This window comes from Perognathus longimembris, chromosome 6, assembly GCF_023159225.1.
Source record: "Perognathus longimembris pacificus isolate PPM17 chromosome 6, ASM2315922v1, whole genome shotgun sequence".
Lineage (NCBI taxonomy): Eukaryota > Metazoa > Chordata > Mammalia > Rodentia > Heteromyidae > Perognathus > Perognathus longimembris.
Genome location: NC_063166.1, coordinates 15,687,349 through 15,759,437, shown reverse-complemented (window position 1 = coordinate 15,759,437; position 72,089 = coordinate 15,687,349). Strand labels below are relative to the sequence as shown.

The 72,089-nt window shown below is 36.9% G+C and overlaps 2 protein-coding genes and 3 pseudogenes across 2 annotated transcripts; 3 read left to right on the top strand and 2 right to left on the bottom strand.

Moving 5' to 3' along the window:
• Window positions 1-17,410: 17,410 nt before the first annotated feature.
• Window positions 17,411-18,175, bottom strand: LOC125352215 (annotated as a pseudogene).
• Window positions 18,176-27,334: 9,159 nt separating this feature from the next.
• Window positions 27,335-28,273, top strand: LOC125352214 (olfactory receptor 2B11-like). Its single transcript, XM_048347342.1, has one exon. It carries the CDS (start codon window positions 27,335-27,337, stop codon window positions 28,271-28,273), a length of 939 nt encoding a protein of 312 aa, XP_048203299.1.
• A 13,238-nt stretch (window positions 28,274-41,511) lies between these two features.
• Window positions 41,512-42,448, top strand: LOC125352213 (annotated as a pseudogene).
• Window positions 42,449-46,551: 4,103 nt separating this feature from the next.
• On the bottom strand, window positions 46,552-47,481 carry LOC125353592 (annotated as a pseudogene).
• A 20,570-nt stretch (window positions 47,482-68,051) lies between these two features.
• On the top strand, window positions 68,052-69,014 carry LOC125353591 (olfactory receptor 2W1-like). Its single transcript, XM_048349280.1, has one exon. It carries the CDS (start codon window positions 68,052-68,054, stop codon window positions 69,012-69,014), a length of 963 nt encoding a protein of 320 aa, XP_048205237.1.
• The last annotated feature ends 3,075 nt before the right edge of the window (window positions 69,015-72,089 follow it).

Below are 72,089 nucleotides of genomic sequence, written 5' to 3'. Positions count from 1 at the left end.
GAAGCTCTCATGGGACAATAAAAGTTTACACTGAGAACCATTCTCTATATTCTTCTACAGCTTCTTTTTCCATGTCCCTGGCATGCAGAATAATTATACACTGAAGATCACTGTGTTCATTGTTCTGAAATGCATCACAACAAAATGCCCATTTTAAGGCCTATTTCTCAAAGGTGCCTACTAATGCTTTCTCCTGTTTGTTCATTTAAAGGAGTAAATGATGATGCTGATTTCATTAAAAACTTGGAGAATTAAAAGTTGATTCTAATATTAGAGTGATGACACAGTGTTTCATTGTAGTTCTTAGTGGTGTTTACAAAAAAATTCATGGAACAAGACCTGAGGACATTAGCTTTGTACAATAAATAGCTCCTCATTATCTCGTTCTCTTCCCAGAGAACACCCTAGAGATCTCACAATGAAACAGTGTAAAACACTGGAAACTTTTAAATGGCTACATTGAGCATGGGAATAAAACATATTTAAGCACCTCTACTCCTCCAAGTGTGTAACAGAAACCCTAGGGACATAGTAAAAATGAGCTCATTGCTATTAGTCACTGTACATAGCCAGGAAAATAATGAGATCCCTTGAGTTTGCCTTCCAGTTAGAAAAACATTGAGTACTTCAAAAAGTTCCCTAACTGCGTCAATGGCTTTAGCAAAACATGGTCTTTATCTGGATCTGTAAAGATCATTCATACTCACTCAGGGAGATTACATGATCCAATGCAACAAGGCTTTAATGCTGCAGAAAATGGCCAGGATGGCTATCATAAACTAATTCCTAGTGCTACTGTCTTTCTTCTGTCCTTAAGAGAATAATCACCATAAAGATAAGCAAAGCAACTACTCATGGAATTAAGGAGGAAAGTCTTTTTTTTTTTACATAGAGGACAGGAAAAAAAAGTTAGAAGTTGTCAAAATTCAGGATGATTTTCAATTGAATTGGAGAAGCAATTACCAGATTATTTTTAAAATCTACCTGTTTTCTTTTCTGTCTTCTAAATATAAAATGATGCACTTCTTAAGGTAGAAGGAAAAGGAAAACAAAATCATTTTCGAATAAAGTTGGGTCAAAATCTATTGTTTTGTAAGTGACAAAATTATAGGCTTCAATGAGAACACGGAGTCAAGTAATCTCAGAAACTAGCCAGGATTTTATTAGTGGATTTAGTTTTACATCAAAACTGCTGATGTAGCAGTTTATAAAACATTTCAGTTGCTTTTCTCTCCATGTTGTAACAGCAGCACTATTATTTTGACTTTTCTTTTTCCAGTCCTGGGCCTTAAACTCAGGGCCTGAGCACTGTCCCTGGCTTCCTTTCTGCGCAAGGCTAGCACTCTGCCACTTGAGCCACATCTGGCCATTATTTTCTTTCTTTCTTTCTTTCTTTCTTTCTTTCTTTCTTTCTTTCTTTCTTTCTTTCTTTCTTTCTTTCTTTCTTTCTTCTTTCCTTCCTTCCTTCCTTCCTTCCTTCCTTCCTTCCTTCCTTCTTCCTTTCTTTCTTTCTTTCTTTCTTTCTTTCTTTCTTTCTTTCTTTCTTTCTTTCTTTCTTTCTTTCTTTCTTTCTTTCTTTCTTTCTTTCCTGAATAATTACTTATTTACTGTTAAAGTGATGTACAGAAGGGTTACAGTTTCATATGTCAGGCAGTGGGTATATTTCTTGTACAATTTGCTACCTCCTCCCTTGTCCTCCCCCTCCCCCTCCCCCCATTCTCTCCCCCATGAGTTGTTCAGTTAGTTTACAACTTCTGGCATTTTGTATATATGTGGTGGTGAGGAATCAAACCTAGGGCTTCATATATATGAGGCAAGCACTCTTGCCACTAGGCCATATTCCCAGTCCCTATTTTGACATTTAAAAATCTCTGTTGTGAGAAATTAGTATAGTGATATGTTCTATTTTCTGGTTATGTCCAATTAGAAAATAAGCCTGATATAAAGATACAAATAATTCCAGGTACAAGAATTACAGATTTCAAGATCCCACTGTAATTAGCAACGTGGTCATCCAGATAAAAACTGAACAAGGATATTTCAGAGTTAAATTGAACAGCGCCAATGGTCTAAGGGGCATCTACAAAACTGCACACCTCACAGACATGGGACATACAAACTTCTCTGCAGTTCAGGGAACTTTTCCCCCAATAGATAATATTTTTAGGCTATAACATACATTTTAAACAAATATTTAAAAACCCAGGAAATAATTACTTGTGTATTAACAATAATGGAATATATCTGAGAACACATATCATAAGAAGCTACAAAATACATGAAGGTTAAGAAATATACTTTTGAACATTCAGTTTGCCATCAGAACAAAAAACAGGATGGAAATGAACAACATCCAGGAATCAAGTGAAAATAAAGATGCCACTTAGCAGAGCTTGTAGGATACAGTGAAGGCAATAATGCAATGAAAGTAAGTAGCTGTAAGTGCTTAATTTTTAAAAAAAAATCTGAGATACATCAAACAAATAACACAATGATGTACCTCAACATCTCAGAAAAAACTCAATCAAAAATTTTAAAAAATGGAAGAAAAGCAGAATTTAACAAAAATGTAAACAAAAAGAACCATATAAAAATCAACGAAACAGGGGCTGGGGATATAGCCTAGTGGCAAGAGTGCCTGCCTCGGATACACGAGGCCCTAGGTTCGATTCCCCAGCACCACATATACAGAAAATGGCCAGAAGCGGCGCTGTGGCTCAAGTGGCAGAGTGCTAGCCTTGAGCAAAAGGAAGCCAGGGACAGTGCTCAGGCCCTGAGTCCAAGGCCCAGGACTGGCCAAAAAAAAAAAAAAAAAAAAAAAAAAAAAAAAAAAAATCAACGAAACAGAGAAGGTTCTTTAAAGTGATAAGGTTGGAAGACCCTTAGTCAAACTAACCAAAAGTAAAAGAGAGATGATTCAAATTATGAAGATCAGAAATGGGAAATGACATGTTATGATAGATACCAGTGAAATGGAGAGAGCCATTAGGAAATATTTTCAAAAATTATATTCTAATGAATGAAATCTAGGAGAAGTGAACAAATTTCTGTACACAGAATTTAATCAAAAGGACACAAAAAGCCTACTTGGATATATAATGAGAAATATAATTGAATCATTACATACTTTTTCAATTAAAAAAACCATAGGACTGGACATGAGCACTAGTATTTTAGCAGATTTTTATGGAAGAATTAACATTAATGTTCCTCAAACTATTCCACAAAATAGAAAGAAATGCAGTGCTTTCATGCTCATTCAATGAAACCAGTAATACCTTGATAAGAAAATTAAGGAACATAAAATATCCACTATAGACCCACATTTTTAGTAAATTTAGAAACAAAACTCCTCAATAAAATACTCTGAAGCCAAATTCAACAACCCATTGAAGAGATTAATATAAAGATGAATCATCACACATGATTAATATTTTTCACACCAGTAATGCAATGGTTGCTCAACATATACGTATCAATAATTGTAACACATCACATAAATATAAAGACAGAATCCTATCATCATCTCAATAGATGCAGAAAATGCTTTGCCAAAAGCTAATGTTCTTTCATAAAGTGCTGAAGAAACCAGAAGTGATAGGATTCTGTTTAACATAATAAATTCTATGCATGATAAAGCTACTATAGCCAATGTCATCATGAGTAAAGAAAATAAGATTTATAAAAGGCTTGAATAAAATAGAAGTGCATTAGATATAATGGATCCTATTCCTTCTTTTATATGCTCATAAAAAACAAAATAGATACTTTGCTAACAAATTTATGGAATCTTTGCGGACAATATCATGAGTAAAAATATTCTTCAACTCAGTGATATGGTTTGCAATCTTTCTCCTCCTGAGAAAATGTGCTCAAATCATCTCAGTTTCAAGTGAAAGCAATATGAAAGAAAAGAACATTTAAAATAATGTTCTAGTTTTGTTTGTTACTCAGTGACCCCATCATCAGCTTAGGGATTTGCTTCACTCTTGAGTGTATTCACACCCTCTAATCTGATTCTAGATTGGCCTGCTGTCTTGTTCATACAAGTGGAGGGTTAAATGGTGCCTACATACTAATGTCTCTTCTCCTGCTGCACTTGAATCTCTAAAACAAATTAATGAAATTAAGACAGGCCTGGAGGAAAGGACAAATGACAGAAGAAAGAGATGCCTACCTAACAATCTTCAAGCCTCTGGTATATGAGGCCATTGGTCACCCAGCTGCTTATCCAACTACTGAACACAATAAATTCTCAAGAGAGTTTAACAGTGGTCAGCTAAATCAATACACATGGGAAAAGAACTACCCAGTCAAACCAGAAAAGAATGAGCTTAGATCATTCTTTTATTACAACAATGTGTGAAAGATCTAAGATCCAAGAAACAGGCAAGGGTTTTAATTCATTTAAGATCTCATTTTAGGTTCTTTCCTAAAGTATTTTTTCTCTACTTTCTTTCCTCTGCTCGAAGTAACTACTCAATTGGAAATTGCAATTGGTGATTTTTTGACAATGAGAATCCTGTTATATCAAATTCAAAACACTATGATTTAAAAAAATTTGTCTTTCTTTTTACCCAAGTCTTTAAAAATTTTAAATGGAATTTTTGTTGTTGTTCCAAAGAGTTTCCTGACCTGAGACAACTATTGTACACTGTTTGTAAAGAGAGCCAGTTAGGCAAGGGACAAAAGAAAGGTGATGCTATTAAGAATTCATTTTGCTTTCAGAATTAGCATAAACTTGTAGGTATAGTTTATTATTGACCCCTTTTTTCTCTTCCCAAATTTGTGGCCATTCTATTATCACTTCACTGGATCACTGGATTATACTATGAGAGACTTTATCTGGCTCTCACCTGCTGTGCTTGAAGAAGAAAGCAACAGAAACTAGCCTTCTCTACCATGTATACCCTTCATCTTTGTTCATTTTGTTTTCTGCCTTATGGAGACTTGAAATGTATGTATATATAATATTTATATATACAGAGGGATATATGTAGGTGATATATCAATATATCCATTGTATATGCATATAATCCAATATATATGATTATATATATTTTGGATATGTATTCAATATATAAATGCATATATATCCAATATATATCCATACATTTATTTGGTTACCATACACACACATATATGCACCCATTCACACACCATACACACACACACATATACACACATACACAGACATATGGGGTACAGCGCAGTATGGTGAGTGCATCATTCAGGAAGTTGAAAAGAAGAGATGTGGAGAAGATAATGAGGTTAATAAAATGGGCTCTAAGGAATGCTTTCAAAGAGACAACACAAACAGAGGAGATGTGATAATATGTTAATAAAATAACTACATTTATTTGGCTGCTTATTTAAAAGTTGAGACAAGAAGCCAGGTGCCGGTGCCTCAAGCCTGTGATCCTAGCTACTCAGCAGAGAGATCTGAAAATTGCAGTTTGAAGCCATCCAGGAGAAGAAAAATCCCTGTAAGATTCTTTTTCTTTTCTTGTAAAATCTATTGAAAAGGTGATGTACGGGGGATGGAGGAGGGTTACAGTTACATAAGTAAGCTAATGAGTACATGTGTTTTTAAACACTGTTACACCATCCCTCATTATCTCCCCTTACCCCTTCCTACATCCCTCCCCTCCAAGTTGTAAAGTTCATTTCCAACATATTGTCAAGTGAGTATCAATGTTGCATTAGTTCATCCTTAGACCTCCTGTTTTTTGTGATTTCTTTTCCCTTCCACAGAGATTAAATAAGCTTATATACAAGACAAAGGATACATTAAACTAAAACAGAATAAAAGAAATAAGAATGGCCAATAGATACATGAAGAAATGCTTAACATCTCTGGCCATAAAAGAAATGAAAATCAAAACAACACTGAGATTCCATCTTACCCCAGTTAGAAAGGCCATTATCAGGAAATCTAATAACAATAGATGCTGATGAGGATGTGGCCAAAAGGGAATGCTACTAGGCTGTTGGTGGGAGTGTAAACTTCTTCAGTCACTCTGGAACGTGGTATGGAGGGTCATCAAAAGACTAAACATAGAGCTCCCCTATGACCCAGCAATTCACAAACAAGGCCACACTAAAGCTATCAGCACATCTATGTTCATTGAAGCATTATTTACCATAGGTAAGATATGGAACCAACTCAGATACCCCTCAGTAGATGAATGGATCAGGAAGATGTGGTATGTGTATACAACGGAATTCTATGCTTCCATTAGAAAGAAGGACATTTCTGAGGAAATGGAAAACCCTGGAAAAATTATATTAAGTGAAGTAAGTCAGACCCAAAGAAAAGTAGTTTGCATGGTTTTCCTCATTTGTAATAACTAGAACATGTCTATGATATTCTTAATAGGGGATCTCAATAACCCCGATTGCTAAGTCCATAGCACTATATATAACGAAGTGTATCAGCATGAACTCCAAGAAATGGAAACAACAGGTTCTTATTATGTTTTGTGCAATTCTTATCTCCAATGAACCACTCAAAAACTGAAGTTGCAGTGTGGCTCAAAGTGGTAGAAAGCTAGCCTTGAGCAAAATTGCTCAGGGACAGCGCCCAGGCCCCCAGTTCAAGCCCCATGACTGACAAAAATAAAGTTGAGGTAAGTATTTTTCTCCCATTAGCATACCTTATTTTAAAAAAGCAAATAGAGTTTTGTGGAGACTCTCATCACATTTTAGCAGCCAAGTAGGTGAGATTGACGTGGAGATGCGCAGCTTAGGGGCCGCCCCATTCAGGAAGGGCTTATGCCCAGGTGCTGGGAGCACCATTAGTAAGAAGCTTCCAATAATCACTCCTTCATGATGTAAGTCAGCTGCAGAGTTCCACTCCACCCAGCGCATGTCAAATAATGTGACCCAACAAGAAGGTTATAGATGCAAATTATGTCTTCCCAACATGGGGCAAATTTGATAAGCCTTTTTAATGTTAGGTCTTCCCATGTCAACGTACCAAGTCTGGAATTGAGCCTTAGTGTCTTCTTTCTCTATTACCCAACTTATGACAAATACTTGTCAAATGCTATTTAAACTATTCTGTATTCCCACAAACATTTCTCTCTTAAATTTTGTAAAGTACTATTGCTTTGAGATACTCAGCGATGTGTCCAGGACAACCTAATCTTAACCAATCGCATTGTCTACAATATATTTTCGACTGAATTGTGCTCTTTTTGAGAAGTCAGATGGAACAATATATATTCATGAACTGGTGACTCCTTAATTTAAAAATACTCTCAATTACTTTATATTCTACACAGTCACATATCAATTAATCATGGAGCTAATTTCTAAGACATTTATTATTAATTTTCTAATTGTGAAAACATTATATTGTCTACGTACACACATACATTTTTATCCTATGGTGTTCATACACAGAACCTATGTAGTATGGCCATTTCTTTTTGGACCTTGATAAACACCACAAGAGCTTAAGACATACACAGAGAAAATGATAGAATGACACAGGAAAGTCAGCCAACATAATATTGGCATATAACAGGGAATACTTTAGTTTTTTAACCATAAAACTTAAAACAAGAACATTTAAAAATAATAATACAAAGTACAGTAGGGTGAATACATAAACAAGTACTGTAATCATTTATTATCATTATTAAGCATTATGTGCTGCCCATAACTTTATGTGTCTGGCTTCCACTCAACTGGTAGTACCACAAGTTTGCTTAAAGCAGTATGCAAGTAATATATCACACCATGACATTTTGACAGCTACACCATTCCAGGATGATAGAAATCATTAAGCTTCATCTTGTGGGGCCACTTTCCTATATGTAGCTTTATATTGTTAGAAACATTGCGCCTCCATTTAGGTATAGTTTTTTTTGTGTACTATAGAATGATGAATTATTCACAGGAATTATTTACAGTTTTTGTTATTTTTGTTAAAATATTTGTGTTTCTTTCCAGATTATGAAGTTTTTAAAGGTGAAAAAAAATCCTTTTTCTATGCCTTTCAGTGTCTATTAAATTATGTCATAAATAAGTCTTTCAATTAACGTTATTACTATGCCTTGGGAAAAATAATTGATTTTAATTGAATTACCAGTTATTTTATCTTTAATTCATGTTCCTATCTGTTCATCTCTTTGTGTAAAGTATTCAAAATTATCCTAGGCACTGGTGGCTTACACCTATAATCCTGGCTATTAAGCCAGGTGCCAGCGGCTCCTGCCTATCATCCTACCTACTTAAGAGGCAGAGATCTGAGAATCATGGTTTGAAGCTAGCACAGAGGAAAGTTCTGTGAATCTCTTACCTCCATTTGACCACCCCAAAACCAGAAGTGAAGCAGTAGCTCAAGTGGTAGAGCTCTCACTTGAATTTAAAAAATCTAAAGAACAGTGTCTAGACCCTGAATTCAAGCCCCTGTACTGGCAGAAAAAATATCCGACCCTCAAAGCATCTACAGATGAAACGACTGTCAAAATTCCAATATCATTCTTCATAGAAATAGAAGAGTGTTCTTAAAATTTACATGGAACCACAAAAAGAGTCCAAATAGCTGAACAACCTAGATTAAAAAGAACAAAGTAAGAGATATCAAACTACTGGATTCATACATTTTAACAAAGGTACCAGGACCACACATTGGACAAAGGACAGTCTATAGTAAATGGTTTTGGGAAAACTGGATTGCCACATAAAACCTATGAAATCAGACCCCATTTACTGCTATGTGCAAAAGAATCACCTCCACATGGATTTAAAAGCCTAGTCATAAAAACCTTAAATTGTAAAAGTTCTAAAAGAAATCATAAAGGAAAAGTTGCAGGTTTTGAGTCTGGAAAAGGTCCTAAGTCCAAAAACACAGGCTTGTGCAACTGTCACATATTAGCAAGAAAATATTTAACAAAAATAGCATTATTTGAAAAATACAACAGAGTTGTTGCATATGCACAAGCAATGAAAAGCAATTTTGCCAGTCCTACTCAACTGATCCTTACAATGGGCCCCTTCTCTAAGGATCAGTTAATAAACTCAGATCCAGTCATCAATTCTTCAAATAATTTCAAGAGTGAGAGAAAATGAAATGATTTTGGTTAAGTGAAGAATTTGCAGGCTAAGATAATGAGTCCACTGAGAATAAGACATGGAATCCCATGATATAATTCACTCTACTATGTTCAGTGGAGCTACTGGTATAGTGGCAAAAGGAAAATTAAAGTTGTTTCTCTGGCAGAGGATTTCAATTCCTCTTAATTTCCCTTGGCTATTTGCTCCTACTCACTATCCTACCATTGACCACAAGTTACATAGACACAGTGAACTTTAACTCTGAAACTTACATGTGTTTGTCACAGGTACTTTTCTTTCACCGTGGGAAGATGACTATATAGACAGTATGACTTAGAAATGTATCCAAAGACTCCAGCTGTCCCACTTTATACTTTTAGCATTAATTCTGATTAAACTGTCTAATATACCAAAGCATAGTCTTCACTAACATTTTATGCTAAGACATTATAACACTGTAAATGTTTGGATATTTTTAATGTCTCTAAAAATAAATGCTACCAATTTTTTCTTTTTAATCAGTCCAAGGACTTGAACTTGGGGCCTGGGCACTATCCCTGAGCATCGTCATCATTATTATTATTATTATTATTATTATTATTATTTTGCTCAAGCTTAACACTCTACCACTCTGAGCTACAACTCCACTTCCAGTTTCCTGGTGGTTAATTGGTACAAGAGTGTCACAGACTTTGCTGCCGGGCTGGCTTCTGACTGTGATACACAGATTTCAGTCTCCTAAGTAGCTAAGATCACAGGCATGAGCCATCAGCACTCAGCGTCTACCAATTCTTTTCATTTTCATCTTTCATCAATCAAATTTGTTGATTAAGAATTGATTATCTTTTTCTGCATTTGCAGTTCATTTCTTTGTTTTGCTTTGTTTTTTGCCAGTCCTGGGGTTTGAACTCAGGGCCCGAGCACTGTCCCTGACTTCTTTTTGCTCAAGGCTAGCACTCTACCACTTGAGCCACAGTGCCACTTCAGGCCTTTTGTTTCCTTCTATATGTGTGGTGCTGAGGAATTGAACCAAGGGCTTCATGTATACAAGGTGAGTGAGCACTTTATCACTAGGCCATATTCCAAAGCCCCCCCCCCCCCCGCCAGTTCATTTCTTCTAGTGGAAGTTTGGTGTGACAATGAATCACCCAGCATGATAGACTAGCATTGAACAGTACAATTTTTCACTCCCTGTAGCTCCAGAGAGCTGTGTGTGGTGAGGGTCCCCTTGGAACAGAGGGATTACTGTTCTAGATTGCCCTACTCAAATTGAAAATAAAGAACATGCATAGCTCAACGAATGTTGGGCCCTCTGGATATGGTGTCTCTCAGGTAGATAGTCATAAGAGGCAGTTATGGAGAGCATGAGTTGATAAGTTTAACCAGACAGAAGCATGGAAAGTCAAGGGAATTGAGGTAGACAACCTTGTCCTACTTGGTGAGAGCAAAACAGAGCCCTGAGTACCGAGCTCAGAGATGGTGGAATGCTCAGATTCCAGGAACTCTAGATGGGCTGTGATGTTTGCTTCCAATAGAGCTTGAGACTGAGCTATGCTGGGGCCTGCAAGCAATGGCATTTCAAGGAATCCTGGAATGCTGTCAACAGCATTTTGTAGAAAGATGGCCACAAGGGGAGATTTTGGAGAGGGAAGGGATCTGACATGGATCCATGGAGAAGTTTAAGCAACTGAGAGCCTGGGCAGTGAAGATCCAGCAAGAGCACATCCCAATGCCTAATGATCACTACATAAACAGCATTGAACCCTCAACTGGTGGAGTGCTCTGGTTCAAGCAGCTGCCCACTGGCAGTGCAATTTGCCACCAATTATAGTTTGAGGCTGAGATTTTCTGTGACATTAGCAATATCAAATGATCACAATGGAGGGAATTTTGAAAACCAGTACCACAAGGTCTGGGAGAAAGAAAGCTTACAAAGAGTGTTATGGGGGCTGGGAATGTAGCTTAGTTGTAGAGCGCTTGCCTAGCATGCATGAAGCCCTGGGTTTGATTCTTCAGCACCACATAAACAGAAAAGGCCAGAAGTGGTGCTGTGGCTCAAGTAGCAAAGTGCTAGCCTTGAGCAAAAAGAAGCCAGGGACAGTGCTCAGGCCCTGAGTTCAAGCCCCAGGACTGCCCCCCGCCCCCCCCAAAAAAAGGGGTGTGGAGAGGAAGAGGGTCTGATGGGGACTCAAAGACAAACTCTTGATTGGTGACCCTGCTACCCTAGCTTACAAGCCTTACTGCCTGAGGATCACTGCTGCTAGCACTAAGCTTGTGACACATGGATCATTTCCTGTGTGAGCTGCCAGCCATGGTCAAGATAGCGTATGTAGACACCACCACGGTGGAAATGTCTGTGTTTGCCTTGGGCATTGTCATTGTCCTCACCCCCCTGGCCCTTATCCTTATATCCTATGGTTATATTGCCAATGCTGTGCTGAGAATGAAGTCAAAGGCAGGACGGCGCAAAGCAATGAACACCTGTGGATCTCATCTCACAGTGGTGTCCACATTCTATGGCACAATTATCTACATGTACCTGCAACCAGGTAGCAGTGCCTCCAAGGACCAGGGCAAGTTCCTCACCCTCTTTTACACCATTATCACTCCAAGTCTCAACCCCCTCATCTACACCTTGAGGAATAAGGACATGAAGGATGCACTGAAGAAGTTGATGAGGGTTCAGCAGGCCTCTGCAAAGCTGAAGAGGGCCTGGAAATCATAGAAGCTATGAAAGCAAATCAGGCAGTGCAGTATGCTTTCTAATTACCTTGCTTTTGTGTGTGCCTGTTCTGGGACTCGAACTCAGGGCCTGGACATTGTCCCCAAGCTGTTTTGCTCCATGCTAGTTCTCTATCATTTGAGGCACAGCTTCACTTATGACTTTTTTGGTGGTTAATTGGAGATAAGATTCTCAGGGACTTTCCTGCCCAGACTGGCTTTGAACCACTCTATTAGCCACGTAAGTAGTTAGGATTACAGGAATTGCAACCAACACATGGCTTTTCTTTTAATTTTCCTCAATCAAATAACCCTATGATTACATAGGTGAATTTATATAATAATTCTTATAATACAAACACATTGTTGCTGCCAACAATATTAGAAGCATTATGCTTAGATTTTTGATATGTCCAATTACCTGTATGGCTTCAAGATATACAGGTTATTAGGAATTTTTATATTTTCTTATAATTTAACATAAAGTAGTGTTAGACATAAACTTGAAATTATTCTAGTAAGCTTAATTTATTCTTAAGCCCAGGAGAATTTGCTTTGGTTGTCCTGTTTTGTTACTTCAGTGCTAATGATCATACATTACAATAGTCCTAAATGGTTTCATATGTACTGTGCTTTCCACATTAAAGAAAAATATGAAAATAGGGTTTTGTATTAAATGTATTGTGATGTTTTCAAAACATTACATGTGTTTGATTTGATCCAGGCAATGCCTGCTCTTTGGCCGTAATTGTTACAAGCCCCATCTACAATAACTCACTCTGTTGAAACTTGATTTCAATCTCTCTTGTGGAGCAAGCACAGTGGCTCATGCCTGTAATCCCAGCCACTTGAGAGGTGGAGCTTGGGAGGTTTTAGGTTAGCATGGGCAAAAAGTTAGGAAGTGTCCACCTCAAAAAGCCAGGTATGGTGTTCATGCTTGTAATTGGAGCTATACAGGAGGCATAATAGGAAAATTGTGTTTTAAGCAAAGAAGTGTGTGATCTTTTCAGATATGGATCTGAAAAGTAACAAAAAAGCACAATGAACAAGAGGTTGTAGACTGCTTCCTTAGCAAACAGTATTGGAAAAACCCAACTTTCATAAAACATGTTTAAGCATATTACTGACTTTACCATTTTTATAAGGGATTGAGAAGGCCCAACTTAGACTCTAAAGGTGACAACACAGTCTTTCTTATTTCTCATTCATTCACTAGACTTTCACTCGTGATGTGTTAACTTTTTAGAAAGTCTATATGACTAATTAGACTTTTGACATAGCCCTATGGGTTTATATAGCTGCTGTATAATTTGAGAAATGTAGGATTGTTTTTGTGCTGTGGAATTTCATAAAATAAATGAATCTCTCTGTGTATTTGATTTTGGTACCCTGGGTATTGTATATATGTTTGTATGAATCAGGAAAGGGAAGGGGAACATCAAAACGGTGAGACAAAGGGTAGAAGGTGAACCAATGGAACAGCAATACTTACAAGACAATATGTTGTAAACCAACGGCACAACTTTGGGGGGTGTGTTGGGGAGGAGGGAAGGTGGGAGAAAAACGAGGGGAGGAGGTCACAAGTTTGAGAAGAAATGTACTCACTACCTTACAAACGTAACTGTAACCCTTCTGTACATCACCTTGACAATGAAAAATTTAAAAAGTGAATCTCTTGCTTTTCATTTTCCTGGATTCGATACTTAGCTTTAATGTAGAAATGTAATTTTTGTATTAAACCAGCATTTCTGAAATCTGATGTTTTTCTCTGAAAGATCACATTTTTGATAAGTTTACCCATCATATCCAAATACCTTACACAAATCTAAATGTAATATACTTTCTTCTCCATCACTTTATAGTTGTTGAAATGTAAAGAAACAGATAAGGGATAATTACTTATTGCCCAAGCAGAAAAACAATATAGTAATGATTCACTTCAAGTATGCTGAATATCATATAGGACATTGCTGATATTTTTACCTTCTCTTACATTGTCTTCAAAAACCATACACAAACTGATAAAAATAGTCTATAGAGAAAATTTAAATTTTGTGATCTGGATGCATGAATAGTATTGCTACCATTATTTTTGGAAAGTACATGCTTAACAATTGTAAGATTTATAACACATAATATTTGCACTACATTTATAACTTATTACTACCACCAAGTAACTGAAGTTAGTTCATTCACTTCCTTCAGTAATCCAAGTGTGACAAAAATATAATAGTTCATGAAATTATAGATTAAAAAAATTCTATAACACATAACAGGACACAGAAAGCCACAAATCAATATACTTTCCAAATCCCTTGATTCTGTCATTAATAGGTGTTTTTTTTTCTTTGAGTTTCAGATGTTATAAAATTCTTAGCTTTAGGATTGAGGAGACTAGAATTTGCTCATCTTACCCACATATTCTAAGAGTTTTACTTAATACTCAATGTATGTTAGAATGGACATATGAGTTAAAAGTAATCAGGTAAAAACTTAATAGGGCTAAGATACTACAGAACAATTTTAACTTTCAACTTAAACAACATTCCATCTTTTTACAATCAGTGTTCTACTTAGTACAGTCAAAGATTCTTCTTTTCTTTTGGTGGGTCATTAGGTTGGATTCAGGGACTGGGCACTATCTCTGTGCTTTTTTGCTCAAGACTGTCACTCTACCACTTTGAGCCACAGCTCTATTTTTGGGTTTCTGGTGGTTAATTAAAGATTAGAGTCTCACGGATTTTCCTGTCTGGGCTGGCTTTGAACCATGGTCCTCAGATCTCTGCCTCCTGAGCAGCTAGGATTTCAGGGGTGAGCCACTGGCACCTGGCAGGATCTTTAATCTATCTTTTAATCTATCTCTTCTTAAGAGAACTTCATTTCTTAGAAGCAACAGCATCAAATATGAAGAATCACAAGTTTCTGAATGTATGAAGTATTTAATTTAGATTACACAGTATACTCAAGTTGATCACATAGACTTGGGGCAACTCAGACTGAGTGGTGTAATATTGTTCAGGTGATGGTTTTGGAAACCAGCTGGTGGTTGTTTGACATTATATTGCCATGGTGAATAGCTTGAAAGAATAAGTAAAATGTTAATTTTAAAACTATTTAACACAGTATAAGAAATGTACCAAAGGCCTAACATATGAAACTGTAACCACTCTGTACATCACTTTGACAATAAATAAGAAACACACACATACACACACACAAACCAAAACTATTTAACACAGTAATTTCTTCAGTAGTAGGAACCAGAATAGAACTATTTAATATCTACCTCTCCAATTCAATGTATTAGCTGAGAATTATCCTTGCTTAACATGATTATAAGGAATATGAGAAATATATGTTTAGTAAGAAGACCATGATACTTGTGAAGTTTAGGACACAAGAATGAATCATAAAAGAATTCCACAAAACCTACTCCAGCTGTTGAATAATCTTATTTGATGTTACCACTAGTGCCTTTCTGACAATGTTTCTTAACAGCTTGCCTAATGCTATTTAAAAAAAATTTAATTTTGTTGTCAAGGTGATGTAGAGAGGGGTTATAGTTACAAACACAAGGGAGTGAGTACATTTCTTGTCATACTTGTTACCCCCTTCTCATTTCCTTCTCCTCCATCTCCTAATGCCTCTCCCCCGGAGTTGTACAGTTAATTTCCAACATAGTGTCTTGTGAATATTGCTGTTGGATTGGTTTGTCCTTTATCCCTTGTCTCACGATTTTGAAGTTCCCCTTCCCTTCACTAATTCAGATAAATGTGTGTACAATACTCAGGGTACCAAAATCAAATACAGTGACAACAGGGGCTAAACCATAGGAAAGAAAAACAAAAGAAAAAAATTTACATAGTACATAGCAATACCTGCAAAACTGTTTGGTGTAAGTGAACTGAACACCTTAGGGGGGGAAAGGGTAAGGGGGAGGGGGGAGAGGGGTATGAGGGCACAAGGTAACAAACAGTACAAGAAATGTATCCAATGCCTAACATATGAAACTGTAACCTCTCTGTACATCAGTTTTATAATAAAAACTTAAAACAATAAAATAAAATATAATTAATCTGCCAAGCACCAGTGGTCCACAACTGTAATCTTAGCTACTCAGGAGGCTGAGATCTGAGGAATGTGGTTCAAATCAGCCAGTGCAGAAAAGTTCCCTTGAGAATCTTAACTCCATTTAACCACTCAAAAACGGGAAGGAGAACTATGGCTCAAAGTGGTGGAGCACTAGCTTTGAAGAAAAAGATCTGAGGAATAGCTCTCAGGACCTGAGGTCAAGCCCCATGACTGACAAAAAAAGAATTCAATTCACCTTTTTTTAAACTTTGTATAATATGATAATAAAAAACAAATGAAATAATCATATGGCTGCCATAGATCTCCATTGGTCAGCTAACACCCTCCCTGCTCAAGTAACTGACCAAAGGACTTTCAGGACTCTCAGGACAACGAAATGGTTTTCCAGTAGTCTCTACAGAAATCTGAAACCTAGCAAGAGTTTGGACATAGAATCTTGTTGTCAGAAGTCTTCCCAGAGTAGCACTTGAATCTCTTTTTCCACAATAAACTTAGCAAAAAAAAAAAAAAAAAAAGAAAAACAAAAGAAAAATTTTACATAGTACATTAAAAACAACAGCAAAGAAAAACCTCTTGTTTCCATATCTTTTTTTTCCAGTTTCAACAAAGGATTTTATTTGCTGATCCCCCAAGAGCAAAATTCAGAAAATAGGGGCTGGGAATATGGCCTAGTGGCAAGAGTGCTTGCCTCCTACACATGAAGCTCTCAGTTCGATTCCCCAGCACCACATATATGGAAATCGGCCAGAAGGGGCGCTGTGGCTCAGGTGGCAGAGTGCCAGCCTTGAGCAGGAAGAAGCCAGGGATGGTTCTCAGGCCCTGAGTGAGTCCAAGGCCCAGGACTGGCAAAAAAAAAAAAAAAATTCAGAAAATAGCAGCTCCCTGTGAGAACAGTCCTGTGACAAACATTCATAACCACCTCCCCTCTCTTCATAAGCTGTGCCAGTCACATGCATCTTTTACTGGAGAGGTGATCAGGGAATACTCAATGGAGAACATTGGTACTTGTCCTGCTCACATCTTCATGTACACCATTCCCTGCCAGGAAGCCTTTTCTGCACACTCTTCATTTAGAAATTTATGACAATTTCTTTATAGCACATTAATTAAAGACTCTTCCCTGTCACTCTTCTAGTTTCAGCTATTACTAGAGAAGTACAGAATTAAAGTTTTCCCCCCAATCATGATTAGAAAAATACTGAGTATTAAAGAATAAGAGTTTCTCTAAGTTCTTAAGTTATTTACTCAAGACTTACAGAGGAATTGGAACCTCTAATTCTACTGTTATCCAAAATAAGCAATGGAGGAGAAGATTTATTGCATCAGGACCACTACAAAAATTGGTAATCACCCCAGGACTGAGTGAAACAAGCTTCCTCACCCAACACTTGCTGATTTATAAACCCTGTCGATACAAGATTTGAGTCTCGGATACACAGTATAGTTCAGCGAGCCAGCCAGCAGAGTGCTGAGATGGAGGAACAAATAAAATGCTGGTGAAGGCACAGAGTAAAGAATCCCAAGAAAAGTTTTAGGTCCACTTCCATTTAATAAGCCAGTAGTACAGCAGCATGACGACGCTGGCTGTGATGGCACTGATGTTTCCATGCAACTGCTGGGCAGACTTAGGGCTGGGGAGTGTAGCAGAGGTATTTCTTGCCAGATGGGAGCTCTTTGGTGAAGACACCTAGGGAACAGCGTTTTGGCTTCTTCTTCAGGGATGGTTGGAAGGACCATCACACTATCCCCATCCTTCCAATCAACAGGAGTAGCAACCCCTTTCTCTGCTGTCAGCTGCAGAGATATAACTACTCTTAGGCTCTCATCGAAGTTTCTGTAAGTGGTAGCGGGGTACAGGATAGATAGCTTCAGTTTCTTATCAGGGCCAAAAATGAACAACACTCGCCGTCACAGGCATGCCCTTTTCATCCTTCTCTGCAGGGTCCAGCATGCCTAACTTGATGGCAAGGTCCAGGTTCTAATCATCAATAATGGGAAAAGGTAACTTTTCTGTGGGCTCATCACCGTTGTAAGCATTGATATCCTTGCTCCAGGCAAGATGGTCCTCCACACTGTCTATAGAAAGGGCGATCATTTTAACATTCCTCTTGGCAAAAATTGGTGCCAGCTTTGCAGCTCTGCCAAGCTCGGTGGTGCACACCGGGGAAAAGTCTCGTGGATGAGAGAACAGAATGTCCCATGAGTCTCCTAGATAGTCGTGGAAACGGATGCGGCCAATGGTGGTAATGGCCTCGAAGTTGGGGGCCATGTCCCCGAGCAGGAACCCTCTGGGCATGGCGGCAGCGGTGACGCGGGGGAACGGGGAGGTGCAGCCACAGCAGCAAGCAGCCCGCTGGCTCTGACACCCGCGCGGCAGAATCTCTTGTTACCATATCATAGATTTCATTTCATTTATCATCTTATATGCTCATATGTACAAAGCTATTTAGCTATTGTGATGTGTCATTTTTAAATGCATTTTAAAAACTGTTATTATAAAAGTGATGTACAGAGGGGTTACATAAGTCAGATAAAGAGTACATTTCTTCAGGAAAAATGTCACCCTTTCCCTCATGCTCTCCCAGTTTTTCCTTCCCATTCCCACCCACAAGTTGTTCAGTTCATTTTCTTTTCTTTTTTTTTTTTCTTCAAATTTTTATTATCAAACTGATGTACAGAGAGGTTACAGTTTCATACATTAGGCATTGGATACATTACTTGTATACTGTTTGTTACCTCATCCCTCATACCCCCCTCTCTCCTCCCCCTTTCCCTTTCCCCCCATGAGGTGGTTCAGTTCACTTAGGCCAAACATTTTTGCAAATATTGCTTTTGTAGTTGTTTTTCTTTTTTTACCCTGTGTCTCCCAATTTTGGGACTTCCTTTCAATTTCCTAGTTCTAATACCAGTATACATGGTTTCCAATATACTCAGATAAGATTACAGAGATAGTGTAGGTAAAACCACAGGAAGGTGATACAAGAACATTATCAATAATAGAAGCTACAGATACACATGGGACGTTGAAAGCAGTTACAACTGTGATATAACAATCGTTTCCATAACATGGAGTTCATTTCACTTAGCATCATCTTATGTGTTCATAAGGGTATAGCTATTGGGCTCTTGTGATCCTCTGCTGTGACTTGCCTAAACCTGTACTAATTATTCCCAATAAGGGAGATCATAAAGTCCATGTTTCTTTGGGTCTGGCTCACTTCACTTAGTATAATTTTTTCCAAGTCCTTCCATTTCCTTACAAATGGGGCAATGTCATTCTTTCTGATAGAGGCATAATATTCCACTGTGCATATGTACCACATTTTCCTGATCCATTCGTCTACTGAGGGGCATATGGGTTGGTTCCAGATTCTCGCTATGACAAATTGTGCTGCGATGAACATTGTTGGGCTGGTGGCTTTACTATGATGTTGTTTGTGTTCTTTTGGATAGATACCCAAAAGTGGGGCTGCTGGGTCATAGGGGAGTTCTATATTTAGCCTTCTGAGGAATCTCCATACTTCTTGCCAGAGTGGCTGAACCAGTTTACATTCCCACCAACAATGAAGTAGGGTTCCCTTTTGGCCACATCCCCTCCAACAATTGTTATTGTCAGTTTTCTTGATATATGACATTCTTACTGGGGTGAGATGGAATCTCAATGTTGTTTTGATTTGCATTTCTTTTATGGCCAGTGATGTAGAGCACTTTTTCATATGTCTCTTAGCCATTCTCATTTCCTCATCAGAGAAGTCTCTTTGTAAGTCTTTAGCCCACTTGATGAGGGGGCTATTGGTTGTTTGTGGTTGTTTTGTTTTGGAGGAAGGTAATTTTTTTAGTTCTGCATATATTTTAGATATGAGGCCTTTGTCCGTTGAATGGCCAGTAAAGATCTTCTCTTAGTCTGTGGGCTTTTTGTTTATCTTGCAAGCTATGTCCTTTGCGGTGCAGAAGCTCTGCAGTTTGATGCAGTCCCATTTGTCCAACCTTTCTTTGATTTGTATCCTTTCTGGGTCTTTGTTAAGGAAGTTCCGTCCTGTGCCAAGGAGCCCAAGTGTTTCTCCTACTCCTTCCTTTAGTGTTTTCAGGGTGTCTGGTTGATTTCTCGGTCTTTGATCCATTTGGATTTGATTTTGGTGCAGGGTGATATATAAGGATCTAGTTTTAGTTTGTTGCATGTGTTGAACCAGCTTTGCCAGCACCATTTGTTAAAGAGTCTATCTTTCTTCCAAGCTATTGTTTCAGCTCCTCTATCAAAGATTAAGTAGGCATAGTTCTGTGGGTTCATTTCTGGGTCTTCAATTCTGTTCCATTGGTCTTCAGGTCTTGTACGGTTCATTTTCAACATAGTGTCTAGTGAGTACCATTGTTGCATTTGTTCACCCTTTGTCCCACCAGTTCTGTTCCACCTCTTACCAACCGAAAGAAAGATAAATGAACAAACAATACAAAATGAAAAAACCCACAAAAACAGCAACAAAGAAAAGAATCTCCTGCTTGCATTTCTGGGAGTTCATTTTGATAAATATTATTTCATATGACCAGATGTGTATTGCACCTTCTCTCTTAAGAATATCCTCATTTGGCCTCACTTTGTAGGAATGACTACAGACCTGTATAATTTACTATGTCCCAGTTTATGGAGATGGGGTATGTGACCAGAAGATCAAGGAATAGAGGAAGTCTAGCCAAGGCAGGTCAGCAAAACTTAATAGAATGAACTCCTGAGGATGACTTTGATTAATGAATACCATCTTTGCTATTTTGCTTTTCCTACAATATAGATGTTGAAAGAATGAGTTATGAGGGACAATAATGTACTATAATGTACTGATTGTGCACAGACAGAAGCTAGATTGTAATGACTCCTTGGGAAATAGTATCAATGGTCTTGTACCAAGTTATCTAATTTCTTTTTGCAACACTATCAATTAAAATCAGCTACCTTCAACAAATAGCATCACCATTCTGCAACTGAATTTTTTCCTCTATATAGTAAATGTATGGACATGAATTCAGACTGGGATTGAATGAAAAGGACAAATTATTGGACTTTGAAAACTGGCAAAGTATACTTTTCAAACTTTGACTATATAAAAATTAGGAGAGTAGGCTGTTGAAAATATTACTTCCTATCTTCAGGCATTTTACAGAATAGGTGTGGCTTCAATTTGCTTTGTAGCTACGAAACAAAACAAAACACCTCAAGAAAATGGTGTCCAACCTCAGTCACTCAGTGTCATAATTTTAGCCAGAGGGAGTCAAATATTCTTTGCTATTAAACAATCGACATAAGCTACTTGGAATGGAAGAAGGATTCAAAAAACATCCAACCAGCATTTGCTCCATTATGAATAGAGGCAGTTAGCTATGATTAGACGATTTCCCATGCTCAGGGATTTGACTTCCATGTAATTTTTTCTTGCATAATTACTTAGTTTGAGCATTGGGTATTTGATTTTATATGTTGAGTATGAATAAATCCACCCAACTTATAGGAAATTTCTTTGATTCAGTGGGATCATCACCTTGGTATTTTTTTTGGGTCAGTCCTGGGGCTTGGGACTCAGGGCCTGAGCACTGTCCCTGGCTTTTTTTTTGCTCAAGGCTAGCACTCTACCACTTAAGCCACAGTGCCACTTCTGGAGATATATATATATATATATATATATATATATATATATATATATATATATATATATATATATATATATGATGCTGGGGAATGGAACCCAGGGCTTCATGTATACGAAGCAAACACTCTACCACTAGGCCATATTCCCAACCCAATCACCCTGTTTTTTAATAGCAGTTGAGCAGTGTTATGACCACTGAGTATGTACAATTAAGCCTGCAATTGTGAATGCTAGGTCACTGGATAATCGAGTAACTGCAGAAACCAGTGTCTTAATTCAGAGAGATTCAGAGCCACAAGCTGTTTTACATTTTGAGGACATACATCTTCCTTTGTTTTTCAGCAAAAAAAGAGGCACATGTGAAACAACAAAATCCAGTACTTGAGTACGGCAGCATTGTGAAATATTAAATGATGAATGAAAGATTTTGTTTACATTGTGCAAATCCTCCAATGGGGAAGTGTTTCCTGAAAGCCACATGTGTGTGATATTCAGATGCAAAGTAAAGATAGAATTTAGTGACAAAACTCCAAGTTACTCTACAAACCAGTTACAATATTGTGGTTACTAAGTATACTTTGATATTTTTCACTGAATGTTCAAGACCATGGTGTGACATGCTATGCTAAGAGACCAGTGCAACAGTGAGTCTTTGATTGTACAGTATCCTAGACAGAAGTGTTCAATAACAATAATGATCCCAACGAATGCTATTAATCTGTTTGTCAAATATTTTAATAAGGGTTTTGTATGCATTCAATCAATTTATAACTAGGACCTACTCAAAACTTATGATAAATGAACTTTTTTATTTTTTGGCCAGTCCTGGGCCTTGGACTCAGCGCCTGAGCACTGTCCCTGGCTTCTTTTTGCTCAAGGCTAGCACTCTATCATTTGAGCAACAGCCCTGCTTCCAGCTTTTTCTGAGTGTGTGCTGATCAGGAATCAAACCCAGGGCTTCATGTATACAATGCAAGCTTCATTTATACTAGGCCATATTCCCAGCCCCTAAATGGACTTTTATTATATAGAAATATAAACATATAACATTATGTACCCACTAAGAACAATAGTGAATTATGACACCATAGAATAATTCTGTAAATGCTTCCCTAGCTGGCCCTTTCTATGGCACCAAATTGGAGTTTCTGGCAATATTGGGATTTTTTGGGTCCAATTCTTATTCTGCATTACTTGGTTGTTGCTTACATTTCTCTATAACCAAGAGGTATGTGCATGTTCGTTTAAAGACTAAAGCAAGAACTAATCAGTGGGAGGGTTTCACGTCCTCCTGTGAAATCACATGGTGTGGAAGGAGGAGCCCTGAGGAGACTTTCTACCTTACCACACTTTGGTGCAAGCAGAGTTGGGAGTGTCGGGGCAGGAAAAGCATTGGAGAGGAAAGCATGCAGCCATGGAAGGCAAACACTTAAACAAGATCTGTTTCCACACTGAGGGCTCAGTCATGGTGGAGACATAGGACATCAAGGTAACTGTGTGAACTGTAGTAGTGTCATTCTCTGATGGTACTTAGAAAATTGTGTGCCTGGGCTGGGAAAGAAATCCACAGAAAGCTAAGAAGATGTTCATACCCTGTGTGTGCTGATTCCGTTGATTTCCTCTCAGAAGCCTGAGGAAAAAGTATTGTACATGTTTGAAGAGAAATCTTTTCTCATCTATGTTATAGAGGAAAGATTAAATTTATTCTTATTATAAGTGGGAAACATGAAACTATTCCTTGATCTTTATATATTTTAATATATATATAAATTGATATATTTGGTACATTAAAGTTTATATATAATATACAAATACATGTTCATATGTGAAACTATCCCAAACTCCTATTCCTATTTTTGCCTTTATATATATAAAATATAAGTTGTACATTTTATTTACACATTATATATATATAACTTAGTACTCAGATCTATTTTTTCTGTATATATTTCTTTTTCTGTTGTCAAAGTGAAGTACAGAGGGGTTACAGTTTCCTATGTAAGGCAGTGAGTATATTTCTTACATTTCATGTCCAACTTGTTACCCTCTCCGTTTCCCCCGCCTTCCCCTCCTCATTTCCCTCCCCACCATGAGTTGTACAGTTGGTTTACACCATATAGTTTTGTAAGTATTGCTGTTGCACTGGTTTGTCTTTTTTTTAATCCATTGTCTCTGGAATTTGGTATTTCCTTTCCCTTCCCTAATTGCAATACACGTATATACAATATCAAGGGTATTCAAATCAGTTACAGTGATATCAGGGGTAAAACCATGGGAAAGGAATACAAAAAAATGGCACGGTTTCACATGGCATGTTGAAAATAACTACAATGATATACCACTTGTTTCCATAACGTGTAAGCAAAATGAACTTCAAGTCACTCAGATCTTTTAAAGTATGTATAATTCTCATAATGTGAAATATTAAACTATGGGAGGATTTTTATATAGGACTTTTATGATTTTTATAATAAGGTTTTTAATAATTATTTTTAACACTTCCTGAAGTAATCTTGCTGAGCTATAATGGAAATCATTATGAAATTCAGTGCATGCAATTGATTTTTATTTTCAGAGTTCTCCTTTTTTGTTTTTAGGTCCTTTTCACTAGTGCCTGTTTTATTCAGAAGTTGGGTGTGCTTATACAAAGCAATGTACTTGTTAAAGTAAATTTTATTTATTGTATTAATCAAATCAATATTTATTTTTATTAGTAGTAGTTAATTTCCATACTATGATATGAGAAAACTAGAGTAGTATGTGACAGGTTGGATCATATTTTAGAGAATTATTATTTTTTCATTCCAGCTGGATCCAGAGGAGAACTCAAGCTTAAATCATTGTTTCTAAAAAGATATATTTCAGACATTCATGAAACAACTTTTATTTTTTTATTTTTGTTTCAAATTTTTATTATCAAACTGATGTACAGAGAGATTACAGTTTCATACGTTAGGCATTGGATACATTTCTTGTACTGTTTGTTACCTTGTCCCTCATACCCCCGTCCTCCCTCTCCCTTACCCTGTCCCCCCTGAGGTGTTCAGTTCACTTCCACCAAACAGTTTTGCAAGTATTTCCATTGAAGTTGTTTGTCTTTTTTTACCCTGTGTCTCTCAATTTTAGTATTCCCTTTCAATTTCCTAGTTCCCTTACCAGTATACACGGTTTCCAATATACTCAGATAAGATTACAGATATAGTTTAGGTACAACCACAGGAAGGTGATACAAGAACATCATCAATAATAGAAGCTACAGATACACATGGGACGTTGAAAGCAGTTACAACTGTGATATAACAATTGTCTCCATAACATGGAGTTCATTTCACTTAGCATCATCTTAGGTGTTCATAAGGGTATAGCTATTGGCCTTGTGATGATCTGCTATGAGTTGCCTAAACCTGTGCTAATTATTCCCAATAAGGGAGACCATAGAGTCCATGTTTCTTTGGGTCTGGCTCACTTCACTTAGCATAACATTTTCCAAGTCCTTCCATTTCCTTACAAATGGGACAATGTCATTCTTTCTGATAGAGGCATAAAATTCCATTTTGTATATGTACCACATTTTCCTGACCCATTCGTCCACTGAGGGGCATCTGGGTTGGTTCCAGATTCTCACTATGACAAATTGTGCTGCAATGAACATTGTTGTGCTGGTGGCATTACTGTGATTTTGTTTGTGGTCTTTTGGATAAATACCCAAAAGTGGGGCTGCTGGGTCATAGGGGAGTTCTATATTTAGCCTTCTGAGGAATCTCCATACTGCTTGCCAGAGTGGCTGAACCAGTTTACATTCCCACCAACAATGAAGTAGGGTTCCCTTTTGGCCACATCCCCTCCAACAATTGTTATTGTTAGTTTTCTTGATATATGACATTCTTACTGGGGTGAGATGGAATCTCAATGTTGTTTTGATTTGCATTTCTTTTATGGCCAGTGATGTAGAGCACTTTTTCATATGTCTCTTAGCCATTCTCATTTCCTCATCAGAGAAGTCTCTTTGTAAGTCTTTAGCCCACTTGATGAGGGGGCTATTGGTTCTTTGCGGTTTTGTTTTAGAAGAGGGTAATTTTTTTAGTTCTGCATATATTTTAGATATGAGGCCTTTGTCCATTGAATGGCCGGTAAAGATCTTCTCCCAGTCTGTGGGCTTTCTGTTTATCTTGGGAGCTATGTCCTTTGCCCTGCAGAAACTCTGCAGTTTGATGCAGTCCCATTTGTCCAACCTTTCTTTGATTTGTATCCTTTCTGGGTCTTTGTTAAGGAAGTTCTGTCCTATGCCAAGGAGCCCAAGTGTTTCTCCTACTCCTTCCTTTAGTGTTTTCAGGGTGTCTGTTTGATTTCTAGGTCGTTGATCCATTTGGAATTGATTTTGGTGCAGGGTGATATATAAGGAACTAGTTTTAGTTTGTTGCATATGTTGAGCCAGTTTTGCCAGTACCATTTGTTAAAGAGGCTATCTTTCTTCCATACTATTGTTTTAGCTCCTTTATGAAAGATTAAGTAGGCGTAGTTCTGTGGGTTTATTTCTGGGTCTTCAATTCTGTTCCATTGGTCTTCAGGCCTGTTCCGGTGCCAATACCAAGCTTTTTTTTTATTACTACAGCTTTATAATACAGCTTGAAGTTGGGTATTGTAATTCCTCCAGCACTGTTCTTTCGTCTTAGGATTGTTTTTGCTATTCTAGGTCTTTTATTGTTCCATATGAATTTCTGGATTGCTTCCACTATTTCATTAAAAAAAATGGTTTTGGGATATTAATGGGTATTGCATTGAATTTGTAGATAGCCTTTGGCAATATTGCCATTTTGATTATATTAATCCTCCCAATCCAGGAGCATGGGAGGTTTTTCCATTTCCTTAGTTCTGACTTAATTTCGATGAAACAACTTTTATACCAACTGGCTTAACCAAAATTTTAATCAGTTAGTATATAAAAGTTTTGAATCATGACCACAATTTCAAATCATTTCTTTATAATCTTCAAGAAAAACACTTAAAATTCATACTTTGCATGTAGCACAACTTGTAGAGAAAGAGACTAAGAGGATAGAGATGGAAATACTAGTTTGCTATTTTTATTTTTAATCAAATACCTTAGTTTTTCATTACTTTTTTGAGTGGACTGATATATTTAAGACCTATACACTTTTAATGCTTACTGAGAGTTTGGTGCTGAAGCCATTACCACAATCTTTGTGATAAGTCTATCAATTCAAATAGCTTCCTTTGGGCCACCTGGTGTGTGTGTGTGTGTGTGTGTGTGTGTGTGTGTGTGTGTGTGTGTGTATGTATGTGTATGTTGGGGGTGGTGATAATGATGATGACATGATCATAAAATCTACTTGGCTATCAAAACTGTGAATACCCTTGGTAGTATTGCATCAAGCCTTCCTGGATGTTATTTTCTTCTGGAGTGGGGGGTTATCTTCATGTATTCAGTGACCAGTCTTTCTGGCAGTAATTTGTGGATTAGTTGTCCCATTGATGTAGGTTTTGGCAGTTCTGAGATGCTCAGACTTGTCTAGAGGGCTTGGATCTGTATAACATTAGTGACTATCATGCCCATTGTGACGAGAAAACAGCAATTTCCAGCCTAACATACAAAAGAGGACTGAATGGCTTAAGATAACTGTTTCTAATATGTTCCTGTTGGAAGGAAACCTAAATCATCCAGTGTTAGATTATGTTAGGAGCATATAACGTAACCCTCTTTCTATGACTATACAACCAATGTGCTATCCTTGTCTTTTCACCACTTTGTTAAAACTTCCCTAGCATTTCTCTGTCACAGGTGAAATTAAGTGAAGAATATGGCTCTCATTAATGGAAGTCACCCTAAGGAGTTCATTCTACTAGGATTTGCTGACAGACCTTGGCTGGAGCTTTGTCTATTCCTTATTCTTCTGATCACATACCCCTTGGCCTTGATGGGAAACATCATCATAATCCTGGTGTCCAGGTTAGACCCCCGGCTCCACAACCCCATGTACTTCTTCCTCACCAACCTCTCCTTTTTGGACATGTGTTACACCACCAGCATTGTCCCTCAGATGCTGTTCAACCTGGGGAGCTCTACAAAAACCATCAGTTACATGGGGTGTGTGGTTCAGCTTTATCTCTTTCACATAATGGGGGGCGCAGAATGTTTCCTCTTGGCTCTCATGTCCTTTGACCGCTACGTGGCCATCTGCAGACCTCTGCACTACACCCTCATCATGAACCAGCGCCTCTGCATCCTCCTAGTGTTCACTGTGTGGCTGGGTGGAATTCTCATAACTATCTCACAAGCCACTCTAACATTACAGCTGCCCCTGTGTGGCACAAATATACTGGATCACTTGTTATGTGAGATTTCAGTCCTGATAAAGACTGCCTGTGGTGAGAAGAGGGCCAATGAGCTCACATTGTTTTTAGTGTGCACCTTTCTTTTGGCTGTTCCACTGTGCTTAATACTTGCCTCATATGCTAGCATTGGACGTGCTATCCTGAAGATTAAATCTTCTGAGGGAAGAAAAAAGGCCTTTGGAACATGCTCCTCCCATCTCATTGTAGTTTTCTTATTTTATGGTCCAGCCATTAGCATGTACCTTCAGCCTCCTTCCTCTATCACAACGGACCAGCTGAAATTCATGGCTCTCTTCTATGGAGTAATGACTCCTACCCTCAACCCCTTCATCTATACCCTAAGGAATAAGGATGTGAAGGGGGCAGTATTTAAGCTGGTGAGGTGCATCTCCCATTCAAAGTGAAAATTTGTATCTTAATTTAATATTTTAACACGCAGGTTTCTATCATTACATTTTTGTTCATCTCTTAAAATATGTCATTTTGGACTAGGAATGTGGCTTAGCGGTAGAGTGCTTTCTTAGCATGAATGAAGCCCTGGGTTGGATTCCTCAGCACCACATCAACAGAAAAAGCCCAAAAGGGCCCTGTGGGTCAAGTGGTAGTGTACTAGCCTTGAGCAAGAAGAAGCCAGGGACAGTGATCAGGGCCTGACTTCATGCTCCAGAAGTGGCAAAAAGCAAAAAAAAATTTGTCGTTTTACTGATGTGTGCTATAATCACGTTAGAAGGGATTATACTTAGCTAGTTTGCATCACTATGGCATCACACTCTGGATACTTTACAAATAAGATTTAAGCCACACATGTGTATGACTAGTTATCCCAGCTACTTAAGAGGCAGAGAACAAGAATGTGGTTAAAGTCCATCTTGACAGAAAACATGAAACTCTCTTTGAAAATTAACTAAAGCAAAAACAGATCACAAGCACAAGGCACAGAGTTCCTATCTCACCAAAAATAATAAAAAATATTTTTATTTGCGTTAGTACATAGTGAACAATTCCATTTATTAAGCAGACAAATATTCATAATATAAAATATTATGCATAACTCTGCTAACATTAAAAAAGAAAATAATTTAATTAGAAGCATCCAATTAATTTAATTACAGTTAATTAGATTATCATAAAAATAGCAGTACAAACATTTACTAGCTGGTTTCCTACCTGTGTCATATGAGAAATCTGTCACTCTCTTCTAGTTGTCCTAAGTCTCTGGGTAGCCTAGCTATAGCTCTCATTTTTTGCCAAGTACTCATAGCTTAAAAAAATGTTGTATTTTATATGTCCTACATCAATTTATGTGGATTTTATTGCTCCTCAAAAATGCATTATTATGTATCATGTTTGGCTTTCTGATTTTGTCTTACCTCCTCCAGTTCTACACATTTTTCTGATAAAAAGTATTATTGTGTTTTCTTTGTAAGCCCTCTGTGTAAGAATTTTAGTTTAGGAATCTTTACTGCCTTGGCATCTGAAATTATGAAAAGCTATCCTAACCACATACACACTGAAACAATAATGCTAGCTTAAAGAAATGTAAATATTCGATCCCATACGTTGCACATCAGTTTGAGCAATGGTCAGGAATGCAGACAAGCCAGAACTGACTTAGGCTTTGGAATAAATCCTTTCTCTTCCTCCCTCATATCCCTGGATCCCATGCTTCTCTTTAAAACATTTATTGGTGTTATTTCTTTTCTTTTCTTTTTTTTTTTTTTTTTTTTTTGCCAGTCCTGGGCCTTGGATTCAGGCCCTGAGCACTGTCCCTGGCTTCTTTTTGCTCAAGGCTAGCACTTTGCCGCTTGAACCACAGCACCACTTCTGGCTGTTTTCTATATATGTGGTGCTGAGGAATCGAACCCAAGGAGGGCTTCATGAATATGAGTCTACAAGTACTCTTGCCACTAGGCCATGTTCCCAGCCCCTATTGGTGTTTTTTCTGATGATTTTTTTTATATACAACATTATTGGGAAAGATTGAGTGTGCCCTAATAGTGCCTGCTATGTAGCCTTTTGGCATATTGGTTCTTGTTTCCACTCTGAGGAGACCAGAAACTGTTATCACAGTTTCTGTTATCACAGAGCTGAAGAGAGTATACATGTGTAGACTTCAACCTAAGAGCTCCCCTAATAAAATAAAGTAAAAAATAGTTTCTTTATGTAAGTGTACATTCTTCAGAAGAAGATTAGAGATACTATTGTAAATTAAATGGACTCCCTACTTTTATTACTAAGTTTTACTTATATACGGCAGGACATTTATTATTTTTATTTGTATAAAACATATCTTGTTCATTGAACTGTTATTGGCTAATTTTTTTCTGGTGAAATTCATGTGTTTTTCTCAATAAAAGACAATGTCACCTGCATATAAAAAGTGTATGTTTATTTTTGCTTCATGCATAATATGCAGTCATTTTATATGCTTAATTAATAAAAATATCAGTAAAAATTGAAATGAGTAAAAAGTGGGAGAATTTTGACTAATTTCTTAAAATATTTTGAGTCTTTTCCACCAGTGAAAGAACAAGGCAGTTCTATCATTATTGGAAACCTGAAAACTTTTCTGTGTATAAATTTAAATAAGAAGAAATATCTTTTAAAAGTACAAAAGACTAAATTTGAAAAAGCAGTAAGACTATAATTTATAATAATTTATTTCTTTGATAAACAACATGAGTGCCTGGTGATAATATAGTCTGGACATATGTATTGTTACAATTTGAAAGTGTTAAAACACATAGCTAGGACTCATTCCAAAAAGTTTGAACTGCTGCCAAGTCTGAGCCCGCCTGAGGCCCAGAGCATGCCAGCGTGGGGCTGAGAGCAAACCAGTCAGCGCTGCAGCCCCTCACTCCAAGGACAATATATACCAGTTTGGGATGGAGAAGGCGCCAGATTGTAGTGGGGACAATTTCCTGCAGTGCCCTGTGGGAGCCCGACCCCTTCAAGGCCCGCAGCTGCCACAGTCAACCTCCCATTAAAACATAGTAGGGACCTGCACTCCTCCCCCAGGCTCAAGTGAGATCTGGGAGCTACCCCTGGTCCCTCTGAAAATAGATGCTAGTTCAGGACTCAGGCAGGAATGAGTTCTTCACTCTGACTATTGGGAATCTGCTACCTCAGACACAGAACTGGACCAAGACACTAGACTATTGTGTGCCACATAGTGGGAACACAACACTGGGCTTAAACCTAGGCCAGGACACCAGGCTACCCTGCACAGTACAGAGCCCCAACAACGGACCAGGACCCATTATACTATCTGCCGCACTCAGAGCTGAATGTGGCCAAATGCAAAGTCTGACAGAGATCCATCCAGTGAATCATACTCCACCAGTGCACTTCACCACAGTCTGAAACATCTTGACAATCCCTGAACCCAAATGTGTAAATCACAATGAAAGATTACAAAATTCACCAACAAAAACCAAATCCAAAAGCCAATACACCAAGGAAGGTCCCTCGTGAGAGTGAAGGAGTTGAGATGGAAGAACAAAGAACCATTAGTGTAATGATGAGGATATTGGCCAACAAAATAAAAGGAGATATAAAAAAATTGAAGAATGAAAGGAGGAAATGACAAGAAATATACAGGTAACCCCAAAAGCTATGGAGAGAAAGATGGAAATGCTACACACTTGACCTCAACATAGACCTTAGAAGCATTAAAGGTTCAGTTTCCCTATTGCAAACCACATTTGACAGCATTACTAATAGAATAAATTAAATAGAAAATAGAGTATCAGGAGTTGAGGGTAAAACAGAGCAAAAAATCAAAAGCATGGAAAAAACACTCAGAACAAGCCAATGGCAAATCCAACAATTGGCAGTTTCATCCAAAAGGTCAAATTTACACATAGTTGCGATTGATGAGGTTGAAAAATTAAGACTAAAGACACTGAAAACCTATTCAACAAAACAATAACACAAAAGGTCCCCAATCTCAAGATAGAAAATCTCACCCACCTGACTGAAGTATACAAAACTCCTATTAGACAGTACCCAAAAAGAAATCCTCTAAGACACATCCTAGTGAAAACTCTGGATTTAAAAAAGAGAATTAATTGTAAATGCAGTAAAATCAAAGAAAGAGCTATATTGTGGGAAAAAAGACCAGAATCACTGCAGATCTCTCCACACAATCCCTTAATGCAAGGAGAGTCTGGAATGGTATACTTCAAGTCCTGGTATACTTCAGTCTTCCAACCCAGACTGGTGTACCCAGCTATCATTCTCAATGGATGATGGAACCAAGATCTTCCATGACAAACAAAGAGAAAAGGAATTCATGGACATGAAACCAGTATTACAAAGAATACTATCGGGAAGCATAATATCAGAAGATAACAATCAAGTCAAGCAAATACATTAGACAAAAACCTCTAGAAGACTAGTATAGTAAGTATAAGAAGAAGAACTAAAATACAGGAAACCAAGAAAACAGCAGGAAAATCAACACATCAATCCATAATAAACTTTAATAGACTCAATTCCCCAACCAAAAGAAGAAGAGCAGCAGATTGAATCAAGAAACATGACCCATCCATCTGTGTCTCCAAGAGACCCATCTCAAAGTCAAAGGTAAAAACAAATTCTGAGTGAAGGGATAGAAAAAGTTCTTTCATGCAAATGCATCTTCCCAGAAGTCAGGAGTAGCCTTATTGGTATCCAATCAAATAGATTTTTTTTATTAAAATCAGTACAAAGAGACAAGGGCATTACATATTAACGAAGGGAAAAAAATCCATGAACCGGAAACACAGTGGTCAATATGTATGAGCACCAAGCAATGGAGAACCTAAACACATTAAACAAGCCCTTTTGAACTTACAGAACATGATAGACCCTAACTCAACAATCTTAACAAGACCCTAACTCCATCTCACCAAAAGACAGGCCAAAGAACCCTCTGAATATAAATGATGTTATAACCCAAATGGACTTAACAGATATCTACAAACTATTTCACCCACCAACAACCCAATTCACATTCTTCTCAGGAGCCTAAGGAGCATTCTCTAATATTGATTATATCATAGGACACAGCAAGAACCTGAGGAAATATAAGAGGATTGGGATAACACCACATCCTTTATGACTGCAGTTCTCAACAACAAAACACACTGGAGAGAAACCCAAATGCATGAAGACTGAATAACAGCTGAATAACACATGGGTCATAGAAGAAATAAAGGCAAAAATTAGAAAGTTCTTGTAATTCAACAAAAATAAAAACATATCACAACATAACCTCTTGGATACAGCCAAAGCTGTGCTGAGTGGAAAATTTATAGCTCTAAGTGCACACATAAAGAAAACAGAAACAGCTCAAATATATAATCTCATGATGGAATTAAAAGTGCTAGAAAGGGCTGGGGATATAGCCTAGTGGTAAGAGTGCCTGCTTCGGATACACGAGGCCCTAGGTTCGATTCCCCAGCACCACATATACAGAAAAACGGCCAGAAGTGGCGCTGTGGCTCAAGTGGCAGAGTTGCTAGCCTTGAGTGGGAAGTAAGACAGGGACAGTGCTCAGGCCCTGAGTCCAAGGCCCAGGACTGGCCAAAAAAAAAAAAAATAATAATAAAATAAAGTGCTAGAAAAACAAGAACAGACTAAACTCAGAACCACTAGATGGAGTGAGATAGCAAAGGTTAGGGCAGAAATCAATGAAATAGAGACTTAAAAAAACTATACATAAGATCATTGAAACAAAAAGGTGGCTGTTTGAAAAATTAATACAATTGGCAGACCACTAGCAAGACTGAATAAGAAGAGAGGAAAGGGGCTGGGAATATGGCCTAGTGGCAAGAGTGCTTGCCTTGTATACATGAAGCCCTGGTTCGATTCCTTAGCACCACATATATACAAAAAGGCCAGAAGCGCTGTGGCTCAAGTGGCAGAGTGCCAGCTAGCTTTGAACAAAAAGAAACCAGGGACAGTTCTCAGGCCCTGAGTCCCCGCCCCAGGACTGGCAAATAAAAAGAAAAATAAAAAAGAAAGGGGGGAGGGGGGGTTGTGGGATTCAGTGACTCCATCGGAAACATTACAATAATCATCCAGAAATCCAAATGCTCATAAAGGACTACATTTACAATCTATAATCAAAAAAGAAGAAAAACCCAGCAGATATGGACAAATTTCTAGAAACATGCAACTGCTAAAGCTGAACAAAGAAGATATAAACCAGTGAAACCAGGCCCATAACATACAATGAGATTGAAGAAGTAATTAGAAGTCTTCTAACAAGTTATGGTAAGGACATCTGCACATCCATGTTCATTGCCTCACTATTCCCAATAGCCAAGATAGGGAAACAGCCTAGATGCCCCACAATGGATGAGTAGATACAAAATATGTGGTACCCAACACAGTGGAAATTCACACAGTCGTTAGAAAGAATAAAATAACATGTTCAGGGAAATAGATGGAACAAGAATAAATTGTGTTAAGTGTTTAAGGCAATCTTGGATAGATGAACAGCACATGTTCTCTCTGGTATGCAGAAATTACATCTAAAATTCACTGGACTATGATAAATTATACAGGATTCTAGATGCAGCAAGACCAAAAGAAGGTACTCTAAGGAGAGAAAAACAAAGACACAATGCGTAGGTGCCTTCTCATATTTATATAAAATAATATACATTTTGAACAAACACCAACGTATGGGAACAAGAGATCTCTCTTTTTTTTTTCTTTCTTTTTTTCCCTTATTTATTGTCAAAGTGATGCACAGAGACGTTATAGTTTCATATGTTAGGCATTGGGTACATTTCTTGTACTGTTTGTTACCTCCTCCCTCATTTCCCCCTTCCTCCTCCCCCTTTCCCTCTCCCCCCATGAGTTGTTGTCTTGGTTTACAACAGTTTTGCAAGCATTGCTTTTGTAGTCGTTTGTGTTTTTATCCTGTGTCTCTCGATTTTTGGTATTCCCTTTCACTTTCCTAATTCTAATACCAGTATATACAGTTTCCAATGTACGCAGATAAGATACAGTGATAGTGCAGGTACAACCACAGGAAGGGGATACAAGAGGATCATCAACAACAGAAGCTACAGTTTCACATGGCATGTTGAAAGTAATTACAACAGTGATATATCACTCATTTCCATAACATGGAGTTCATTTCACTTAGCACTATCTTACGCATTCATAAGGGAATAGCTATTAGGCTCTCGTGATCCTCTGCTGTGACTAGCCTAAACCTGTGCTAATTATTCCCTATGAGGGTGACCATAGAGTCCATGTTTCTTTGGGTCTGGCTCACTTCACTTAGTATAATTATTTCCTAGTCCTTCCATTTCCTTACGAATGGGGCAATGTCATTCTTTCTGATAGAGGCATAAAATTCCATTGTGTATATGTTTCTTTGTTTTTTTGTTTTTTAGTTTTTGATGATTCTGTCTCCTTTATGTGTGGTGTTATCAAATGTACATCTTCAGAAGGCAGCAGTGAAAGTGAACTATTCAACTCATGGGTGGAGACAGGAAGGAGAGACAGAGAGAGAATGAAGGAACAGAAGACACTGCATGAAAAGAAATGTACTCATTATCTGACTCATGTAATTATAACCTCTCTGTACATCACCTCTTTTTTTTTGTTTGTTTGTTTTGGCCAGTCCTGGGCATTGGACTCAGGGCCTGAGCACTGTCCCTGGCTTCTTCTCGCTCAAGGCTAGCACTCTGCCACTTGAGCCACAGCGCCGCTTCTGGCCATTTTCTGTATATGTGGTGCTGGGGAATCGAACCTAGGGCCTCGTGTATCCGAGGCAGGCACTCTTGCCACTAGGCTATATCCCCAGCCCCTGTACATCACCTCTTTGATGAAAGGGTACTAGACAGAAACAGAAAGTCAATGATCTTGAATGTTACAAGTAAACATTAGACTTCATTGTCATGTTATAATCATTTTTATGACTAAAAATAATCTAGTTTTAAAAATATTTTTGCACTGTTTGGTGTAAGTGAACTGAACACCTCATGGGGGGAAAGGGAAAGGGGAGAACAGAGGGGGGAATGAGGTACCAGGTAACAAATAGTACAAGAAATGTATCCAATGCCTAACGTATGAAACTGTAACCTCTCTGTACATCAGTTTGATAATACAAATTTGAAAAAAATTTTGCTCAATAAAGTAAAAATTTCAAGAAATTCTCACTTAAAATCCTCAGACGTATTTTCCCATAAGCTCATTTTCATGTGTACACTATTTTAATCTGGTGTTCAGTGTGCTGGGAAATTGAATGTTTATTTCAAAACACATCCAATAAGAGAAGATACTTGCTACTGACTCAGCTCAGTAGATACCTAATGGTGCACAGGAACATTTCCATAGAGTTCTATTCCCAGGATCTGTCTTATCTGGAAGAGGAATTTATGAGTGTCCTGTGAAAAAATAATGCTCAAGGGGCCTCAGGCATAGCAGTCAAATAGCATACTCACAAACCTTTGTGAGTTTTTTCTATAGTCTTCCTTAACTAAACATTTTCCTAGTTAGTATATTAACAGTTCTGTAGAAGATTTCTCTGTCCATCTCTCAAAGTTTGAACAACTCAAGTATCTTACTTCATATTTTTTAAAATCCAAGATTATCAAAATAAGGTGAGTAAAAAGATCATGTGATCACAGTGGCTAATGCATATGGTCAAGTGTTGGGCTCGTGTTGCCTCTCCCGGCGTGGGGATCAAGGCTCAGCTAGGTTTCTCGCCGCCCCCTTTTCTCGTCCTCTCTCCTGGTCACCCGGCCGGCAGATAGCCAGGATGGGACGGAGAGGTCAGTACTGACCTCACGTGTGCGCGGCCTAACGAGAACGCTTACCCACCTCCTTACCAGTAAATAAAGCCAGGCGTATGCGAGTCTCGGAGAAGGCTTCCAGAGCAATCTGATTTATTAAGGCAGGGGTAAAGGGAGATGATAGTGAGAGAAGGTGATCGGCCAGGACGCCGATAGGCTGAGAGCTGTCACATGATCCCCTTGAGCTAAAGTCACTTGAAAGCGCCGAGCCAGGGCGAGACAGGGAGGCGCCTGGGCTGGCAAGAGAGTTGGGGGCTGGGTGCAAAGCCAGTTCTTCTGGTTCCGGACACAGAGAACCATAGCCTGCTTCCACATTCCCCTAGGGCTTGGGGGAAGGGCGTCAAGTCCCCCGCCAAGTCTAAAGGCTGGATCCCAACATCTGCCTCTTTTACATTTATTTTTTATTTTTTTCTTTGAACAGCAGGCAGCGCCCTACTTGAGAGCGCGCCGTGTCTTAGGTTGCCCCCCCAATGGGGGGGTCGTACCCATCTTGGGCTAACGCCCTAGCTCTTCAGGCTGGCCTTCCTGCCCGGCTGGCGGTCCAGATGAGAGGACTCGGGGAGAGTGGGATTGGCACTTGAAAGAAAGCCCTGATAATTTTCTCTCATGCCAGTGGACCTCAGTGAGCAGCAGGTCCTAGGGGTCGAGTGATGAGCCTCATGGGGTTCCTATATGGCTAAAAGGCCAAAGGCCACTTGGTACCTAGACAGCTCTGGCCTATCGCTTACAATATAAGAGACCCATGTGTCTAGCACAGGGCAGTGTAAACATAATGTAAATGGGAGCATAAAGCAGACATGAGCATAAGCAATCGTAATACAAGGCAAATGCAAACATGAGCAACTGTAACACATGAACAATTGCAACACAGGCACAAAGCAATGGAGGGTCTCTTATCTGGCTCAGTCCATAGGAAATAGAGGAATCCTGGTCCCTTCTGGTGTCACTCAAGGTAGCGCAGATGGCTCTTCCTTCCCTCGATGGTGAGGTAGAAGCAGGTTCAGGTCCTGGCGATGTGGCAGCCAGGGTGCTGGTAACTTAACAGTCAAGAAAATCAAAGTCCAGCCAGATTAAGCACCAGGAAGCTGGTACTCGAATCAAAGGGAGACTAGTACATGAATGCAGATTAGAAGAAGGGGAGAATACAGTCAAGAATCTAATGTATATCTTACAAAATTATGAAGAGTGAGGGAAGGAATTGGTAGGAGGGATGATTAAGAATGATGAAAGAGGTAACCTTGATTAAAATACATTATATTCATAAACTGCTTTGTTAAATGACTCCTCTGTATAACTAGTTACAGACAATAATAAAAAGAAAAAAAATAAAATTTACAAAAAGGAAATAGCATTTATTTCAAGGAGCTTCTTCTAAACTTTGGAACGATTTCATTCAGTGGCTCTCAGGAATAATTAGACTTTTATTTGTAGTCTCTCACTTGAAAAGTATTTAAGTTTGTGTTAGTGCTACTTTTCCTCAAAATAAAACACTAAATCTTCAATGTATGCAGTCTTCAATCATTTAAGTTTCTAAAATATATTTTCAAAATTTGATTAATAGACTTGCCTATGTGTTTCATTCAAGTTCTATGGCCTCTAATTTATTTTATTTATTCTTATGGTTTATACTCTAAAAATCTAAGATATGTTATAAGTGTAAATGAAATACAGTGTGATGAAAATAAAGTATGACTAAGGCACAATGTAATAAAGTATTTAGAAATACAAGCAAGATGTTACAGCCAGGTGATTTATTGAAGAAATGTTGAATATTCCTGGAAAAATAGATCCCTAGGTATTGAGATAGTGATTAAAAAGTCACTGGAAGTACAAAATTCAAAAATTATGGAATTTAAAAATGAAATAGCATGAAAAAGCCCACAAATCATGAGAATTCAAAGGATAGGAATACAGACTTTAGATAAACCACAAGAGTAAATTTGAAGGAAAATATCAAGACCAATAGCAAAGTGCAAAGGGATTACCAATCACAAACATAACTGCTCTTAATAAGTAATTAATAAAACCCAAAGGTACAATGCCTAAGTGCCCATTCATATTTATATAAAATAATATACATACCCAAATGAACTCCAAGGTATAGAAACAAGAGACCTGTTTTTTTCTTTTTTCTTTTTTTTTTAATCCTTCAGTTTTTGATGATTCTGTCCTCTTTACCTTATGTATGTGTATTCAAATGTACATCTTCAGAAGGGATGGGGGAAGGGCACAGAGCTTGAGGGAAAAGGGGTGAAAAAGTGCAGCTGTGGAATTCACTGTACACTGATGAACTATACAGCTCATGGGTGGAGATGGGAAGGAGGGACTGGGAGAGAGTGAGGGAACAGAAGACACTGTTCAAAAGGAAATGTACTCATTATGTGACTTATGTAATTGTAATCCCTCTGTATACCACCTCTATAATAGCAATAATGTAAATTGATAATTTTTAAAAATAAGCAAATAATATGAGATCAGCCTCTCAAACAACACAAATTTGCTATTGTTGCTGAGGCATTCTGAATGAACACGGCTTTTTTAGGCTTAGATCAAAGGAATTAGAGAAAAATTGTTGGATATTCAAATTTTGAATTTCTCTTTAAAAGGTTACTGGCTGATCCAAGCCTATATATTTATAATACAAGAATTTAACAATGATAAACGAATTCATAGCAGGTCAAGTATCACAATTCTTCTGTTACATGGGTAGATCACAATATTCATGATTGTCATTTCATAATCAAAGTAATTAGCATCATTTTTATTTTATATCTCATGTACAAAACAGGATATTCATGAAAAATACCAGGTCAGAGATGATTCTAAACGGCTGTGCAGACATTACATTTTGATCATTGGGCTCAAAAAATTTGTAGGGGCCACAGTACTTCAGGTGATATTCTTAGAATACCGATGCTTTCTATAGACCCTCAAAGTGCTGTGTTCGTGGATGATCACAATATCTAACTTAAGGCATAGAGAACAGGTGGATATTTAGATTATTCCCAGTTATTTAGTAAACACTGAAATTTATGTTTTAAAATAGCCTATGATGCAGATATAATATTTCCTATATTGTACACTTAGGGTGAGCAACAGATAATTTAAAAGGATGAGGAACTTTGTGGAAGAGTTTAACATAAATTACACACTAAGAATTGTTGGAATTAATATTTTATAAGTTATGACATTAGTGTTATTTTTACTTCATAATAACGTACAATGAAAGGGCAAGGCTCACATTTTGGCACAGAAAAATTTTGGGTGGCAACTTCAAATGTGTTTGAAAATTTCTCAAAAAAAGAGTAAGGAAATTTTACCTTGTAGCCTCAGAGTATAATCTAGGGCAATGAAATATATGACTACAAGAGTAACAATGAATATCATCATCAGTGAGATATTTTCTTAATTTGACATCTAAATATCCTTCCTTCACTCTACAGAAGATTTTTGCTTTCTCTGAGACACTAGTGGAGGAAAATAGGCAAATGAAATTTAACTCTTCCTCTCTTAAATCATTGTTTTCTTCCTCTCATCCTTATGTCATTTTAGATGAAAAACAAAGAAATTCATCCTGAAAAGGCAAAGTAACTGAGATTTCAAAGTCACTTAGCTTGAAAAACGATCTCTTTTGACAGGTTTACCAGAAGTTGAAAATGTATTTGTAAAACAAATGTGTACCTATACAAAGACTTATGTTAATAGAAAATAATAAATAATATTTATTAAAATGATTACAAAGGAATGGAAACAAGAGTTCTTTTCTTTGCTGCTGTTTTAGTTTCTTTTCATTTTTTTTCTTGTTAATTTATCTGTTTTTGGGAAGGTAAGGTGGAGCACAAAAATAGCGGGATAAAGGGTGAACAAATGCAACAGTGGTACTCACTAGACACTATGTTGAAAAAGAACTATACAACTTGTGGGTGGGGATGGAAGGCAAGAATTGGGAGAGAGCACGAGAAGAGGTGACACTGTTCAAATAGAAATGCACTCTTTTTCTCACTTATGTAACTGTAATCCCTCTGTGCTTCACTTTTATTTAAAAAAATTGAAAAATACATGAAATGAGGTCTGAATGTGGCTTAGTGGCAGAGTGCTTGCCTAGCATGCATGAAGCCCTGGGTTTGAGTCCTCAGTCCCACATAAACAAAAAAATGCATGAGATGAAAGAAAGTAATATTATTGGTAAAAACATTCTGTGCTGAATAGATAAGCAATGAAAATCCAACATAAAATATTAAATACCAAAAGTCTGACCAAGCAATTATAGAGAAGTACATCATGCAAAAATAAATCCTCCTTGAAGGGTGCTCAGAGCCTTAAAATTTCCAACCTCGAAAATGAGTGGCTCACTAATAATTATACAAACATGACACGATCAGTTTTTAAATTTCTTTCTTAATTTCAAAACCCAAGATAAATTGCATTAAAATTCAAAGTCTTCTCTCTCCCTGTAGAGATGACACAATTTTTTTGAGAAAACATAATATTTCATATAACTAAATCAAGGCAGCCACATGCATTTTGCTGATTGTATAACTTCAGGTTTTTTCGACATCCTTCTTATGTTATTTTATACTATCACTACCTTAGTACTTCAGCTATTGTCAGACTTGCCCACAGAAGAAAAAATTCTGTGTGAAGGCATTGGATTACTTATTTAGCATAATTTCTTTGAATTTTTAGTATCAGGATCTGGTGGCAGATCCTTTATGGTATTTCAAGATGACATTACTATCCAATTTTATATGTTATGTTGCTTATGTGTCAACAAGCTTTGTTATTTCTCTCTATGCTACATTTGTTAACACTGCCTTATTGCAGGAAAAAATTTGAACATAATGGCTCTCGTTAATGGAAGTCACCCTAAGGAGTTCATTCTACAAGGATTTGCTGACAGACCATGGCTGGAACTTTGTCTATTCATTGTTCTTCTGATCACATACCCTTTGCCTTGATGGGAAACATCACCATCATCCTGGTGTCCATGTTAGACCCCCGGCTCCACAACCCCATGTACTTCTTCCTCACCAACCTCTCCTTTGTGGACATGTGTTACACCACCAGCATTGTCTCTCAGATGCTGCTCAACCTGGGGAGCTCTAAGAAGACCATCAGCTACATGGGGTGTGCAGTGCAGCTTTATTTCTTTCATATCATGGGGCCACAGAATGTTTGCTCTTGGCTCTCATGTCCTTTGACCGCTACATGGCCATCTGCAGACCTCTGCACTACACCTTCATCATGAACCAGCGCCTCTGCATCCTCCTAGTGTTCACTGTGTGGCTGTGTGGAATTCTCATAACTGTCTCACAAGCCACTCTAACATTACAGCTGCCCCTGTGTGGCACAAATATACTAGATCACTTGTTATGTGAGATTTCAGTCCTGATAAAGACTGCCTGTGGTGAGAAGAAGGCCACTGAGCTCACAATATCTTTAGTATGCACTTTTCTATTAGCTGTTCCTCTGTGCTTGATTCTTGTCTCATATGCTAGCATTGGACGTGCTATCCTGAAGATTAAATCTTCTGAGGGAAGAAAAAAGGCCTTTGGAACATGCTCCTCCCATCTCATTGTAGTTTTCTTATTTTATGGTCCAGCCATTAGCATGTACCTGCAGCCTCCTTCCTCTATCACAACGGACCAGCTGAAGTTCATGGCTCTCTTCTATGGAGTGGTGACTCCTACCCTCAACCCCTTTATCTACACCCTGAGAAATAAGGATGTGAAGGGGGCAGTATTTCAGCTGGCGAGGAACATCTCTGGTTCAAAGTGAAAACATTGCTTTCATATTTTAACACTCAGATTTCTATAGTAAAGTCCTGGTTCTTCTTTTAAAATATGTCATTTTACTCATCTGTTCTATTCATGTGTCCGTAAGGATTGTACTTGACTAGTTAACATTGTGTATATTATACGAATAAGATTTAAGTCAGGCATGTGTGTGACCCAGCTACTTAAGAGGGAGAGAAGAAGATTCTGGTTTAAGTCCATCTTGGCAGAAAACACGAGACTCTCTCTGACATTTAACTACAAACAAGAAAGGTCACAAGTGGAAGGCACAGAGTTTATATCTCAGCATCCCCACAAATAATAAAATACAAATAAATAATAATTCTATGTGAGTTAGTACACTGTAAAAAATTCACTTTGTTAAGTAAGAAAATATTCATAATCTAAAATATTCATAACAAAATATGTTTGATTCTGGTAATAATATAAAATAACACATCTAATTACAGGTAATTAGATGATCAGAAAAGTAGCATTACAAGCATTTACCAGCTGACTTTTTATGTGTGTCATCTGAAAAGCTTCATCACTTTCTTCTAGGTATCCCAAGTCTCTGGGCAGCCTAGCTATACAGATCATTCTTTGTCCATCACTCACAGCTTAAAAAAAACCCTATGTTCTATATATTTTACTTCAATTTATGTGGATGCTTTTACTCCTTAAAAGGTACATTTTTTGCTGAACACATAATATCCACTAATTTTGTCTGGTGAATGAATGAAACTATTGGTAAAATTGAAAGGAACAGAATAAAAAAGGTGAGAGTTTTGAGTAATTTCTTAAAACTATTTTGAGTCTTTTGAACCAATGAAAGAACTAGGAAATGACGTGAAATTTGACAATCTGAAGAAATTTCTGTGTATGAATTCAAATAAGAAGAAATACCTCTTAAAAGTAAAAAAATGATTAAACTCAAAAAAACAAAACAATATAATGTATAATTATTTATACATTGCTAATGAAGAAGATTGCAAGTCTAGGCCAGTTTGGCGGAAAAAAAAATCAAAGCTCTATCTCAAAAGTGACCAGTGTAAAAATGGCTGGAGGCATGGATCAAGCAGTAGACTATTTTTCCAGGTGAATTTTTTTTTTTTTTTTTTTTTTTTTTTTTTGCCAATCTTGAGGCTTGGGACTCAGGGCCTGAGCACTGTCCCTGGCTTCTTTGTGCAAGGCTAGCACTCTACCACAGCTCCACTTCTGGCTTTTTCTGTTTATGTGGTGCTGAGGAATTGAACCAGGGGCTTTGTGCATGCTAAGGCAAGCACTTTACCACTAAGTCACATTCCCAGACTTGAAAACTATTTTTCAAGGTGGAACTCAAGTTGAATTCCAGAACCATACAGAACCATTTCTGTTTTTCTGTGTCTGCCCCCCCCCACATATATATTTGTTGAATATGTAGATGATTTTGAGATATGAAATTTGCATATACATGAGTATATTATTTTGAAAAATGAATCCAAATATATCCTATAGTAGGTACAAATGGAAAGAGTTCCTATGTACAATTTCTTCCTTTGATCCATGATTTCAGTTCATCATCTCAACATGCACATTTGTACTCTATGAGTCTGTATTTTACTATGCTGTATGTTTGCTGGGCATTTCCCACTATTTCAGGTGCTCTCTTATACTCTACAGGTATTCTTTTCCCCAATATACACTTTGTGAAGAGACAAAATAAGAATAGATTTATTTACAATAACAGTGGATTTATGTTGGGGTCCAGCCTTTGGACTTGATGGGGGACTTGACACCCTTCCCCCAGCCCTAGGGGAATGCGGAAGCAGGCTACGGTTCTCTGGGTCCGGAACCAGAAGAACCGGCTTTGCACCCAGCCCCCAACTCTCTCGCCAGCCCAGGCGCCTCCCTGTCTCTCCCTGGCGTGGCGCTTTCGAGTGACATTAGCTCAAGGGGGTCATGTGACAGCCCTCAGCCTATCTGCGTCCTGGCCAATCGCCTTCTCTCGCTATCATTTCCCTTTACCCCCGCCTTAATAAATCAGATTGCTCTTGAAGCTTCTCTGAGACTCGCTTATACCTGGCTTTCTTTACTGGTAAGGAGGTGGGTAAGCGTTCTGGTTAGGCCACGCCCACGTGAGGTCAGTGCTGACTCCCCTGCCCCATCCTGGCTACCTGCTGGACGGGTGACCAGGAGAGAGGGTGAGAAAGGGGGTAGTGAGAAACGTAGCTGAGCCTTGAACCCCACGCCAGGGAAGGCTACCCGAGCCCGACAGATTTATTTACCTTTTTTATGACTTGTGAGTCAGTACAGCTTCCATTGTTCAAAAGAGACAGAGGAATCTCTGGACAATGGCAGAACAAAGGGTTTTCAAAGTTGGGGACAAGGAAAGAAAACAACAGAAAAAATGAATTCCTGTCACTAGGTTACTATTATTACTACTATTATTATTACTACTACTCCTGTCATTAGGTTACTGTTATTATTTTGGGTGGAAAGAGGGCAAAATGGAGCACACAGTCCTATTTCATTATATCACATACACCAGTGTCATATCTTTTTAGGAGAAACTGGTTTGCTTTGGGACTGATCTATCTTAATGTTTTAGATAAATTATAAGACTATTAGCATAAGTGACTATTTTGGTTTGATCTGTTATATTGGGGGTAAAGCTGGAGTTCATTTTAGAAAAAAATAGCCTTCCATACTTAATAGTTTCTTTACTGTGTTCTCACAGAGGGTGGATTAAGAGGCTTTCTCAATATCTGATTTTTGATTATGTTCAGCTGAGATTTAGAGGATAGAGTGCAGCTAGACTGAGGTGTGGCTTTCTAGCTCCTTCTTAGCCCGAACACACCATTCTTCCTCTGTTGTTCAGTCAATGGTCACTGCCTTATAGGTGATCTTGTGTATTTAGTAGTTACTCTTTTCTCTTTCTCCAATATGATGTTTGTTATTCTAGGCATTGGTTTGGCAACAAGCTCCCCAATGTTGATAGATTCAAGGAAGATTGTTAATGATATATATGAAAAAAACACCTGACTTGTGTTTCCCCAATTTTTCCTAATGTCATGTAAATGCTTCCCTATTAAACTTCCCTCCACATCTGGTTTGGTGTGTGTAGTCTATTTTCTGTTGTGACCTGGGTGGTACAGTTCTCTATTCTAAATTGAGATAATTTTCCCCTCTTTCAGTTTTTCAATTTTTTTAAATTAGTAAGAAATCACCTATCATTTCCATGTGTCATGTAATGTTTTGAGAACATGACTATTGTGTAATGAATGAATCTAGTGGTTAACATATGCATTATGTCACAGTGGTGATTCGTGAGTGTGTGTGTGTGTGTGTGTGTGTGTGTGTGTGTTGAAAACATGGGTATCTTTTCAGAATCTGTCAGTAACATATTGCCATTGGCTATAGTCAGCATGGTGTGGACTGACAAAATCTAATTGAGAGTAAGTATAGGATCAGAATCATGATTTATTCAAAGCAGCCAGAACATGAAGAGTAGCCAAGGCTTTGCACATAGACACATAATTCTCTAATGATAAAATGTTTGTCCAGTGACATTGACTGTTGATGAATGTTATTGTGAAGATGAACTTGAATGAATGAACTTGTTTTCATTTTTGTTTTGTTGTCTTTTTTATGCCTGCCTGAGGATTAATTCATGGCCGGGAGCTGTCCCTAAGCTTTTTTTTTGCACAAGGCTAGCATTCTACCAATTGAGCCACAACTCTATTTCTGTTTTTATTTTTATTTTTTTGCTGGTTAATTGGAGATGAGAGTCTCACAGACATTCCTGCTGGGGCTGGTTTCAAACTGTGATCCTCAGATCTCAGCCTCCTAAATAGTTAGGATGACAAGTATAAGCCCTGTGCCTGGCTGTTTCAAATTTTAAACTACCACATACTATTTCAATATATAGGAAGACTAGAATTATTCAGAAAAGAATATATTATCTGAGTAATAGTTTAATGAACAGAATTAAAGAATGTGAGAAATGTGTGTTTTACAAGAATAATATATAACACGAGATGTGAGTATGATAGAAGAATGAATTATAAAAAATAAAACCAAACAAATCCATTCTAATGTTCAAGAAATTTTTTTTAGGTATTTGTTTTAGGTATCACTTGACACAGATGTTCCTCTCCAGTTTTGCATTGCCCCCTTGGCATCCTTATTCCTCAGGGTGTAGATGAAGGGGTTGAGGGTAGGAGTCATTACCACATACAAGAGACCCATGAACTTGGGCTGGTTTCTAGACATGGAGGAGGGAGGCTCAAGGTACATGCTAATTCCTGGGCCATAAAATAGGAAAACTACAATGAGGTGGGAGGAACATGTGCCCAAGCTCTTTTTCCTCCCTTCAGAATATTTTATCTTCAATGTAGCATGTCCAATACTAGTATAGAAAGCAAAAATTAAGCATAGAGGAATACTGTTATAAAAATGCATGCTACAGAGAGTGCGAACTCCACAGCTTGCTTATCACCACAGGCAGTCTTTATTAGAACTGGAATCTCACAAAACAATTGATCCAGTTTATTGTTGCCACACAGGGGCATCTGTAAAATGACAGTGACCTCAAAGACTATATAGATTGCTCTGCACAGCCACATGGTGGACACTAGTAAGATGCAGAAGCATCAGTTCATGATGAGGGTGCACTACAGAGGCCAAGTAGTGGTCAAAAGACGTAATAGCCAAGAGCAGAGATTCTGTGGTTCCCATTGTGCTGAAGAAATACAGCTGAACTGCACAGTGCATGTAGCTGATGGTCTTCTTAGAGCAACCCAGGTTAAATAGCATCTGTGAGACAACCCTGGTGCTGCAACGAATTTCCAGAAAGGAGAGATTTGTGAGGAAGAAATACATGGGGCTGTGGAGATGAGGGTCTAATTTGGACATCAGGATGATGGTGGCCTTACCCATTATGGACACAGGTTATGTTCTGAGAAGAAGAATGAACAGAGGAAGCTCTAGCCAGGGTTGCTCAGCAAAGCCCATTAGAATGAATTCTTCAGGGTGACTCTTGTTAATTGCTGCCATTCTTTTCAAGTTGTTTCACCTAAAATAAGGAAGTGGCAAAAAAGAGAGAGACTCATGAACACTGATATAACATGATTTATGCCTTCATTATGTATTCATTGAAGAAGGCATGCAAAAACATGTGAGGCTATGAATATGATTTATGTGTGCTAATTACCTACAGTCTGTTAGTCATTCATTCTAAAGAGAATTTGTTCTTTTCAATAAGCCTGGTAATGGATATTTGCTTTAGTTTTATTGAGGATTAAATGAAAAGTCCATGTGAACATACTTTGGCAACTGCCCAAACAACAATTATTATTTTTTTATTGCTACAACACTCAGCTGAGGTGTAGTTAAAATGACTGTGATTTTCTATCCATAGGCCTTTGACACAGTAGATATAGCATCAGGAGAATGGCTTAACTATTTAGAAGAATAAAGATATTCAGACAGCAATAGTAGAAGAAGAAAGAAAAACCCCGGTACTATCAAAGAGTTGTTTGAATGTTCTTATCTCTGTGGAAAGGGAAAGGACTTAAGTTTAAACAACTGTGTCTTGGCTCTTTGTTATTGAGCAAAAGTTCCAACCTTTTATCATTTGTTTTTTACAGTATTAAGATAAATTTATGACACAGGATTTCCAAAGGATTCATTTTTGCATTCCCCCCCCCCTCTATTTTAGGAAACACACTCTCTTTGAATGTTCACTTAATGCTCATCAAAAATCAGGAAAATACTTATCAGCAGACATTTAGTTTTTCTTTTGATATTTATATTAAATTTTAGTGCATTTGTCTTTAAGAATTTTTCCATTATAAAGTGAGCTTATCCTGTTCTCATATTCCAGTGTTATCAGTGATCAACTGATGACATATACCTCTATTTTTTTTGTAGAAGTCCATGTACCTAAATTCAGGAGAGAATTCACCATCCCAATTCAGACCTAGAGGCTTATTCAGACTCACCTATTATTTTACATTTTCAGGATATAGATATTCCTTTGTTTCTAAAGTAAATGCTATGCTGAAGCAAAAAACTCAAGTAGGTAAATAAGATGGCATTTTGTAAAGATAAATGAAGAAAATAAAGGTTATACACACAGGCACATACCCACACACAATCTAGATTTGTTCACTGAGGGACATCTAAGTTGATTCCATTTCATGGAATGCTGCAATAAATCTGGTTTTGTTCATGACTATAGTTTGGCCTGGTTTGTGGTCCATTGGATAAATGCCAAGGAGTAGAATTTCTGGATCTACATGTTTAGTCTTTTAAGGAAATTCCATACTACTTTCCAGAGTGGTTGAACAAGTTGACATTCCCACCAACAGTGTAATAGGGTTTGGCCACATCACCACCAGCATTTGTTATTGTTAGTTTCCAGTTAGCTTTCCAACTGGAGTGAGATAGAATCTCAGTGTTGTTTTCATTTGCATTTCTTTTATGGCCAGATATGTAGAATTATTCTTCATGTGTCTATTGTCCATTCCTTATTGATTGGATTGTTGTGTTTTTGAGGGTTGATTGTTGTGTTTTTGAGGGTTTATTTTTGGGGGGTTTAATTTTTTGAGCTCTAAGTGTATTTTGGATATGAGGTCCTTGTCTGATGTATAGCTAGTGAAGATTTTCTACCATTCTATGGGCTTTTATTTATCTTGCTAGCTATGTTCTTTGATAGGCAAGCTCTTCAGTTTTGATATAATCCCATGTATCCAGCCTTTCTTTCATTTGTTGCAATTCTGGATCTTTGTTTAGGAAGTTTCACCCTGTGCCTAGAAGGTTTAAGGTTTCTCCTACCTCTTCCTGTAATATTTTCACAGTATCAGGAATTACATTGAGTTCTTTGATTATTTAGAGTTGATTCTGGTACAAGGTGACATGTGGGTATGTAGCTTCAGTTTTCTGCAGGTAGATAGCCAACTTTGCCAGCACCATTTGTTGAAGAGGCTGTCTTTCTTCAAACCTGTGTGTTGTTGCAGACCCTGGGGTGCCAGGAGCTGGCATGGTGTGAGCAAAGGCTCCACCACCCCTGACCCCAACCCTTAGGGCTGCCAATATTCACCCTTTTGTTTTGGGGGAGTGCTTCTTCCAGCTTCTGGGTATGGGGGCTTATCTGGGGGGAGCATGGTAGACAAGGATTGATTGAAATAGAATGAGGAAGGATGCCTGTAGTCTGCACTTCCCCGCCCACTTCTGGTGGGGGTCCTAGGACAACATTATGCAAACGTGATAAATATAGAAGGTGTATATAGCCAAGGCTTTTTGCTAAAATAAACAAACAGCAGCCTTCTCTCTGTCTCCATCATCAATCACCTTGCCCCTGGGAACCTTTGTTAGTGCTGTAGCTGGCAAGGAAATCATTGGAAGGACTTCTCTCGCACAGAACTAGGGAGGTAACGGGACCCCGAAGTGCAGTAGCAGAAAAGGAAATAGAAAAAGAAAAAGAGTAACAATAAGAAAAAGAAAAAGGAAAGAGAGAAGGGCCCTTCTAAAAACAAAACAAAACAAAACAAAACAACAACAACAAAAAACACCTTGTAACCCTGAGGGTTGGAGTCAATGGCGGTGGAGCCTTTGCTCACACCGTGCCTGCTTCTGACACTCCAGGGTCTGCAACAGTATGTTTTGGCTCCCTTATCAAATACTTGGTGGCTATGTGTTTGTGGGCTTATTTTTGGGCCGTCTATTCCAAGGCATTGATCCTTAGGCCGATTTTTGTGCCAGTATTAAGCTGTGTATTTTTTTTTATTACTATGACTTTGTAATAAAGCTTGAAGTTTGGTATCCAACTTCCTCCAGTTCACATACAGTTTTGATATTCTGTATTTCATGGCATTCTCAAAGAAGCTGGACTAGTAATTCCAAAGTTTAGAACACTCTCTGTGAATTGAAAAAACACCTCTATATTTGTGTTTGTATAAGAGACTGTTCTACACCTGTTCATATCTTCCTCAAAAATGTATAACCTTTAAAAACAAGTGCCTTTTTTCTTACCTTGTTATAAAGGTTTTTCAGGAAGGTAATTTTTTTAGTTCTGCATATATTTTAGATATGAGGCCTTTGTTCGTTGAATGGCCGGTAAAGATCTCCCAGTCTGTGGGCTTTCTGTTTATCTTGCAAGCTATGTCCTTTGCCATGCAGAAGCTCTGCAGTTTGATGCTGTCCCATTTGTCCAACCTTTCTTTGATTTGTAGCCTTTCTGGTTCATTGTTACAAAACCGCAAAGAACTAATAGCCCCATCATCAAGTGGGCTAAAGACTTACAAAGAGACTTCTCTGATGAAGAAATGAGAATGGCCAAGAGACATATGAAAAAGTGCTCTACATCACTGGCCATAAAAGAAATGCAAATCAAAACAACATTGAGATTCCATCTCACCCCAGTAAGAATGTCATATATCAAGAAAACTAACAATAACAATTGTTGGAGGGGATGTGGCCAAAAGGGAACCCTTCTTCATTGTTGGTGGGAATGTAAACTGGTTCAGCCACTCTGGCAAGAAGTATGGAGATTCCTCAGAAGGCTAAATATAGAACTCCCCTATGACCCAGCAGCCCCACTTTTGGGTATCTATCCAAAAGACCACAAACAAAATCACAGTAAAGCCACCAGCACAACAATGTTCATCGCAGCACAATTTGTCATAGCTAGAATCTGGAACCAACCCAGATGCCCCTCAGTAGACGAATGGATCAGGAAAATGTGGTACATATACACAATGGAATTTTATGCCTCTATCAGAAAGAATGACATTGCCCCATTTGTAAGGAAATGGAAGGACTTGGAAAAAATTATACGAAGTGAAGTGAGCCAGACCCAAAGAAACATGGACTCTATGGTCTCCCTTATTGGGAATAATTAGCACAGGTTTAGGCAAAGTCATAGCAGAGCATCACAAGGGCCCAATAGCTATACCCTTTTGATCACATAAGATGATGCTAAGTGAAATGAACTCCATGTTACAGAAATGATTGTTATATCACAGTTGTAACTACTTTCAACGTCCCATCTGTATCTGTAGTTTCTATTATTGATGATCTTGTATCACCTTCCTGTGGTTGTGCCTACATTAACTCTGTAATCTTATCTGAGTATATTGGAAACCATGTATACTGGTATTAGAAGTAGGAAATTGAAAGGGAATACCAAAATTGAGAGACACAGTGTATAAAAAGACAACTACAAAAGCAATACTTGCAAAACTGTTTGGTGTAAGTGAACTGAACACCTCAGGGGGGGAAAGGGAAAGTGGGAGAAGGGAGGGAGGGAAGGGACAAGGTAACAAACAGTACAAGAAATGTATCCAATGCCTAATGTATGAAACTGTAACCTCTCTGTACATCAGTTTGATAATAAATATTTATAAAAATAAAAAGAAACAGAAAAGCTGGGAAAAAAAGGTTTTTCAATAAAAAGGAACTGAAGGAATATGCTTGAAAATTTCAAACCAAGAAACTGTGGTCCATAGAGGCATCTTAAATAATTAGCCTTGGAACAGTTAGTGTTTCAGTTAATACAGTAGCTAAGGTGGTGGGAGGTTAGGAAGACAATAGCAGAAGATAGCAACAAGGCTTAATGGTACATTATTAGTATGAATTCTTTTGAGATCTCTTGGGCATTATCCCACATAAGCCATTTATATATCTTTATCCCAGAAGAGGCAACAGAGAGTTCCTTGGGAAAATGGTGTTTGTGAAAACACTTCTTTATAGTTACTTAATGTCTTGAGGGTCAGAGAAAATCTGGTTAGATGTACCTGAAATAAACTCATTCAATTTCCCAAACACTAAACTTTTATTTTTAAACAAGATAGTACTAGTAAACAAAGAGATAAATAAATACAGAAATAGTGCAAAATAAAATATTATTTAATTTGAATAAATATAATAAGAGATCTCTCACTAGTTTGTTTTCTTTAATTCTCATAATATGATGCATTAGACTAGTTACCATTTTGGTTTTTTTTGGATGTATTCCCATTGCGAGGTTTGAACTTGGAGGTTTGGCTCTGTCTCTGAGCCTTTGTGCTCATGGCTAACATTCTACCACTGGAGTCACAGCTCCACTTCCAGCACTTTGAGGGTTGATTGGAGATGAGTTTCTCCAACTCTCCTGCCCAGGCTGGCTTTGAACCATGACCCTCAGATCTTAGCCTCCTGAACAGCTGGGATTATAGGTGTGAGCCACTGGCACCCAGAACTTTTTAATTGACAGAAAATGATATGCCTTTTCCATGTAGTATTTTGAACAATGTATTCATGTGCAAGGATTAAATCTAATTAGGAAAAACACTATGGAGGTTCCAGACAAAAATGACTATAGAAGTACCATAGAAAAAGGTCAATAAAAAGAAAGATATCTATAAATTAATATTTATTAGACAACTATTCTAAGCTAAAATGTAGAATTAGCCTATATGCCAATTTATATATAAATGGAAAATGTCTGTGTAGATGTTGAAGTGGTTTTCATCCATAACTGATAAACAATCCTGTCATTTACAACCAATGTCATAAGACATTATTATTAGCACAATAAGTCAGACACCAAAAGACAAGTATCAAATATTGTCTTGTATTTGGAAATTTTAAAAAAGTCAACCAGAATATAGGATATTTATTATGAGGTTCTGGGAATGGTGTGAAGGTGGAGGTAGATGTGGAAAACAAGTGGTTGGATAGAATCACAGCTTTCTGCATGTATGGAAATACCACAGGGTATCCCATTATAGCATTTATATTTCTTTACATCATTTATACTTGTTAATACACAAAAGGAGGAAAAATAATCAGTGAGGCACAACTTCATTATTTCTCAACACTGGATAATACATATCTTGAAGTGTTCTTGAAGTTGGTATGTAAGATTTTGAATGCAAACCATCCAAAACATTCACTAACTCATGCCAGCTTTATAATACTTGTGAATGGTTTTCCTGTACCTGTCTTTTATTACAGTGTTCTAACAGGTAACACACACATGCACACACACATTCACACCCACATGCACACACGCACATGCACACACACGTATATGTAGTCATATTCCTGTATAGGGTTTCTTTACATAGCAGAGTATTTCTATTTGCTCCTAGAAACTGTGTTTATTTCACCATTTGGGGAAACTATATATACTTATTTATGCAAACTGAATGTTCCAAAAACATAATCCTGACTTTGCTTTTATGCTCCCTTTGCATTCTATAGTATATTTCATGATCAAGTAGAACTTAGAAAAGTGGAAAACTAGGACAGCCTAGTGAAAATAAATAAATAGGGAAGGGTGAAGAAATGGAAATATTAATATATGGTGGCTCATATCATACTTGATGATAGTTCTAAAGGAGGGGTAAAGGTGTTTGAAAATGAAGAGTAATGGGTAGGTGTGTGTGAAATAAAGTGATTCTCAAGCAATTATTTACATCAGCTTCCTATCTTTGTAAAACAGATAAATCTAGTTATGAGTACATCGAGTCCTTAACAAACCTAGAAAAGTTTAAAATAGTTTTTTTTTTTTTTTTTGCCAGTCCTGGGCCTTGGACTCAGGGCCTGAGCACTGTCCCTGGCTTCTTTTTGCTCAAGGCTAGCACTCTGCCACTTGAGCCTCAGCACCACTTCTGGCCGTTTTCTATAGATATGGTGATGGGGAATTGAACCTTGGGCTTCATGTATAAGCAAGCAAGCACTCTTGCCACTAGGCCATATTCCCAGCCCATAAAATATTTTTCATTGCCTTCCAATAGTAAAAAAAATTGCATGAGGTTAAAATTTCAATAAATATAAGCGAGTTTGGGAGTTTGGACTTAAGATGATGGACTAAACTCTTAAATGACTTACTGAATACTCACTGCACATCCAAGTCGATTTTGTGTGTATGTGACTTTTGTACTTAATTCTGCTTAGATAAAAAATTTGAGCATTAAGCAAAATGAACTCCAAGATAAGGAAACAAGAGGTTTTTCATTGTTGTTATTTTTAATGTACTATGTAAAATTATTTCTTTTTTCTATCATTTTTCTTTCCAATGGCTTATCCCCTGATGTCACTGTATTTGATGTTGGTTCCCTAGGTATTGCATATACATTTATCTGAATTTGGCAAGGAAAGGGGAATATCAAAATGGCGAGACAAAGGATAAAGGGTGAAACAATGCAACAGCGCTATTCACAAGACAATATGTTGGAAATTAACTCTGCAATCAGAGGAGGGGAAAGGACTGGGGGGATGGGTAGGGAAGGTGGGAGAAAAATGTGGGACCAGGTAACAAGTTTGACAAAAATGAAACTGTAAACTTTCTGACATCACCTTGACAATAAAATTAAAGTAAAAAATTTCAGCATTTATTCAAAAGTACATGTTGTTATATGTTAATAAAATACTTCTTTCTCAAGTTATGATAACAGTTATCTGTTTCTATTTAATATCCTTTATTCAAGCAAAATCCAACATGGAGTTTATTTTACTAATGCTTCGCCACCCAATATTGATGCTTTTGGGTTCTCCAGGGTTCCACCAAAGCACTGGAATTCTCAATATCACAGTATGAAAATGCATTGAATTTATTGCAGTCTTAAAGATACATGTTGATTAGAGTCCTGGTTTACATTTATTTACATCATCTTTTTCAGACTAGGTTGATGCACTACTAGCCTTGTACTTACATTGATGCAATTATGAAAAAATGAGTTCTAAAAGATTATCATTTCTATTCATATCCATGTCAATATCTATCTATCTATCTATCTATCTATCTATCTATCTATCTATCTATCTATCTATCTATCTATCTATTTGATCATCTATCTACCAGTCTATGTATTTATTATTTGTGATACTTGAGATTGAATTTTTCTGCCCTGGCAGGCCTCTATTAGCAATCTTACTGTTTTTAGCTTCCCAAGTAGTCTATGATTACAGGTGTGAGCTACTGGTACCCAGTTTAGTGCTCATTAATTCATTATGCATATGTTGAAGTCTAAACATAAGCATCTCATGCCATACAATTACAAAGTCCATAAATTATAGTCCGTTTATACAACTTTTATTTACATTTTGGAAGCTTCTTAGTTTGTCTGTAACAAAATAATGGAAACTGCTTACTGTGTATGCAATTTATTTTGTTCACTTCTGAAGGATGGCAGTTCTAGTTAAGTAGCCAGCAGAGTGATCTCTGGTAAGGACCCAGGCTCAGCTCCCAGATGACAAAGCACTGCTGCATCTTTCGGGTTCAGTAGCACTGCGTTCTCACATGGTACATAGTAGAAGGACACATAAGGAAAAACTGTGTCAACTCTGTTTCATTAGGTCCTTAATCCCATTCATGAATGAGGAGTCATCATGAACCAAACATCTCCTGTATACTTCTCTCTTAACACCATCATGTTGGACGTTAAGATTAGACATAAGAATTTTGGAGAAGCACAAAAATCTGTTGTGAGAAATTAGTATAGTGATATGTTCTATTTTCTGGTTATGTCCAATTAGAAAATAAGCCTGATATAAGGATACAAATAATTCCAGGTACAAGAATTACAGATTTCAAGATCCCATTCTAATTAGCAACGTGGTCATCCAGATAAAAACTGAACAAGGATATTTCAGAGTTAAATTGAACAGCGCCAATGGTCTAAGGGGCATCTACAAAACTGCACACCTCACAGACATGGGACATACAAACTTCTCCGCAGTTCAGGGAAGTTTTCCCCCAATAGATAACATTTTTAGGCTATAACATACATTTTAAACAAATATTTAAAAACCCAGGAAATAATTACTTGTGTATTAACAATAATGGAATATATCAGAGAACACGTAGCATAAGAAGCTACAAAATACATGAAGGATAAGAAATATACTTTTGAACATTCAGTTTGCCATCAGAAAAAAAACAGTATGGAAATGAACAACATCCAGGAATCAAGTGAAAATAAAGATGCCACTTAGCAGAGCTTGTAGGATACAGTGAAGGCAATAATGCAATGAAAGTAAGTAGCTGTAATTGCTTAATTTTTTAAAAAAATCTGAGATACATCAAACAAATAACACAATGATGTACCTCAACATCTCAGAAAAAACTCAATCAAAAATTTTAAAAAATGGAAGAAAAGCAGAATTTAACAAAAACGTAAACAAAAAGAACCATAAAAAAATCAACGAAACAGAGAAGGTTCTTTAAAGTGATAAGGTTGGAAGACCCTTAGTCAAACTAACCAAAAGTAAAAGAGAGATGATTCAAATTATGAAGATCAGAAATGGGAAATGACATGTTATGATAGATACCAGTGAAATGGAGAGAGCCATTAGAAAATATTTTCAAAAATTATGTTCTAGTTTTGTTTGTTACTCAGTGACCCCATCATCAGCTTAGGGATTTGCTTCACTCTTGAGTGTATTCACACCCTCTAATCTGATTCTAGATTGGCCTGCTGTCTTGTTCATACAAGTGGAGGGTTAAATGGTGCCTACATACTAATGTCTCTTCTCATGCTGCACTTGAATCTCTAAAAAAAATTAATGAAATTAAGACAGGCCTGGAGGAAAGGACAAATGACAGAAGAAAGAGATGCCTACCTAACAATCTTCAAGCCTCTGGAATATGAGGCCATTGGTCACCCAGCTGCTTACCCAACTACTGAACACAATAAATTCTCAAGAGAGTTTAACAGTGGTCAGCTAAATCAATACACATGGGAAAAGAACTATCCGGTCAAACCAGAAAAGAATGAGCTTAGATCATTCTTTTATTACAACAATGCGTGACAGATCTAAGATCCAAGAAACAGGCAAGGGTTTTAATTCCTTTAAGATCTCATTTTAGGTTCTTTCCTAAAGTATTTTTTCTCTACTTTCTTTCCTCTGCTTGAAGTAACTACTCAATTGGAAATTGCAATTGGTGATTTTTTGACAATGAGAATCCTGTTATATCAAATTCAAAACACTATGATTTAAAAAAATTTGTCTTTCTTTTTACCCAAGTCTTTAAAAATTTTAAATGGAATTTTTGTTGTTGTTCCAAAGAGTTTCCTGACCTGAGACAACTATTGTATACTGTTTGTAAAGAGAGCCAGTTAGGCAAGGGACAAAAGAAAGGTGATGCTATTAAGAATTCATTTTGCTTTCAGAATTAGCATAAACTTGTAGGTATAGTTTATTATTGACCCCTTTTTTCTCTTCCCAAATTTGTGGCCATTCTATTATCCCTTCACTGGATCACTGGATTATACTATGAGAGACTTTATCTGGCTCTCACCTGCTGTGCTTGAAGAAGAAAGCGACAGAAACTAGCCTTCTCTACCATGTATACCATTCATCTTTGTTCACTTTGTTTTCTGCCTTGTGGAGACTTGAAATGTATGTATATATAATATTTATATGTACAGAGGGATATATGTACGTGATATATCAATATATCCATTGTATATGCATATAATCCAATATATATGATTATATATATATTGGATATGTATTCAATATATAAATGCATATATATCCAATATATATCTATACATTTATTTGGTTACCATACACACACATATATGCACCCATTCACACACCATACACACACACACATACACACACATACACAGACATATGGGGTACAGCGCAGTATGGTGAGTGCATCATTCAGGAAGTTGAAAAGAAGAGATGTGGAGAAGATAATGAGGTTAATAAAATGGGCTCTAAGGAATGCTTTCAAAGAGACAACACAGATAATATGTTAAAATAACTACATTTATTTGGCTGCTTATTTAAAAGTTGAGACAAGAAGCCAGGTGCCGGTGCCTCAAGCCTGTGATCCTAGCTACTCAGCAGAGAGATCTGAAAATTGCAGTTTGAAGCCATCCAGGAGAAAAAAAAAACCCTGTAAGATTCTTTTTATTTTCTTGTAAAATCTATTGAAAAGGTGATGTGCGGGGGATAGAGGAGGGTTACAGTTACATAAGTAAGCTAATGAGTACATGTGTTTTTAAACACTGTTACACCATCCCTCATTTTCTCCCCTTACCCCTCCCTACATCCCTCCCCTCCAAGTTGTAAAGTTCATTTCCAACATAGTGTCAAGTGAATATCAATGTTGTATTAGTTCATCCTTAGACCTCCTGTTTTTTGTGATTTCTTTTCCCTTCCACATAGATTAAATAAGCTTATATACAAGACAAAGGATACAATAAACTAAAACAGAACAAAAGAAATAAGAATGGCCAATAGATACATGAAGAAATGCTTAACATCTCTGGCCATAAAAGAAATGAAAATCAAAACAACACTGAGATTCCATCTTACCCCAGTTAGAAAGGCCATTATCCGGAAATCTAATAACAACAGATGCTGATGGGGATGTGGCCAAAAGGGAATGCTACTAGGCTGTTGGTGGGAGTGTAAACTTGTTCAGTCACTCTGGAACGTGGTATGGAGGGTCGTCAAAAGACTAAACATAGAGCTCCCCTATGACCCAGCAATTCACAAACAAGGCCACACTAAAGCTATCAGCACATCTATGTTCATTGAAGCATATTTACCATAGGTAAGATATGGAACCAACTCAGATACCCCTCAGTAGATGAATGGATCAGGAAGATGTGGTATGTATATACAACGGAATTCTATGCTTCCATTAGAAAGAAGGACATTGCCCCATTTCTGAGGAAATGGAAAACCCTGGAAAAATTATATTAAGTGAAGTAAGTCAGACCCAAAGAAAAGTAGTTTGCATGGTTTTCCTCATTTGTAATAACTAGAACATGTCTATGATATTCTTAATAAGGGATCTCAATAACCCCGATTGCTAAGTCCATAGCACTATATATAATGAAGTGTATCAGCATGAACTCCAAGAAATGGAAACAACAGGTTCTTATTATGTTTTGTGCAATTCTTATCTCCAATGACCCACTCAAAAACTGAAGTTGCAGTGTGGCTCAAAGTGGTAGAAAGCTAGCCTTGAGCAAAATTGCTCAGGGACAGCGCCCAGGCCCCCAGTTCAAGCCCCATGACTGACAAAAATAAAGTTGAGGTAAGTATTTTTCTCCCATTAGCATACCTTATTTTAAAAAAGCAAATAGAGTTTTGTGGAGACTCTCATCACATTTTAGCAGCCAAGTAGGTGAGATTGACGTGGAGATGCGCAGCTTAGGGGCCGCCCCATTCAGGAAGGGCTTATGCCCAGGTGCTGGGAGCACCATTAGTAAGAAGCTTCCAATAATCACTCCTTCATGATGTAAGTCAGCTGCAGAGTTCCACTCCACCCAGTGCATGCCAAATAATGTGACCCAACAAGAAGGTTATAGATGCAAATTATGTCTTCCCAACATGGGGCAAATTTGATAAGCCTTTTTAATGTTAGGTCTTTCCATGTCAACGTACCAAGTCTGGAATTGAGCCTTAGTGTCTTCTTTCTCTATTACCCAACTTGTGACAAATACTTGTCAAATGCTATTTAAACTATTCTGTATTCCCACAAACATTTCTCTCTTAAATTTTGTAAAGTACTATTGCTTTGAAATACTCAGCGATGTGTCCAGGACAACCTAATCTTAACTAATCGCATTGTCTACAATATATTTTCGACTGAATTGTGCTCCTTTTTGGAAGTCAGATGGAACAATATATATTCATGAACTGGTGACTCCTTAATTTAAAAATACTCTCAATTACTTTATATTCTACACAGTCACATATCAATTAATCATGGAGCTAATTTCTAAGACATTTATTATTAATTTTCTAATTGTGAAAACATTATATTGTCTACGTACACACGTATATTTTTATCCTATGGTGTTCATACACAGAACCTATGTAGTATGGCCATTTCTTTTTGGACCTTGATAAATATCACAAGAGCTTAAGACATACACAGAGAAAATGATAGAATGACACAGGAAAGTCAGCCAACATAATGTTGGCATATAACAGGGAATATTTTTGTTTTTTGACCATAAAACTTAAAACAAGAACATTTAAAAATAATAATGCAAAGTACAGTAGGGTGAATACATAAACAAGTACCGTAATCATTTATTATCATTATTAAGCATTATGTGTTGCCCATAACTTTATGTGTCTGGCTTCCACTCAACTGGTAGTACCACAAGTTTGCTTAAAGCAGTATGCAAGTAATATATCACACCATGACATTTTGACAGCTACACCATTCCAGGATGATAGGAATCATTAAGCTTCATCTTGTGGGGCCACTTTCCTATATGTAGCTTTACATTGTTAGAAACATTCCTCCTCCATTTAGGTATAGTTTTTTGTGTGTACTATAGAATGATGAATTATTCACAGGAATTATTTACAGTTTTTATTATTTTTGTTAAAATATTTGTCTTTCTTTCCAGATTATGAAGTTTGTGTGTGTGTGTGTGTGTGTGTGTTTTTTTTTTTCCAGTCCTGGGGCTTGAACTCAGGGCCTGACCACTGTCGCTGGCTTCTTTCTGCTCAAGGCTATCACTCTGCCACTTGAGCCACAGCGCCACTTCTGGCCTTTTTCTATATATATATGGTGCTGAGGAATTGAACCCAGGGCTTCATGTAGACGAGCCAAGCACTCTTGCCACTAGGCTATATCCCCAGCCCCAGATTATGAAGTTTTTAAAGGTGAAAAAAAACCCTTTTTCTATTCCTTTCAGTGTCTATTAAATTATGTCATAAATAAGTCTTTCAGTTAAAGTTATTAATATGCCTTGGGAAAAATAATTGATTTTAATTGAATTACCAGTTATTTTATCTTTAATTCATGTTCCTATCTGTTCATCTCTTTGTGTAAAGTATTCAAAATTATTCTAGGCACTGGTGGCTTACACCTGTAATCCCAGGTACCCAGGAGGCTGAGATCTGAGGGTCACAGTTTAGAGCCAGTCCAGACAGGAAAGTCTGGAAATACGGAAGATGGAAGTGACACAGTGACTCAAAGTGGTAGAGAGTTAGCCTTGAGCAAAAGACCTCAGAGACAGTGCCCAGGACCTGAATTGAAACCCCACAAAGGAAAAAAAACATAGCTAGTCTATTACAATTAATTCGTTTTATTTTCTATTATTTATTTTCTTCCATCTATATTATAGCAATGTCCCAATTCAAAACATGCAACATAAACATTCAACTATGAGTAAATATCCAGCTAAGAGTAAAGAATAAACACATAATCAGCTTTTTTTTGGGGGGGGGGAGGACTTTTTCTTTTTTTTTCAAAGTGAACTACAGAGGGGTTACAGTTTCATATGTAAGGCAGTGAGTACATTTCTTATCCTGTTACCTCCTCCCTCATTCCCACCCCAACTCCTCCTCCCCCTTTTCTCTCCCCCATGAGTTGTACAGTTGGTTTACACCAAATGGTTTTCTAAGTATTACTTTTGGAATGGTTTGTCTTTTTATCCTTTCTCTCAATTTTGATATTCCCTTTTCCTTCCCTTAAAAAGTTGTTCTTTTAAAAATAGTATTAAGACAATACATTTCCCCAATCCAATCACACACCAACAAAAACTCTAAAATACTAAAACTCGTGGTGACAGTAATATATACTAACTTCCTACACATTTTTACAATCTATCCCTAAGAAATTAAATATCGTTTCCTTAATTTTCTGAATCTCAATTTCAGCAATCATTCCAACACTTGAATTATCAAAGCAATAAAATCTAAGATTTCAATAACTTTACCAAAGCTTATTCTGAATCCTAGTAGTTTATTTCTTATATTACATGATTTAAAGGTCAGCCAGGAGAAGCATGATTCATTGTTTTTAGACAATATTATCCTATGCTTATTCACTCTTACATTAATATCATTTACAAGCTTAATTGAGAATAAATTTCTTAAATGAGGAGTCTCTGTAGTATATAATACAGCACTAGTCTTGTATAATAAAATGGAGAATATTTCTCCGCAGGGCAATCAAGAAAAAAATCATTTTTCTCTGCCATCTGTACCACAAACTAAATGACACTTTCAATTATGCGTACATTTCCTACATAAGAACACATAAAGAAACCTCATGTGCTATTAATGTAACAAGCATATCAAATTCAATGACACAACTTATCTTGTGATTAATGCAGATGTTAATGCATGTACATTTTAATTATGTATAATACTCATATAATTAACCATACATTAAAGTACCTATTCTTTGTAGTGCATATAATCATATACATCACATTATTTACATTACATAATTTATTCCATGGTATTTGCATAGGAGCTGAATAATAATGTGACTATTGTTTAACATTATTAAGTCCATGATTTTATACAAGACTTAAGATCACTAATTATGTGTAGCATACTCGTTTCAATAATTTCTCATCAACATGCATATTACCACCAACCAGGCTTTGAAAAACCAGCAACTCATATGAGTTGTAAGCCTTTCTACTCCCTCTAGGACCACAGTATGTGGGAATTTCAAATGTGAAATTAACTATAACTGGTGTCTGGTTCCCACCCCAGAGTCTGTCACCTGACAATTCCACTCAGTCTTATATATAGGAAATTTCAATAGTAGGCTGGTGAGTGCATAGCCTATAAATAGCTGTGATGTGACACATTTGGCATTTTTTTTCATGTAAGGCAATGTATAATATAGATCACAGTCATCAGAATCTTTACACAGTCAACTAGATTACAAGCTGACAAATTAAATACCAGTATCATTGAACAAAAGGTATTCATGCTGAATAAAGTATAAATTTTAAATATGTCTGTGTACATGCTAATGTATGCATGTGCAGAGTTTTCACCATGTAATATTAATTTCATGAGCTTCTCTCTCCATAAACCTTAAGCTATTTTAATAAGTGTTAATATGTGCTATGTGTATGTTTTATTTTTGTTAAACCCAAAACAGAAGAAACCTTAATTTAATTAGCTATAGCTAGACTCAAGTTCTATATAAATTATACATAAATTATAAATTTACATAGAACCAAATCCTAGTCCAACTTAACTCATAATGAAAAGATCTTCAAAAGCAAAAAAATATCCTCTAAAGTAACTATAGGCTAAATGTTTATTATTCTCTGACTTCAAATAAAAAAACTAAGGTACCAAGAGATGGAATAAATTTTCCAAGTTGCTTACTGGAACCACCAAGGTATTAGCCTAGATACTCTGATTCCATATTCAATAAGCCTAGCTATCTTTCATGCTATGTGTGAACTGTAAGCTATGTTGATTACTGTCATATAAAAGGAAACAGTTAACTTTGTTTTATAAATCAGTGGTGATGTCAAGTTGTCTGCTTTTACACATTTGCATATGGCAGCCAGTTTTTACCTATGTATTCATTTAATATAAATAATATTTGCATATTTAAAATCCAAAAATAATTAAAATGCTAGAGAATTTTAATTCAAGGAGCTATTATAACTTATCATGAACCAATTCCTTAAAAATTTCAGAGTATGTACTTATTCCAGGATCTAGTTATTTATAGTGACCTCTGAGACAAAAAAAGAAATGGTCATAGGCACAGAAGTTTTTGAATCACGCCTCCTGGTTACCATGGCTACAGAATAGAAATATAAACATTGAGATCACAAACTTACTGTCTAGGACTTTTAAGTAGAGCATCTCTTTCAGAGACAACTGTTTTGAACTTGAATATCAGAGATAACTAATAGAGGTAATTTAATGATAATGGCCTACAGAACATTTTGCTCTCCAATCAATATAGGTGTTAAAAATAAGATTATCTTATTGGGGCTAACATGCTAGCATTCTAATGTTGGAAATGTACTTTATTTAATAAACAATATCTTTACATACTTATTACTTATAGAAAAGTGTCTTAAAATACATTTTTGCTTTTCCTGTCCTAGTGATTTTTACTCAGATTTTTACATTAATAGCTAAAGTTGTATTTATTTTAGGTTACATAGAAATTTAATAGCAAGCCTTTGATTTTGTTCACAAGTAATGCTTTGCAATTTGTCACATAAAGCATGAAGTTTTGAATATATGAACATATATGTGTATATAGATATGAATGTTAAATATAGCTAAGTAACAACTTGGTTTTCTCTCATGGTTATCATTTCTGTGATGAGAACATTTAACACCCACTCATTCTCTCTATTTCTAAAGAATATAACATGTAGTCATTAATTGCAGACACCATGCTTTTTAAGACCTTTTAAACTTCTTTTTCCATAGCAATTCAGGAAAACAAGAGAGCTACAAGCCTGGAGAAGAGATGCTTAACCAGAAAAATTTCCACACTCTAGACTCTACAGTGGTTGAAAAATATGACATGAAAGGAACACTCTTGGAAGCAGGTAGAGTTGACCTTGCATATCTCATGGAAAAAAATGAGCTTGTGTTGGTAAAAAAAATTGTGGGAAGTGAAAGAAAAAAAGAACTTAAAGCATTAAAACTGTGTGGACCGATTCTCCAGACTTTTCTCTCAAGCCTAACAATGAATAAATACTGTAGATTTCTACATTTTATACAGATCCTGAAAGAAATATTAAATATATTGTCTTTAAAAAGAAAAAGATATGGAACTAGTTCTGGATTTGTAACTCCTGACATTTTTGGTAATCTAGCAGAAATGTACATTAGCTTGAAAATGAAGAATGCAAGTATTTTGGTCTTGAAGAGTATGAAACTTGGAAGGACTCAGGTTCATTTTTAAATATTATAATATGTCTGAAAATTATTTCAAGATTTTTTCAGCTTTTTGACAGAAGAATTTTAAAATTAATTAAAGTTAATTAAAGCTAATTAATTAATTTTAAAATTACTCTTTGGGATTTATACCGGTGATGAGAACTATTAAGGACTTAATAGTATGAGGTTGATTTCAGTTTTAAAAGAATGTTCCTTTTGATTCACATAATACTTTTTAAATAGTGTTTTATTGAGAAGTTAAGTTCAATTACATATACTAGCCTATTTATTAAAACAATTATTCTTTTTTCTTTCTGTTCAGACATTAAATGCATTTATGCAGTACAATATGATGTTTAGAGTAATGGCATATGACAGCTTGCAACATATTTTAGTATTTAAGTGGGTCAGTTGCAGAACTCAGGTTCAATGATAGTTTTTAAAAAGCTAATTCTGAGAAAAATTCCCAATGACTCAATCAAAACACCTATTGCAACCAATATATTTTAACTCATGTCTGCAGCTTAAAGAAATTTATTCATACTATCAAGATATATGGCACTACAGCTCTTTGCACTTAATCCACATGCAGGAAGAAACAAGTGTCCATTTATTTCACAATGAAATATTTTCTTAGTTTTTGTGAACCATATTGAGGTATTATTAACATACAAAAAGCGATATGTATTTGTGTGTGACTCAGTGAATTTGGAAATGTTCACTTGTAAAATTATCACTACTGTTTTTATGCCATAGTCTGTTTATCACCTCCAAAAGTTCCCTGTTTCTCACATTCCTTTTTTATCTTGTGATAAGAACACTTAGCACAGGATTAATCTTCCTAGAAAATAGGTGTTCTGTATACTACCAAATGAAATTTGTCTGGTTATTATTTTTCCATAGGTGGTAAGAATCTACCATTTTGTGTTCCATGATTAGTCATTTATCATCTGTTTAATTATTAAAATTTTGGCAGTCCTGAGATACACATGCGTGTGTATGGGGATGACACCTGTGAAATGCCATTGAATACATCTGCTTGTTAATCCTTTCAGGAGTTATTTACTGAGTTATTTTTTAACCAAACTTAGTAAATATCTCTGTGACTCTTTGTATAAATCACAATCTTTCTGCTTAATTTACCTCCTCCTATCAGTTATTTTCACAAAATACCACCCATTTTTAATATTAAAAAGCTAGCTATTCTGTTTCAGTGATTTTCATCACTATCCTTAGTGTAGCTTAAATGTTCGGTTATTAAAATATAGGCATAGGCATGATATGTTTATGATTTGATTTAAGCAAAATTCTTTAGGTGTCATAAATAGAATGAAAAAAGGTAGGTTTTCTGTCTGTTTGCTTACAGATTTTAAACTGGTATTGAAAGAGTGTTAAACATTTACCAATATGGTTCCTGGTTACAATGTCATTATAATTCAGCTAAGGAAAGAGTATTGAGGCATAATATGTTCCAAGCATTGTTCTCTACACATCTTACATTTATTATTTGATCTTTATATTCATCTCTATGTGCTTTTATTTTCACCACTTTCATACATGAGCAAAGCAAGCTCATCACGTTACATTCCTTTAAAAAGAAAACCTGCTAAATAACAGACATGAGATGCATGTAAGCTCCCTATGACCTTCTATTTGCTATCTATAGGAATTCTGTATGGGATCATCTACAGAATACAACATACCAGACAAAAAAAGAGATTAAGAATCCAGAAACCTCTTTTAAAGCAAGGAGTAGTTCAAACACAAATAGAAATTATCAATAAGAGCAAGAATTTAATGAGTATTAGATTGGATTGAACATTGACATGTTAAAAAGCTGAAAGAAGGGTAAAGAGAATGAGGTCAAAGGGGGCTAATCAGAACATCCTTAAAAATTAGAGTATCTAGCAGGGTGCTGGTGGTTCATGCCTGTAGCCCTAGCTATTCAGGAGGGTGAGACTCTAGGATATGGTTCAAAACCAGCCTAGGCAGGAAAATCTGTCAGACTCTTATCTCCAATTCATCACAAAAAAGCTAGAAATTGAGCTGTGGCTCAAGTGGTATAGCACTAGTCTTGAGCACAAAAGGTGAGAAACAGAGGTTTGAATGAGAATAATAGTAATGGACATTTTTTTAAATACGAAGACAACTGATATATTGCACGTAAGTTTGCCAGTTTTAATGACAAGAAAGGTATTGAGGATGAGAGATATAAAGGGTTCAAGGGTGAATTCCAGACATCTGAGAGCACGCAGGGATTTGAAGTATTAGTGGCTAGTATGTGGAAAAGAAAACCAGTCTTTATTTTGATATTAATCAAATATATTTTATAGGTGGAAGCGTTGAGCATTTGAGAGACTATCTCTGTATTATATCAAGCTAACTAGTGTTATAAGAAATATAATTTGGAACCAGGTTAATTTTAGCTTTTCAAATTTATATGTGATGAACTCTCCAAGCTTGACATGTATTATGTACTCATAATTTGATTTAAGAATGTCACTTGATTTAGGTGTCATAAATAGAATGAAAAAAGTAGATTTTTTGTGTTTTATTAAATGTATATTAAATTTTATTAATATTATAATACAAAATTTACGTTAAATTTATATTAAATCTATCACCAGATAGATTCTTTGACAAACAGTTCCATTTCATCTAAAATTTATTTCAATTGAAATGTAAATTGTCTCTCTTAAGTTATATTCCTCATGTCATTACAGTTTAGGTAGACAAATTATTTCTCCTCCTCACTCACAGATCTCTCCTTTCCTCCCTCATTCAATCCCTTCCTCTCTCCACCCTTCTCTTTCCCTCAATTCCTTCTCATTTTTTATTCTTCCATCTTTTCCCTGTCTTTTTCCGTCTCCTATTCTTATCAATCTCCTTTCTTGTTCTCTTCTTTCTTTCTTTTCCTTCTCTTCAAACCCCAACTCCTCCCTTTCTTCACAGTTTAGGATTTAGGCTCTAGAGCCATGGAACCGAGGAGCAATTATACTTATTTACATGGGTTTGTTCTGCTTGGCTTCTCTGACCATCCCGAACTAGAGATGACCCTGTCAGGAATCGTGGCCATCTTCTACTTTATTACATTGGTGGGGAACACAGCTATCATTCTGGCATCTCTCCTGGATTCTCATCTCTACACGCCAATGTATTATTTCCTCAGGAATTTATCTTTCCTAGACTTATGTTTCACAACCAGCATCGTCCCTCAGATGCTGGTTAACTTGTGGGGGCCTGAGAAGACCATCAGCTATGTGGGCTGTTTCATCCAACTCTATGTTTATATGTGGTTTGGCTCCATCGAGTGTCTTCTTTTGGCTGTCATGTCCTATGATCGTTTCACAGCCATTTGTAAGCCCTTGCATTATTCTGTAATCATGAACCCCCATCTCTGTCTCAAGATGATTATCATGGTCTGGAGCATTAGTCTGGCCAATTCTGTAACATTATGTACTCTCACCGTGAATTTGCCTAGATGTGGAAACAACCTTTTGGATCATTTCCTGTGTGAGCTGCCAGCTATGGTCAAGATAGCGTGTGTAGACACTACCGCGGTAGAAATGTCTGTGTTTGCCTTGGGCATTGTCATTGTCCTCACCCCCCTGGTCCTTATTCTTATATCCTATGGCTACATTGCCAAAGCTGTGCTGAGAATGAAATCAAAGGCAGGACGGCGCAAAGCAATGAACACCTGTGGATCTCATCTCACGGTGGTGTCCATGTATTACGGAGCTATTATCTACCTCTATCTACAACCAGGTAACAGTGCCTCCAAGGACCAGGGCAAGTTCTTCACCCTCTTTTACACCATTATCACTCCAAGCCTCAACCCCCTCATCTACACCTTGAGGAATAAGGACATGAAGGATGCACTGAAGAAGTTGATGAGGGTTCAGCAGGCCTCTGCAAAGCTGAAGAAAACTTGGAAGTGATATAAAGAATTGGAATAAATAAAAGTATGAAATATGTTTTCTAATCATCTTTAGTTTTTATTGAGACAACTAATCCTTAGATCATAAAGATAAATTAATATCATGGTTCTTAATTTTAAATATTTTATGCATATAAGCAGCATTATCCTCTTATTCAGTCTTTATGCTTCAAATTGACCACCTGGGTCTGGGAAAGTACGTTAGTACAGAAAAAGTACACATAAAGTAAATGCATTTAATTTAGTCCAAAGCCCCAAAGAAACTGGCATAGCTATTTAGTTTTGTATATTAAATGCAATGCTTGATCATCAGAATCATAGATCTGAATGAATGGTTCATAAAAATTTGGGTTTTATAGTAAATGGTTATTATTTCATTTACCAAATCTTGTCTTGTTATCTAAACATTTACATGTGTTTGGCTTGGATGATTGTAGTTCCTGTGGTAGCCTGTGATAGTAATTGTCATAAGCACCATGTGATTTCAATTTACAGCTCTTTCAATGAAGTTTGATGTCAATTGTGTAAAGTGTCTTTATTAATTAAATCTAATACTTCTTTAGCATAATATAGGGAAGTGGGTTGGGATTAATTAAGAGTTTTAAAATAGTGGCAAAGTATATTTACTTATTTCTGATTCATTTATAAAACTTTTACTCTGTGAACATTCCAGTTTCAACAGGTTGATAATATGACTAGCATTATCTATGTAATGCTTAGGCATAGAACTATAGACTCAAGGATTTTATGTAGATTTTCAGAAATGTAGAAAGATTTTGATGATGTAGTGAAGTTTCATAAGATTATCCAGCTGACTTTAATTTATTGCAATGATTTTTATGAGAAATATGACTTTTGAGTTAATATTTGTTATTTTCTATGTTTGAATACCTTTTTTTCTAAAAGGCTCCATTACTTAAAAATGATAATAATACCTAGTTAGTAGGATACATAGTCTGTAGGAAACTTATTTGCTTGCTCATTCAAAACAACCTAGCAATGACTTACAAAAATGTTTACTGTGCTATTATAGTTTGTTGTCAATGCCCTTATCTCTTTTAGAAATTGCCTTCTGAAAGAGTTCACCTGCCTGTAAAAGTGTTCTACAGAGATAAGTTCTCTCGTTGTGATATGTGTTGTTTAGGGCCTCCCTACTCATTACTTTTGTATATATATATATTTTTTTTGGCCAGTCCTGGGCCTTGGACTCAGGGCCTGAGCACTGTCCCTGGCTTCTTCCCGCTCAAGGCTAGCACTCTGCCACTTGAGCCACAGCGCCGCTTCTGGCCGTTTTCTGTATATGTGGTGCTGGGGAATCGAACCTAGGGCCTCGTGTATCCGAGGCAGGCACTCTTGCCACTAGGCTATATCCCCAGCCCCCCTACTCATTACTTTTATATTTGAGAAGTGTATTCTTACTCTTGATAAGATTCGTAAGTAATAATGGGAGATATACTAAAACATTTACTAACATCAGTAGTCTAAGTACAACAAAAATATACTGATTATGGACACTTAGGAGAACATTTAATTTTATATATTTAATTGGTTGTTTTCTTGTATATATAAGGTTTTTTTTTTCTTCTTTGGCTTGGCTCTTCTGCATGTAGGGGGCAAATTATACTACTTTTTCCCCAATTTAACCACTCTTTTTATTGTAAAGATGATGTCCAGAGGGGTTATATTTACATAGGTAAAGTACTGAGTACATTTCTTTTCAAACAGTGTTACCTCCTCTCTCATTTTTTCCCAGTCCCACTGTCCTGCCATAACTCCTCTCCTCCCCAAGTCGTAAAGTTCATTTTCAACATAGTATCTAGTGAGTGACAGTTACATTGGTTCATCCTTTGTCTAATCACTCTATTTAACTCTTCTAAATAAATGTAAATTCTCAGGCCTCTACACTAAAATTATAAACCTTTAAAATACATTGAGTTTCAATAAGCTGACTAGTAGATCTATATACTAATAAGTCTAGCTTAAGATATGAAATTGTATGTGGTCTCAAAATGTTATGGCAATATATTTAAGAACAAAAATAAATGTTTTATATAAAGTTTAATTAATTTCTGACTATGGCCTCACGCCAACATTCATGAGCATTTACTGTACAAGCCTAGCTCACTTCATTACCTTGAATCTAATCCTTAAAACTGAATGAGAGGAGCTGGGTACTGTGGCTCATATATGAAATCCTAGCTACTCAGGAGGCTGAGACCTAGAAGATAGTTCAAAGCTAGCTGGGCTGAAAAGTCTGCAAGGTTTCACCTCCAATTAACCAGCCAAATGGTGGACTGAAGATGTGGCTCAAGGAGCACAGCCTCAGCATGAGCAAGAAAAGTGAAGAGCATGAGGCTCTGAGTTCTAGTCCTGGTACAGACACACACAAAAATAAATCTGTTTGTTTATGGGTACTAGTTAGAGGGAGAAGACCAAAGGAGAGAGTAAGGGAGGATGAATATTGTCAAAGTAATTCATAAACATGTATAAAAATAGAAAAATGAAAACAGGCAAAATTGTTTTAAGAAGTAGGAAGAGAGCATGAGAGAGGGAATGGAGAATATCACAAGAAATCCTCTTTGTATAACCAACATATGCTAATACAAAATCAAAAGGAAGGCTTTTTATTGCCTTAAGTAATAAAGGGATAAAATGTATAAATACTTTTTTTGAAAAAAAAACAAACAGCACCCTTCAATTAATCACATTCAATGTATTCTTTGTCATTACATTTTCTTCAAAGATTTTCAGATGCTTAGAAAATATTAACATTTCTAGACATTTGCTAGTTATAAAAGCAATCACACATATGATCAAGTTCAGTTCTATGTATCACAAGCAATGGTATATAGAATACCAGCTCTGTTACTAAACAGTCTCACATTTATGAAAATGCTTAGTACATAAACTATCCGCAATTGCACAAGGCCATATAGAGAAATCAATAAGTTTTTTTTTAAATCAGCTGTATTAAAAGTGGAGCAGTGATACATGTTGCAGTGACCCTCTAATGCCATCCATGACAGTGAGTTGGGGGAGGAGAGAGGACAGGGGTGGTCAGAGGGATGAGTCTAGT

Excerpts from the sequence above, each read along its gene's own strand:
- LOC125352214 (XM_048347342.1), top strand. The coding sequence starts at position 27,335 with ATGGCTCTCATTAATGGAAGTCACCCTAAGGAGTTCATTCTACTAGGA.
- LOC125353591 (XM_048349280.1), top strand. The coding sequence starts at position 68,052 with ATGGAACCGAGGAGCAATTATACTTATTTACATGGGTTTGTTCTGCTT.